General features: G+C 40.9%; 1 protein-coding gene across 6 annotated transcripts; it reads right to left on the reverse strand.

Annotated features, from left to right (window-relative positions):
• Nucleotides 1–12,813: 12,813 nt before the first annotated feature.
• myg1 (myg1 exonuclease) lies at nt 12,814–36,239 on the reverse strand. Of its 6 annotated transcripts, XR_006928717.1 has the most exons (9): nt 35,853–36,234; nt 35,594–35,706; nt 29,466–29,625; nt 24,355–24,504; nt 22,211–22,333; nt 21,936–22,117; nt 19,735–19,939; nt 13,519–13,611; nt 12,814–12,977 (listed from the first exon to the last, which is right to left on the reverse strand). XR_006928717.1 is itself a non-coding variant. In XM_046875412.1 (8 exons), exons 1-7 carry the CDS (start codon nt 35,943–35,945, stop codon nt 19,753–19,755), a joined length of 1,008 nt encoding a protein of 335 aa, XP_046731368.1. In that variant the 5' UTR covers nt 35,946–36,233; the 3' UTR covers nt 12,814–12,977; nt 19,735–19,752. The 6 variants fall into 6 exon arrangements, 5 of the variants coding, with proteins under 5 accessions (XP_046731368.1, XP_046731370.1, XP_046731369.1 ...); XM_046875412.1 differs by lacking the exon at nt 13,519–13,611 and having other exon boundaries at nt 35,853–36,233; XM_046875413.1 differs by having other exon boundaries at nt 12,886–13,611.
• Between the last annotated feature and the right edge of the window lie 35,850 nt (nt 36,240–72,089).

Raw genomic sequence — 72,089 nt, forward strand, 5'->3', positions numbered from 1 at the left:
GGATACCACCAACTGGAGTTGACACCACAGTCTCGTCAGATTACAACATTTGCAGTCCACAATGGGGTATACAGATACAAACGGCTCATCTTTGGAGTATCGTCTGCAAGTGAACAATACCAACATGAGATAGCGTCTGCCCTTGCTGGAATAGAGGGAGTTGAAAACATCTCAGACGATGTGATTGTTCATGCAGCTGACCAGGAAGCACATATGCAACGTCTACATGCCGTCATGAAGCGTTTAAGAGAGAGCGGGCTAACCCTAAATCCTTCAAAATGTCAGTTTGGCATGGATCGCTTAAACTTCATGGGAATTCTGCTCACACAAAAAGGCATCGGTCCCACTGAGGAGAGCGTCAGAGCTGTGGCAGAGGCCAGAGGACCACAAAACGCTTCAGAAGTTCGGAGCTTTCTTGGACTCGGCAGTTACAGCAGTAGATTTATTCCACAATTTGCAACACTGGCGGAGCCCTTGAGACGTCTTACCAGAAAAGACTCTGAATTTGTCTTTGGTCCAGAACAGAAAAACGCATTCAATGATCTAAAAAAGGAACTTGCAAGAGCAGGGACTTTAGCATACTTCGACAAAGACGCTCCAACGCAAGTCATTGCTGATGCTAGCCCTGTAGGGTTGGGGCTGTATTGACGCAGCGTCAGAAAGGACAAATGGTGACAGTTTGCTACATCAGTAGAAGTTTATCAGACTTTGAGAGACGTTACTCTCAGACTGAGAGGGAGGCCCTTGCCCTTGTATGGGCCTGCGAGAGGCTACACCCCTATGTGTATGGCAGACAGTTTGATTTGGTCACAGACCATAAGCCATTGGAGTCAATATACGGTCCACGTTCCAAGCCCTGTGCCCGTGTTGAGCGATGGGTTTTGCGTCTTCAACCATATAACTTTAAGGTTGTTTATGTTGCTGGAAAAGAAAACATTGCTGATCCATTATCACGACTCTTGGGAAGCACAGCAATGAGAGAAAACACTGCATGAATCGGATGAGTATGTGAGATTTGTGGCCATCAGCGCCACCCCAAGAGCCCTGACTACAAGAGAAGTGGAGGAAGCTTTGGAAAAAGATTCAGAACTCATAGAGCTGAGAAACGCAATAGAAAGTGGACATTTTGAAAGGTGTATGACGCATGCACCTGTAGCTAATGAGCTGTGTGTTGTAGGGTTTTTAGTACTACGTGGAACGCGCATTGTTCTTCCGAAAACACTACAAGCACGGGCAATTTCACTGGCACATGAAGGACATATAGGTATTGTTGGAACCAAACAACATCTGAGAACAAAAGTATGGTGGCCTGGCATGGACAAAGCTGCGGAAAGATTTTGCAAATCATGTCATGGTTGTCAAATAGTGTCTCGCCCTGATGCTCCAGAACCACTGCAGCCTACACCATTGCCAGATGGACCATGGCAAGATCTAGCAGTGGATCTACTTGGACCATTGCCATCAAAACACTCAATCCTAGTTGTAGTGGATTATTACAGTAGGTATTATGAGTATGACATACTAACCTCCACCACCGCAACAAAAGTGATTAATAGTCTTGAGGATATATTTAGCCAACATGGACTTCCACTCACACTGAAGTCCGACAACGGACCTCAATTCAGATCGGATGAATTCAAGGATTTCTGTGTGGCAAACGGAATCAAACACCTGAAAACGACGCCTAAATGGGCACAAGCAAATGGCGAAGTTGAGCGCCAAAATGCTTCAATTATGAAACGCATCAGGATTGCACAGTCAGTAGGACTTGACTGGCAAAAAGAACTCAGGAAGTATGTCACAGTGTACAGAGGAATTGTGCATAATACCACCGGCAAAAGTCCAGCTGAGCTTCTGTTTAAAAGAAAGATGAGAGGCAAGCTACATGATCTTACATCTGTGGATACTGATCTTGAAGTTCACGACTACGATGCGGAGAAAAAGGGGAAATATAAACTGTATGCGGATGAACATCGCAAGGCAGAATACTCAAATGTAGCAGTTGGAGACCGAGTTCTTCTGAGACAGGACAAGATTGACAAGTTTACCACTCCGTTTAATGCAACACCTCACACAGTGGTCAGAAAAGCTAGAAACCAAATAACGGTTGAATCACCTACTGGAGCCCAATATACTCGCGACACAACATTTGTAAAAAAATATGTAGAGAGCGATGAAGAAAACAAGCAGGGGAAAGAGGATTGTGATGAAGGTGCTATGAATGCAGAGCAACAGACAATGTCAGAGGACTCAGAGAGGATTGCGCCTAATACTGTGTGTAACCAAAATGTGGCATATGCTAAGCCCCAGAGACAAAAGAAACTGCCTCAGAAATTTGCTGACTTTGTAATTGGTTAATTTTCTTAAACTGGTAAATGCAAATAATGCTATTTACATGTTCATGGTGTGAGAATTAGTAAGCAAGTCTAGAACAGGCTAAAAAAATTTTATATGTGAAAGTTTAAAAATGGTATGTTGTTTGTTTGCCAATATAGAGACAACAGTTTGTCTTAAAGTGTTAAGGTTAAAGTGTTATAAGTCTATATCCGACTTTAGGGGGGATGTCATGTACTGGAATGATGCTTTGTATCTTTAAGAAATGAAAGTGCAATACATACTGGGAGCAGGATGTTAAATCCGTGTAGTGTGCTGGAGAACACGAGTAAAAGGTGATGTTCAGAATCCCGTTTGGTGTGTGTGACTTGGTTAATAAGATAAACTAAGTAAATAAAACAGATACACAACACCGATCTTTAAGAATAAGGGAGATGTGCAGACCTGCAATAACTACAGGGGAATTAAGTTGATCAGTCACACCATGAAGTTATTGGAAAGAGTAGTGGAAGCAAGGCTGTAAGAAGAGGTGACCATCTGTGAGCCACAGTATGGTTTCATGCCGAGGAAGAGCACCACAGATGCCTTATTTGTTTTGAGGATGTTGATGGAGAAGTATAGAGAAGGACAGAAGGAATTGCATTGTGTGTTTGTGGGTTTAGAGAAAGCGTACGACAGAGTGCCAAGAGAGGAGCTGTGAGGTAGTCAGGTGTGTCAGAGAAGTATGTGAGAGGGTGGTGCAGGACATGTATGTGGACAGTGTGCCGGAGAGGTGGAGATATGTGCTGGAGAGAAGGGGAATGGAAGTCAGTAGGAGTCAGACAGAATACATGTGTGTGAATGAGAGGGAGGGCAGTGTAGTGATGGGGTTTGCAGGGAGAAGAGCTGGAGACGGTGGAGGAGTTCAGGTACCTGGGATTAACAGTGCAAAGTAATGGAGAGTGTGTTAGAGAAGTAAAGAAAAGAGAACAGGCAGGGTGGAGTGGATGGAGAAGAGTGACAGGAGTGATTTGTGATAGTAGTGTATCAGCAAAAATGAAAGGGAAAGTTTATAGGACTGTGGTGAGCCCTGCAATGTTGTATGGATTAGATGTCTCTGGCATTAAGTAAAAGACAGGAGGCGGAGCTGGAGGTAGCAGAGCTGAAGATGTTAAGGTTTTCGTTGGGAGTGACAAGATTAGAAATAAGTTTATTAGAGGGACAGCGCATTAGGATGTTTTGGTGACAAGGTGAGGGAGGCGAGATTGAGATGGTTTGGACATGTGCAGAGGAGGTACATGAATTATATTGCTAGAAGAATGCTGAGGAAGGAGCCACCAGGTAGGAGGAAAAGAGGAAGGCCAAGGAGGAGGTTCACGGATGTGGTGAGGGAAGACATGCAGGGAGTTGGTGTGAAAGAGGCAGATGTAGAGGACAGGGTGGTATGGAGACTGACGATCCGCTGTGGTGACCCCTAATGGGAGCAGCCGAAAAAAGAGGAAGAAAAAAGAAGAATTATATTTATGTGAAAACTATATTTTGTTCAGAAAATGTTTTGCTATAATCACATCTCATTAAAAATATGTAAAATTATCATGGGCACGTGCATGTTGTTTGTGCAAATACGCTTGGTTCGAATAACCGCTTTCCCTTTGTCTTAGAAGACTGAGCTTTGCGGAATCGCATTTTTTCACAGGCTAAGAAACTCATTCTTGACGGCACGTAGAAGGCTTTGCGAAGTATGTGCTGATGTTTCACATTTGATGAATTAAGAAATTTCTAACCAATTTACATTAACTTTTACAAGTTTTCAACAGTTTTTATGAAATTGTGATTATGAATATGAAAAATCTTATTTTTAAAAAAACTAATTTTTATGTAAAAAAATATCATATTTTGTTCAGAAAATGTTTTGCCATTTCATATCTCATTATAAACATGTACAATTATCATGTGCAAGTGCAAATTATGATTATTTTTTAATTCATTTATAAATTTCTATTAATTAAATATATTTATGTGAAAAATAGATTTTGTTTAGAAAATGTTTCGCTATATCATATCTCATTTAAAATATGTAAAATTATCACGGGCCCGTGCATGCTGTTTGTGCAAATACGCTTGTTTCGAAGAACCGCTTTCTCTTCGTTTTAGAAGCCTGAGACTTGCGGAATCGCGTTTTCACAGGCTAAACAACTCATTCTTGAAAGCACGTAGAAGGCTTTGCGAAATATGTGTTGCTGTTTGTGCAAATTATGATTATCTATTAATTCATTTATTCATTTTTATTCTATTGCTATTAATTAAATATATTTATGTGAAAAACCCAGCCATTATGGATGCACAAGCCTGTGCACTCTTAGTGCCGGTCCCAAGCCCGGGCATCCAGCGTAAAACATGTGCCAAATCAAATTTGCGGATCACAAATGAGAATTTCATACCGGATCGGTCGAGGCCCGAGTTAACAACGACCGCCACAGGAATCGTTAGCCGACAGGGTACTGGTGGAAATTGGGCTACTGTTGGCCGAAGGAGGAGAAGGAAAGGAGGAAGACGTCTACAGAGACAGCAGGGAAAGGAGCAGTGTAGGAGAGTGGAGGTTCGGGTCGGTACTTTAAATGTTGGTATTATGACGGGTAAAGGGAGAGAGATAGCTGATATGATGGAGAGGAGAAAGGTATATATGTTGTGTGTTCAGGAGACCAAGTGGAAAGGGAGTAAGGCCAGGAGCATTGAAGGTGGATTTAAACTGTTTTATCATGGTGTGGATGGAAAGAGAAATGGTGTAGGGGTGATTCTGAAGGAAGAGTTCAGTAAGAGTGTAGTGGAGGTGAAGAGTGTTTCTGGTAGGGTAATGATCGTGAAGGTGGAAGTTGAAGAGATGATAAATGTCATCAGTGCTCCACAAGTTGGCTGTGAGATGGAGGAGAAGGAAAGATTCTGGAGTGAATTGGATGAAGTGCTAGATGGTGTACCTAGGAATGAACGATTGGTGATTGGGGCAGACTTTAATGGTCATGTAGGTGAAGGGAACAGAGAGGGTGAGGAAGTGATGGGTAGGTATGGTTTTAAGGGGAGGAATGTGATAGGGCAGATGGTGGTAGATTTTGCTAAATGGATGGAAATGGCAGTGGTGAATACGTATTTTAAGAAGACGGAGGATCGTAGGGTGACCTATAAGAGTGGGGAAAGGTGCACACAGGTGGCCTATGTGCTATGCAGGTAATGCAACCTGAAGGAGTTTGGAGACTCTAAGGTGTTGGCAGGGGACAGTGTAGCTAGACAGCATCGGATGGTGGTCTGCAGGATGGTTTTGGAGGCGAAGAAGAAGAGGAGGAGCGTGAGGACTGAATGAAGAATAAAGATGGTGGTAACTGAAGGAGGAAGAGTGTAGTGTGAGGTTCAGGGCAGAGGTCAGACAGAGAGGCTCGGTGGTGTTGAAGAGGTGTTGGATGATTGGGCAACTACTGCAGGAGTGATGAGCGAGGCAGCTAGAAAAGTACTTGGTGTGACATCTGGAAATAGAAAGCAAGACAAGGAGACGTGGTGGTGGAATGAGGAAGTGCAGGAGAGTCAAGTCAAGTCAAGTCAAGTCAAGTCAAGTTTATTTGTATAGCGCTTTTCACAACAGACATTGTCTCAAAGCAGCTTTACACAAATCAACAGTGATGGTGAATGGTGTGCATTTGTCCCTGATGAGCAAGCCGTGGCGACTGTGGCAAGGAAAAACTCCCTTAGATGTTATGAGGAAGAAACCTTGAGAGGAACCAGACTCAAAAGGGGATCCCATCCTCATCTGGGTGACATCAAGAGTTTGATCATAAATCTTTCAACAATACAGAACACTGGAGAGTGAGAACTAACATGATTACTGGAGTATAAGATAATAAGTAATGTTCTTTCTGCAGTCTTAAACAGTCTATATGGTTAGTAGCGCCGAGTTTTATAAGCTCAGCATTTGTGATCACCACAGATCCAGCATCAGCTTCTCCATGCCAGAGCCTTTAAACACTCCAGGAGGTCCAATGTCAAAACTCCACACATGTAGCGGGATCCAAATGGCACTGGTACGTCTCTAGATGGTTCAGGATGTTTGTGAGTTCGGCATCTACTTCTTTAAAGGTCCGTAATCATCACGAGGTGGGAGGTGACTGGAGCTGGAGCAACCTCAGGATGCCTCGGGATGGGGAGAGAAAGAGAAGCAGTGGAGAGGAATTAGCGTAGCTGCTGTTCATGATATTAACAGCACAAGTTGATAATGTGCATGTGATCAGATGTTCTGGAGCACAAGGTTATGATGTGATGTGTGTTATGTGTAGGCTTTGCTAAAAAGATACGTTTTTAATCTACACTTAAATTGGGTGAGTGTGTCTGAGCCCCGAACACCGTCAGGAAGACTATTCCAGAGTTTAGGAGCTAAATGTGAAAATGCTCTAGGAGAGCATAAGGAGAAAGAGATTGGCAAAACAGAAGTGGGATAGAGAGAGTGATGAGAAAAGTAGGCAGGAGTATAAGGAGATATGCAGCAGCAGGCAAAGAGGGATATGTGGGGAAAGCCAAGGAAAAGGCATATGAGGAGCTGTATGAGAGGTTGGACACTAAGGAAGGAGAAAAGGATTTATACCGATTGGCCAGGCAGAGGGACCGAGCTGGGAAGGATGTACTCCAAGTTAGAGCAGTAAAGGATGGAGATGGAAATGTGTTGAGAAGGTGGAGGGAGTATTTTGAGCAGCTGATGAATGAGGAAAATCAGAGAGAGAGAAGGTTGGATGATGTGGAGTTGGTGAAGCAGGATGTAGAGAGGATTTGTAAGGAGGAAGTAAGAGTAGCGATTAAGAGGATAAAGGGTGGAAAGTCGGTTGGACCAGATGACATACCAGTAGAAGCATGGAGATGGCAGTGGAGTTTTTAACCAGATTGTTTAACAGGATTCTGGAAGGTGAGAAGATGCCTGAGGAATGGAAAAGGATTGTGTTGGTACCGATCTTTAAGAATAAGGGAGATGTGCAGACCTGCAGTAACTACAGGGGAATTAAGTTGATCAGTCACACCATGAAGTTATTGGAAAGAGTAGTGGAAGCAAGGCTGTAAGAAGAGGTGACCATCTGTGAGCCACAGTATGGTTTCATGCCGAGGAAGAGCACCACAGATGACTTATTTGTTTTGAGGATGTTGATGGAGAAGTATAGAGAAGGACAGAAGGAATTGCATTGTGTGTTTGTGGGTTTAGAGAAAGCGTACGACAGAGTGCCAAGAGAGGAGCTGTGGTACTGTATGAGGTAGTCAGGTGTGTCAGAGAAGTATGTGAGGGTGGTGCAGGACATGTATGTGGACAGTGTGACGGAGAGGTGGAGATATGTGCTGGAGAGAAGGGAATGAAAGTCAGTAGGAGTCAGACAGAATACATGTGTGTGAATGAGAGGGAGGGCAGTGTAGTGATGGGGTTTGCAGGGAGAAGAGCTGGAGACGGTGGAGGAGTTCAGGTACCTGGGATTAACAGTGCAAAGTAATGGAGAGTGTGTTAGAGAAGTAAAGAAAAGCGAACAGGCAGGGTGGAGTGGATGGAGAAGAGTGACAGGAGTGATTTGTGATAGTAGGGTATCAGCAAAATGAAAGGAAAGTTTATAGGACTGTGGTGAGCCCTGCAATGTTGTATGGATTAGATGTCTCTGGCATTATGTAAAAGACAGGAGGCGGAGCTGGAGGTAGCAGAGCTGAAGATGTTAATGTTTTCGTTGGGAGTGACGAGGATGGACAAGATTAGAAATAAGTTTATTAGAGGGACAGCGCATTAGGATGTTTTGGTGACAAGGTGAGGGAGGTGAGATTGAGATGGTTTGGACATGTGCAGAGGAGGTACATGAATTATATTGCTAGAAGAATGCTGAGGAAGGAGCCACCAGGTAGGGTGAAAAGAGCAAGGCCAAGGAGGAGGTTCACGGATGTGGTGAGGGAAGACATGCAGGGAGTTGGTGTGAAAGAGGCAGATGTAGAGGACAGGGTGGTATGGAGACTGACGATCCGCTGTGGTGACCCCTAATGGGAGCAGCCGAAAAAAGAGGAAGAAAAAAGAAGAATTATATTTATGTGAAAACTATATTTTGTTCAGAAAATGTATTGCTATAATCACATATTAAAAATATGTAAAATTATCATGGGCACGTGCATGTTGTTTGTGCAAATACGCTTGGTTCGAATAACCGCTTTCTCCTTGTCTTAGAAGACTGAGCTTTGCGGAATCGCATTTTTTCACAGGCTACGAAACTCATTCTTGACAGCACGTAGAAGGCTTTGCGAAGTATGTGCTGATGTTTCGAATTTGATGAATTATGAATTTCTAACCCATTTACTTTCACTTTTAGATGTGTTCAACAGTTTTCATAAAATTGTGATTTTGAATATGAAAAATCTTATTTTTGAAAAAACATATTTATGTGAAAAATATATTTTGTTCAGAAAATGTTTCATCATATCTCATTATAAACTTGTAAAATTATCATGTGCATGCTGTTTGTGCAAATTTTGATTTTCTATTAATTAATTTATTAGTTTCTATTATATTTCTATTAATTAAATATATTTGTGAAAAATATATTTTGTTCAGAAAATGTTTTATCATATCTCATTACAGATATGTAAAATTATCATGTGGGAGTAAGGCCAGGAGCATTGGAGGTGGGTTTAAACTGTTTTATCATGGTGTGGATGGAAAGAGAAATGGTGTCGGGGTGATTCTGAAGGAAGAGCGCAGAAAGAATGTAGTGGAGTTTGAAGAGAGTTTCTTATAGGGTGATGATTGCGAAGGTGGAAGTTGAAGGGATGATGATAAATATCATCAGTGCCTATGCTCCACAAGTTGGCTGTGAGATGGAGGATAAGGAAAGATTCTGGAGTGAATTAGATGAAGTGGTAGATGGTATACCTAGGAAATAACGATTAGTTATTGGGGCAGACTTTAATGGTCATGTAGGTGAAGGGAACAGAGGGGATAAGAAAGTGATGGGTAGGTATGGTTTTAAGGAGAGGAATGTGGAAGGGCAGATGGTGGTAGATTTTGCTAAATGGATGGAAATGGCAGTGGTGAATACGTATTTTAAGAAGACGGAGGATCGTAGGGTGACCTATAAGAGTGGGGAAAGGTGCACACAGGTGGCCTATGTGCTATGCAGGTAATGCAACCTGAAGGAGTTTGGAGACTGTAAGGTGTTGGCAGGGGACAGTGTAGCTAGACAGCATCGGATGGTGGTCTGCAGGATGGTTTTGGAGGCGAAGAAGAAGAGGAGGAGCGTGAGGACTGAATGAAGAATAAAGATGGTGGTAACTGAAGGAGGAAGAGTGTAGTGTGAGGTTCAGGGCAGAGGTCAGACAGAGAGGCTCGGTGGTGTTGAAGAGGTGTTGGATGATTGGGCAACTACTGCAGGAGTGATGAGCGAGGCAGCTAGAAAAGTACTTGGTGTGACATCTGGAAATAGAAAGCAAGACAAGGAGACGTGGTGGTGGAATGAGGAAGTGCAGGAGAGCATAAGGAGAAAGAGATTGGCAAAACAGAAGTGGGATAGAGAGAGTGATGAGAAAAGTAGGCAGGAGTATAAGGAGATGTGCAGCAGCAGGCAAAGAGGATATGTGGGGAAAGCCAAGGAAAAGGCATATGAGGAGCTGTATGAGAGGTTGGACACTAAGGAAGGAGAAAAGGATTTATACCGATTGGCCAGGCAGAGGGACCGAGCTGGGAAGGATGTACTCCAAGTTAGAGCAGTAAAGGATGGAGATGGAAATGTGTTGAGAAGGTGGAGGAGTATTTTGAGCAGCTGATGAATGAGGAAAATCAGAGAGAGAGAAGGTTGGATGATGTGGAGTTGGTGAAGCAGGATGTAGAGAGGATTTGTAAGGAGGGAGGGCAGTGTAGTGATGGGGTTTGCAGGGAGAATAGCTGGAGACGGTGGAGGAGTTCAGGTACCTGGGATTAACAGTGCAAAGTAATGGAGAGTGTGTCAGAGAAGTAAAGAAAAGAGAACAGGCAGGGTGGAGTGGATGGAGAAGAGTGACAGGAGTGATTTGTGATAGTAGGGTATCAGCAAGAATGAAAGGGAAAGTTTATTGGTGACAAGGTGAGGGAGGCGAGATTGAGATGGTTTGGACATGTGCAGAGGAGGGACATGAATTATATTGCTAGAAGAATGCTGAGGAAGGAGCCACCAGGTAGGCGGAAAAGAGCAAGGCCAAGGAGGAGTTTCACGGATGTGGTGAGGGAAGACATGCAAATTATGATTATCTATTAATTCATTTAATAATTTCTATTAATTAAATATATTTATGTAAAAAAAAATGTTGTTCAGAAAATGTTTTGTTCTATCATATCTCATTATAAATATGTAAAATGATCATGTGCAAGTGCACGCTGTTTGTGCAAATTATGATTATCTATTAATTCATTTATTAATTTCTATTAATTAAATATATTTATGTGAAAAATATATTTTGTTCAGAAAATGTTTTATGTCATATCTCATTATAAATTTGTAGCATTATTATGTGCATTTGCATGCTGTTTGCATGCAAATTATGATTATCTATCTGTGAGTCGTTTATTTTATTCATTTCTATTCTATTTCTATTAATTAAATATATTTATGTGAAAAATATATTTTGTTTAGAAAATGTTTTATCGTATCTCATTAAAAATATATAAAATTATCATGTGCATTATCCTTAGAAGCTTGTTTATACTCTTGTGTTCAAAAAGGCACCGATGATTCAGCAAAGGTGGGTGGATGGGTTTCTCTTTTTTCTAGCTGGAGGTCAGCAATTAGATGATTTTCCCAACACCCTCTGCAAAATTGTTTCAAAAGGTAACGGTCACATTTACTTTCTGCTATGCCACCTTGTCTGATTGCCGCACAAGGATAACTTGTAAACGGTGCAGGAAATCAGATGATTTTTCACTCTGGTTCTGTAAAATGCCCATGAAAATATACAATTAATAGGTAAAATATGAATTTTTCATATTCAAAGGAATAATTTAATGAAAACTGTAAAAATATAATTTGCAAAAATACAATGAAAAACGTGATATGACAAATCAAGTTTTTAACAAGATATTGTGAAATTATGAATTTTCATATTCATAAGCATCATTTAACAAAAAAACATTAAAAAGTGCAAATGTTCAACGCAAAAACTGTTGACAAACAATGGTTTGAAACAAATCTGACATTCTTTTATAAATATGTTTTTTTATTGTTTTTATTAAATTACATTTTATACTCATCATTTTCACCTTTATTTGCATGAACGTGGTGGTACGGCTGCCGGGATTCTAGCCCAGGAACTTGGTGACAGATTTTACCCTGTTGCGTATCTTTCTAAATCGTTAGACAACCTAGCACAAGGGTTGCCCTCATGCTTGTGTGCAGTGGCTGCTGATGGTCTGATGGTCCGGGATGCTGAGAAAACAGTGCTGTCACATCCTTTGATACTGGTTATGAAATCATGCTCTTGGCAACAGAAAACGTAACCATTAAGCCTTCTTCTTAGCCGCATTCAGCTGTAGTAACACTGCGTGATCTGCTAGACTTTATTGACTTGATGGCACACACGATTGCCTTAAACACATTGAATAAGATACCTCTTGTAGGCCCGATCTTTTAGATATGGCCCTGGAAGAGGGGGATTGCCTATATAGTAGCTAGATCGTGTTCAAAACCCTCTGATGTGTATTTATGTGGATATGCGGTTGTAAGATTGCCTGATGAAATAGTTGAAGCTAAACCATTACCATACACATCTGCACAAGCTGCAGAGATGGTCGCACTTACAAGAGCATGTCAGATGTCTGAAGGTAAAGTAGTGACTATATACACTGATTGTAAGTACGCTTATGATGTTGTGCATGATTTTGCCAAAACATGGAAGCAAAGACACTTTAAAACAGCTGATAGAACGCCCATAGCACATTTTAATCTCATAGGCGACCTCTTAAATGCCGTTGTGAACTCTTTGCCAAAGTGGCCATAGTTAAGGTTAAAGGACATGCCACAGGTGAAAGTATTGGGCTTCTAAACAATGCAAATCATATTCTGCTGGTACCGTTAGAGATGTAAATGGGAAAAAAAAAAACTCTGCCTAAACTAGCTTAAATAGTGTTGGTTAAGCATTACCATGGGATGTCACACATTAGCATAGCTAAAGTTACACAGAAACTCAAACTCATCATACTGTATTGCTGATGTAGCTGAAACAACTAAGCTAGTGTTAGATTCATGTTTGAATTGTGCCAAAACTAACATACAATGACCTGTACAACATGATGCACTTACTTTTCCTGAGCAACCTTTCCAACACCTACAGATCGATTTCACACATGGCCAGTAGTAGGAAATTTGAGAAACCTGTTGGTTATAGGTGACAGACTCAGTAAGTGGTCAGAAGCATTTGCATGCGTGACCGAGAACGCTAGGTGAATTAGCATGTATGTGCAAATGATTGAGACGGAGAGTTTGGTTTAAAGTGAAATTATTTATTTGGACAATGACATTAATGTTTCATTTTGGCTTTGTTGTTACAAGGCTGGGTTTTTATTTTTTTGTGAGAATTGTTCCTGAATCCTGTCCTTGCTGAATATTCGTATTCCGGTCGGGACTGGCGAGCCATTCCATCATTCATACCTGGAAACAAAGAAAAGAACGTGAAGTCTGCCAAACTGGTAGGATCAAACTAAAGTTTTTTCTGCCTGGACCTTCAGTGGATTAAACATTTAGTTTTTTTTTTCTCTCTACTGGATTTAAACTTTTTCTTCCACTCTTTGATGAACATTGTTTTATATTTTTGGCCTTGAAATTGAGACATCGAACTTAAACTCAACTGGACAAAAAGGCTGATTTGAATGCAAAACAAAAAAAAAAAACCTGGAAAAATTAATTCTGAAATTAAGTGTGTAAAATTTATTATTTTACTGTTTTGTTTATTTGCATTCAGAATCTGAACTTTGATTTGGGTTTTTGAATTTTCATACACTTTTTGTTATTTTGAGTTTTATTATTCAATTCACTATTATTTTAGTACCAATTTAAAACTTTTGAGGAGTAAAAATTACCAATGAAAACATACTACAGTCTTTGCCCTACTGAATGACTCTTCTTTATTTTACTTTATTCTGTGTGATTAATTGATTAGAGACTATTATTTGATTATACTGTTATTGCTCACCTTTGCTCCGGTGAGACGACCCTAATCTGCTGATTCTGGTCCATAAGAATCCCCAGTGGTTAGCGTGGTTCCACAAGTGTTTTATGCAGTGACCTAGGGTTGGTTAGAAGAGTGCTACACACTAGTAGGACCGCGTTATATATATATATATATATATATATATATATATATATATATATATATATACATATATATATATATATATATATATATATATATATATATATATATATATATATACACACATATATATATATATATATATATATATATATATATATATATATACACACACACACACACACACATATATATATATATATATATATATATATATATATATATATATATATATATATATATACACACACACATATATATATATATATATATATATATATATATGTGTGTGTGTGTGTATATATATATATATATATATATATATATATATATATATATATATATATATATATATATATATACATATATATATATATATATATATATATATATATATATATATATATATATATATATATATATATATATATATATACATATATATATACATATATATATGTATATATATATATATATATATATATATATATATATATATGTATATATATATATATATATATATATATATATATATATATATATATATATATATATATATATATATATATATATATATATATATATATATAAATTAGATATATTTTAGAGTAGTCAATTGCAGCTTGTATAGCAGTGTACTCACTTTTGTTAATATTTTAAGAAATTTTGTTAAGAAATCCAGCGCTACTTTGACAGCTGTGTGTAGAGAGATGAAGAGGATTTACAGTATCTGCTCTTGTGGGATTTGTCTGTGCTGGTTTGGTCCTGGTTTGTCTGATGTATATATAATATAATGTGCAGGTTTGTGATATATTACTTCGTTGCCGCTTTGTTTTCGTTTTTTTTCCACAAAGAGAAAGATGATGAGAAGTGAAACGCGCTCCTGTTTATTCTAACCCGGCTTCTGTTCCGCTTTAAGCAGCTTCAGGCTCTTTGTCCACTTTGTCTTTTGGTTTGTGTGGGTATACTGTCTAGCCATGCCTCGCGTATTTCTTTGTGATGTTCATGATCAGCCTTTAGCAAAAGTGCCTATATCGAAAAAGGATAGTTGGGATGTATAAATGGGAAGTGTGCATGGCCTTTGTTAACAGCTTGGATTTGCTCCTGTTCGATGTTCCGCTACTCCACTAATACAGAGATCTGCTCAACCAAAACGGTATAGAATATGTTATTCTACAGACCATCTTTATTTCTCTTACAAATTCATCACCTTTAACATCTGGTACAATTTATGTAACTTTGAAACCATGTCTTGAATATTTGATTTTCAATGTACTTTATACTGCCCGGTTGGTTCAGTGCTGGAATTCCTCCAGGGACGGTTCGCCAAGGGTTGGCTCCGTCCACCCAAAAAATCTATGCGTCTGCCATTTCATGCCCCCGTGGCCGGGCCATCTCTGGGCGAGACCTGATGGTAACGCGTTTTTCTCCGCGGTACCCTTAGGCTGAGGCCCCTGTGCAACCTAGGGTGCCTGGGTGGGACCTGGCCGTCATTTTGGGGGCTCTTTCTGAACCCCACTTCGAGCCTTTATCCGAGGCATCTTGGAGGCACCTTTCAATCAAGACAATCTTGTTGGCCATCTGCTCTATCGAAAGAGTAGGGGACCTGCAGGCCCTGTCTGTGCCCCCCCTTCCTGGAGTTTACCCCAAGTATGGCAGGTGCCTTCCTGTACCTCCGTACAGGTTGTTACATCCCCAAGGTGCCCTCGGTCGTCCCACGACCCATAAGATTACAGTCATTCTCTATCCTCCTCCATTCCAGGCCCCAGACCAGGAGAAACTGAACCGGCTTTGTACGGTGCGCGCACCGGACACCTACGTACACAGGACGGGTCCTTGGAGAAGGACAGAGCAGCTGCTTGTCTGCTACAGCCCTCCCAGGAGAGGCCTCCTTGCTAATAAGCAGGCCCTAAGCAGGTGGATTGTTGATGCGATCGCGTCTTTTGAGTCCTCTGGTCTCCCCGCTCCTTTCGAGGCCAGAGCTCACTCCACCCGAAGTGTGGCTGCCTCAATGTCTCGGTTCTCTGGAGTTCCCTCCAAGACCTATGTGACGCTGCGGGTTGGTCCACCCCACTGATTGGGGAAGATTTCAATGGGCATGTAGGTAAAGAGAACAGAGGTGATGAGGAGGTGATAGGTAGGTATAGCCTTAAGGAAAGGAATGTGGAAGGGCAGATGGTAGTAGATTTAGCTAAAAGGATGGAAATGGCAGTGGTAAATACCGTAATTTCCAGACTATAAAGCTGAATTTAACAAATATTTTTATTTTTAACATAAATAAGCCGCACCTGCCTATAAGCCCACTGAAACTAATGAACTTTACACAGGCTTTAACGAAAGACACTAAATGCAATATGTTGAGCTTCTATTAGGAGCATAGCAGTATTTTGGGAATAGCCTGGCACTGCATTCTTCCACTATTACTGCATGTGTGGAGACCGAGGATTATGTCCTTTTTATTTTCTGATGCTCATTTCTAAGTTTCTTAAACTAACCCATAATACTGTTGCTAAGAAAAATAAAAAAAAGCACGAGTTTTGGAAACCCGTCTGTGCTTATATGATTTCTGTTGCAACTGGAGTTACCAAGCTCTCCCTTCACCCTGACTCAACATGCTACAACGGCTTGTATCTAAACAGTAGCCGACCAAGTAAGTCATTGTTCACTGTTTTGTTATTTATAAATGTATTTTCCAATTTAATAACATGAAACATAAAAATGGGGTGTCATTTTGAGAGTTGGAACGGATTAATGCCATTTTAAGTATTTTCAATATGGAAAACTGATTTGATGTGCAAGCAAAATGAGATACGAGCTCGTCCACGGAACGAATTAAACTCGTAGGTCAAGGTACCACTGTATTTCTCTGGGAAGTTTATCTTTTGTCATCGTCGTGCGCCACCAACGGTGGAAGTTTTCTCCCAAAACCGTGCAGCTCAGAACACAGGTGAGGTGCGTTTTTTTTATTTCCGTTCGGAAATTTCATTGGTCTAAATGTTATGTCGCTCAGTTTTTTGGCTTGAAGTTTGTGAAACCGGGAAAAACCCAGAAAAAAATCCATAAATTAGCCGCTTCGTTGTTTAAGCCACGGGGTTCATAACGTTGGATTGTGGTTTGTAGGATATTTTTGAAGGGGAAGAAGAGTGAGGACTGAAATAAGAATTAGATGGTGGAAACTGAAGGAGAAAGACTGTAGTGTGAGATTCAGGGAAGAGGTCAGACAGGGGCTCGGTGATGGTGAAGAGGTGCTGGATGATTGGACAACTACTGCTGAAGTGATAAGGGAGACAGCTAGAAAGGTACTTGGTGTGACATCTGGAAATAGAAAGGAAGACAGAGGCGTTATGGTGGAATGCAGGACAGCATAAAGAGAAAAAGGTTGGCAAAACAGAATTGGGATCGACAGAGTGAAGAGAAAAGTAGGCAGGAGTATAAGGAGATGTGGCAGCAGGTAAAGAGGTATGTGGTGAAAGCCAAGGAAAAGGCATATAAGAAGCTGGATGAGAAGTTGGACACTAAGCCAGGCAGAGAAACCGAGCTGGGAAGGATGTGCTGCAAGTTAGAGCAATAAAGGAGGGAGATGGAAATGTGTTGACTAGTGAGGAGAGTGTGTTGAGAAGATTTAGGGAGTATTTTGAGCAGCTGATGAATAAGGAAAATGAGAGAGAGAGAGAAGGTTGGATGGTGTGGAGATGGTGAAGCAGGAAGTGGATAGGATTAGTAAGGAGGAAGTGAGAGCAGCTATTAAGAGGATGAAGAGTAAAAAGTCGGTAGGACCAGATGACATACCAGTAGAAGCATGGAGATGTTTAGGGGAGATGGCAGTGGTGTTTTTGACCAGATTGTTTTCAAGATTTTGGAGGGTGAGAGGATCCCTGAGGAATGGAGAAGGAGGAGTGAGCTGGTACTGGGTTTTTAAGAATAAGGGAGATGTGCAGACCTGCAGTAACTACAGGGGAATTAAGTTGGTCAGTCACACCATGAAGTTATGGGAAGGAGCAGTGGAAGCCAGGCTGAGAGAAGAGGTGACAATCTGTGAGCAACAGTATGGTTTAATGCCGAGGAAGAGCACCACAGACGCCTTATTTTCTTTGAGAATGTTAATGGAGAAGTATAGCGAAGGTTAAAAGGAGTTGCATTGTGTGTTTGTGGATTTAGAGAAAGTGTACGACACGGTGCTGAGAGAGGAGTTGTGGTACTGTATGAGGAAGTCTGGTGTGTCAGAGAAGTATGTGGGTGTGGTGCAGGACATGTATGTGGTGCAGGACAGCGGTGAAGTGTGCAGTAGGAACAACAGACTGGTTCAAGGTGAAGATTGGACTGCATCAAGGATTGGCACTGAGCTCTTTCCTGTTTGCACTGGTTGACAGACGAGGTCAGACAACAGTATCCGTGGACTATGATGTTTGCAGATGATATTGTGATTTGTGGTGAGAGTAAGGCGCAGGTTAAGAAGAGCCTGGAGAGGTGGAGGTACGCACTGGAGAGAAAGGGAAATGAAAGTCAGTAGGAGTAAGACAGAGTACATGTGTGTGAATAAGAGGGAGGGCAGTGGAGTGGTGCAGTTGCAGGGAGAAGAGGTGGAGAAGGTGGAGGAGTTCAGGTACCTGGGGTCAACAGTGCAAAGTAATGGAGAGTGTGTTAGAGAAGTGGAAAAAAAAGAATGCAGGCAGAGTGGAGTGGGTGGAGAAGAGTGGCAGGAGTGATTTGTGAGAGATGGGTATCTGCGAGAGAGAAAGGAAAAGTTTATAGGACTGTGGTGAGCCCTGCAATGTTGTATGGTTTAGAGACAGTGGCACTGAGTAAAAGACAGAAGGCAGAGCTGGAGGTAGCAGAGATGAAGATGTTAAGGTTTTTGTTGGGAATGACGAGTATGGACAGGATTAGAAAGTAGTTCTTAGAGGGACAGCGCATGTAGGACGTTTTGGAGACAAGGGGAGGGAGGCAAGATTGAGATGGTTTGGACATGTGCAGATTAGGGACATGGGGTATATATCTATATACACTGGTGATCAAAATTAGAGAACAATTTATAAACAATTTAACAATTCTGAAATAATGTCATCTTCACTGCTGAGGGAGTTTTTGTCCTGTCTACATCATGCTACCAGAACACCTTTTCCACAAATTAATTAAGGCATTTAAAAAAAAAAAAAAAAAAAAACATTATTTTGCAGAACACACACTGATCAAAATTTGAGAATTAGATTAGCAAGACAAGTTGGTCATTCCAAATCTGTGATTTCAAGAATATTGAATCGTTACATCACCACAAACTCATTCAAGAAGGCTGGTATACATACAAGAGAGGACAGGATACTGCGGAGGATCTCAATGGGCAATCGTTTCCACACTGCAGTTGTAATTGCTCACCAGTTCAGCGCTGAACAGGGTAAGGATCTGTCTCGTCATACAGTGTCTCAACGTTTAAGAGCATTTGGACTGAAAGCCCACTCTGCATTGACCAAACCTCTCATTAGTAGAAAGAATCAAAAGGCTAGACTAAGCATGTTGTGTGGACAGAGGAGAACAGGTCCAAAGTTCACTTCAGTGATGAAAGCAAGTTTAATTTATTTGGGTCCGATGGGAAACATTATAGTCAGAGACAAACTGGAGAAAGACTGAACCCAAAGTGTGTAAAGAAGTCAGTGAAAAGTGGAGGAGGAAGTATCATGGTTTGGGGCATGTTTTCTGCAGCAGGAGTTGGGCTTCTTATACAGCTACATGGCAGAGTGAATGCAAATGTTTATCAGAACCTTCTTCAACAACATATGGTTCCTTCCCTTCGTAGACATCATCCTACCAATTGCTGTTGCTGATAACGTACGTTTTGTTTAATATTTTTGTTCAGTTGCATTGTTCATGCAGTCTGGCAAATTAAATAAAAGAATTACTAGCCAATGGCGACTTGTGTCCGTAAAAGGTTGTAATTCAAGCCATCACACTGTCATCTACAAAGCTTTCAATAATGTCACAAAAACAAATACTGTTTATAAAATATATTTGTACAAACATACCAATAATGAACATGCACACAAACTACATTTAATTATTATAAGTGAAACGTTGGTTAAGCATAGAGAAGTCTAGACTAACCAATAAAGCAAGGGTGCCTTAGCAAATATTTGCATTGCATCTGTAAGATGCCTCCAATGTTCTTCTAGCCATGTCAAGAACACCTTCCTTGGTTTTGTTTCCCCCAATGAAACCGCTAGAATGAACAAAGACACAATCAGGGATTCCACTGATTTGGGATAAGGCACTGTCCCTAATCCCATGCCAATCCTCCAGCAGCGACAGCCTGTAAATTGAATTTTTTTTTAATTAATGGATAATAGGACAATGTGTTATAGTTCATTATAGTAAACATTTTAAATGATAAAAACATTTACTTCATATGTAGACAGCATCACAAACCCATGGAAGCCGTATTTAAACTGTTACACAATAGTGAAAACACACCGTAGTCTAGAATATCTTTATATGCTACAAGAACACTGAACATTGACTGCATGCTAGGCCTTAAGTTTATATTCAGTTGGATCAAGAAGTATTTGTTAGGTTGGAAATAATATGCACTTCAGGATGTGATCATATTTGGTATTCTAAGATTTTGATTACTACACTCTGTGACTGAATAAAAAAAAAAGTAATGTTCTCTTTGTGTGTTTGGAAACCATAAAAGCGATTTACTTATAAGATATCAATAAGAATCAAAAAACTAATTGATGCAATGTATACATACTTTTTTCAGACATTGACAATTTATGGAATTTTGCCTATTCCAAAAAATGCACATAAAAACAAAATGCAAATCTTAATCCACCTTTTGTTTTTACAGTAGTTTTAGTATTATGTCGATTTTTTTTGGGTTGATATGTTTGCCAGATTTTCTTTTCTCCTTCATCTCAAAGCATTGAATAGTTAACTAATAAATAACACGTGATATAGAAAATATCTTAAATTAAACATTTATTGAGCAACACAAGTCTATCCAATTAGTGCACTTGTTAACAGGTTTTGGACTTAAAGGGGAACCCATCTCAGTGACAATGAATGTCCCTTAATTACAGTTATATCATAGAAAATGTAAATGTAAATAACATTTAACATAAAAAAAATTTTTCACACTATAAACTTGTGTGCTTAAAACCCTATTAATTTAGTTTTTCTTTTTTATAATTTCACAGTTAAAACACAAAATACAGACCAAACCAAATTCTACAGACAAAAATTGCCCTTCACATGTGTGCGGTTAAACCATGCAGGAGAATGTTATTCTTAATAAATTCTAGAAAACAAGTTCTTAATACCAGTGCTGAGATAGATCTACAATACCCTTTCCAGCTGCTAATTACAGTGAGGAAAATAAGTATTTGAACACCGTGCTATTTTGCAAGTTCTCCCACTAAGAAATCTTGGAGGGGTCTGAAATTGTCTTCGTAGGTGCAATGTCCTTTTCAGGTCATTGACCAGCTCCTCCTGTGTAGTTCTGGGCTGATTTCTCACCTTCCTTAGGATCATTGAGACCCCACGAGGTGAGATCTTGCATGGAGCCCCAAGTCCGAGGGAGATTGACAGTCATGTTTAGCTTCTTCCATTTTCTAATGATTGCTCCAACAGTGGACCTTTTTTCACCAAGCTGCTTGGCAATTTCCCCCGTAGCCCTTTCCAGCCTTGTGGAGGTGTACAGTTTTGTCTCTAGTGTCTTTGGATGTTAGTAGTTGGATTCTTACCGATTGTATGTGGTGGACAGGTGACTTTATGCAGCTAACGACCTCAAACAGGTGCATATAATTTAGAATAATAAATGTAGTGGAGGTGGACATTTTAAAGGCAGACTAGCAGGTCTTTGAGGTTTAGAATTCTAGCTGATAGACAGGTGTTCAAATACTTATTTGCAGCTGTATCATACAAATAAATAGTTCAAAAATCATATATTGTGATTTCTGGATTTTTTTTTTAGATTATGTCTCTCACAGTGGACATGTACCTACGATGACAATTTCAGACCCCTCCATGATTTCTAAGTGTGAGAACTTGCAAAATAGCAGGGTGTTCAAATACTTATTTTCCTCACTGTTCATCTAATAATCTGTTCTCTCACTGAATAACTGCATTTGCATATCTGCTGTTCATTGTGTAGATACTGTTCATGACTCTCAATCCTCCCTACAATGCAAAAACCCAAACTTGATGTTCAATTACTTTTGTATGTAAAGCACTTTGAGATTGAAACCATCCAACATGAATCTAACAATACCAAAATCCAACAATTTAAATTAATTGAGATTCACCTGTTGTGGAATGTGTTGAGTCCAGCTGGCACACACTGGACTCTCCACTGCCCATTTTGATCTGGATAGAGCACAAACTTGATTGTTAAATCAAGTTTCAGTTCTTTTTCCAGGGAGAAGAGATGGTCTTTCCAAGGGCACCCCCCTTGAGCCAACAAAAGTATCTCACCACTGGCATCCACCTAAGTATAAGTATTCTTAGGAATAAACATGACCTACAAAAATACATTTGTTTACTAAACATTATTTGTTTGTTTATTATTAATCTTTGTTACCTGATGCCTTGTTTGAATAGCAGCCTCCACTACCACTCTTGCTGGGAGCCATGCATTTTGATAGTAGTGCAACCGGCCTAAGAATTCTTCTCCCACCAGGGAGATGGCTTTCTTAAAACCCTCCTATATAACACAATAAAATGATTTTGAGTAACATTTGTTTTAAGTAACACTTGGAGTGGAAATGAAGCAAAAGAAATGATGGTACCTCATAATTAAGTTATGATTATTTTGTTAGACTGATTTGTTACATTTACTATAGCAAATTTAACAAAATAGTCTAATAAAATAATCATAAATATGCAAACAGAGATAATAATAGTAAACTGACTAGTACTGAATAATTTGGGAATAACTTGTGGTTGTGTTGTCTCATGTTCACCAGACTAAACTTTCACAATTTAAGTCTGATGAATTCCATCTTGGAATATGCCACTGCCAGCAGGCAAGAAAAGCCTGGTCATTCAGCTGGCCTTATTATTTGGGCACCTTATTTTGCTGAACCTAGACCTCAGAAAATGAAGCAACCCCAGATCATAACACAGTACCACCTAAGGCTTGTACAGTAGGCACTAGGGATGATGGGTGCATAAATGCATCTGCCACTCTTCTTTACCTGATGTAGCTAAACCCTTAGAAAGGGGTATTGACAACTCCCATGTTGCCCTTTACCTGACCAAACTGTGGAACCTGAGCTACTCTGTACTATCTACAAGTGAATATGACATGTTGGCCTATAGGGTGTTCGAATTCTAAGCAGTCACACCTGTGTTTATCCCCATTCATTTTCTCTGACAAAAACAAGTGCCAAATGACTTGAAGACCAAATGTCCAATTAAAAAAAGAAATTTCATATAAGCTAGGGCTGCAACAACTAAGATAAGATATACCTTTATTCATCCCATAGTGGGGAAATCTCTGAACAGTTAATTGATTATGCAATTAATTCTGAACGAATGCAAAAAGAATTGCAAGAATAAAGTCAGAATTGCCAAAAAAATCTTTAGAATTGCGAGGGAAAAAGTAGAAATTAGGCAATTTTTTTTTAACAAGGCGTAAACAAGCTTCTATAGGATTTAGGCCAAAGTCAATGACTAAGTTTCAAAAAATTGTAATAATTTCAAACAAAAACAAAATCTGTGTGTAATCTAAAATGTATTTATATAATTGTATGTATGATTTTTTTTTATATATTTGCATTTTGATGTAATATGGCAATTAAATGCATGAAATGGGTTTAGTTTTGACATATATTCTTGTATGCAATTTTAGGAATTAAATATATTTTTTTCTAAAAAGGAAACAAGGTATTTCTTTATTAAGATTTATGTCTTATGTTCTCTTGTATATTTAGCATTGCTCTTTAATAAAGAAAAATAATGTCTTATCCAAATTACTCGACTAATTGTTGGAATAATCTGTAGAATACTCGATTATTAAAATAATTGATAGCTACAGCCCTATTGGACAGTACAGGTCAACCAATTACATTTAAAAAATTAAAATTTTAGACACTGTTGTGGTTTACAGTGAAAGCTTATGCATTTTTACACCAATGTGCATGCATATTATATATATATATATATATATATATATATATATATATATATATATATATATATATATATATATATATATTTTTTTTTTTTTTTTAATTTGTATTTTTTTTTTCAATCAAACCTGTTTGCTTGCTGCGTTTCTCTATTACATTCTCTTATTATAGCATTTGTCTAATACAACAATTAACTTGTTTTTACTGTTTGTATATTTAATGTATGCATATATCATTTTATTATTATAAAAAATTAATTATATTCTAGAGGCGTATCTCTTCACAACTAAAAGTATCTATTTTTAAATCATAGTTATCAATCTGCCATCTGATATCATAAAACAATACAAATGTTTATTTACACAATTTACACCTTGCATAGTCAAATGCTTTTTTTTTTTCAGAAAAAAGCAACCCAGCAGGTGGCAGGGCTTAATCTTAGAAGATCGACAGTCTAACTGTTCAATTCTATATTGAAAACATATTAGTTTAATCATGCATTTTGTAAACAGGTTTTTCTTGTATATGACAAAAGAGTTGAACTTGGACAATGTACAAAGTATGAAAGGGATAAAAAATTTCCTTTGCTAACCTCTGTGTCCTGGAAGTCACTGTTCCACCATGGGTTAAGATGACTGACACGAGCACTGAGAGTTGTGCTAACAGTATATCGTGCCTCTCCATCATGCTGAGAAATCCCATTATCTACAGCATCCACTTCCTCAACAAAGTTTTCATACATCTAAAAGAAATGAATAATCAGCAGGTTAGAAGGATACGCATACAATTGCCATAGTATGGAACTATACCAAAAAAGGCTATTAGAAATAGCCTGAAATTCCAAAATACTAGACATGGCCATAACTGTAACACACAATATTTCAACTAGGCTGTTTTTCAGATTAATGCATGCAAGATATTTAGGCATTCTTTCGTTATTAGAAATTATTTAAATTGGTAGGTGTTCCATGCATTCTGTTGGAGAATATTGCATTATTAGTGGTGCTCTTCCAGATACTAGACAGGACCAGTAAAAGGAACAAATGCTCAATAGAGAAGGTTCTGGATGCCTTATTTAAAGACAGTGAGCCCAAAAATCTGGCATTACCCAGTGAAGCAAATGGGAGACACTTGGATACTTTCATGTGCAAGTCTAATTTAAACTGTTATACATTCCACTCTAAAAATAAGAGTTTCTCTTTTCCTGTAGTATAGCTCACTCATAGGACACAGAGACCGTCTCTGTTACCCAAGCTAAACAAAAGAAATGCACAAAATCTCAAAGCTTGTTCTAGCAATTAAGGTAACAATTAGATAATGGATGACTGATATTATAATTATTTACAGCTGAAAAAGGTAGCTAATAAGTTTGTATGTGTGTGCTGGATTTGGTTAGAATGCTAAGAAAGCTTAATTGTCATACTTTTTACCCTTCTTATTTTTGCTAAAATCCATCATTTAAGGGATGCAGAAAAATACATTGAGAAGCCTCTGAGCTTCCAGGCCAGCTACACATTAGGTAATTTACATCTAAAGTGCTTTTTGGACGTGAAACTACAACTGATTAGGGATATAATATACTTTACATAATAAAGGAGGACATCATAACATTTTATGGCCACATTATTTATACAAGCATGTTGGTTTCATATTCTTCTAATGTGGATTTCCGTTTTCTAAAATTCCAATGCCAAAAATAGTTGGGACATGTGCAAAATGTAAATAAAAGCAATGTGATGATTTGCAAATCTTATAAATCAATATTCTATTTACAATTAAACAAACAACAAAAAAAAAACATTAAATATTTTAACTGAGAATATAACAGTCAGCAGCTGCTCAACAGTCCTGGGTGTCCTTTGTTTTATTTTGTTATATAATTCACCAAATGTTTTGAAATGGTAAAAGGTCTATACTGCAGGCAGGCTAGTTCAGCACAATGACTCTTCTACAACAAAGTCATGCTATTTAATAAATGCAGTATGCAGTTACCTTTGTCTTGTCCAAATATGCCAAATATAAGTCTTCCCTGAAAAGGACGTTTTCTGGATTGAAGAAATTGTGGCTCTAAAACCTCTATATACTGTTTAGTATTTATGGAGCTTTTCCAAATATGCAAGCAGCTCATTACCTTTGCATGCTGATACCAAGCCAGATGGTCCCTCTTCTCTTTACCATGGTTGCCAAAAAGAAATTTCACAGAACAGTTTTCTACTTTGTCTCAGTACATTTTTGATTAGCTTAGGCTACATAGCGAATTGCAGCATTTCTGGATCATGTTTACACATGCTGCTTTCTTTGTCTGATAGAGATGTAACCTGCATTTGTGAATCACATATTCATAGACAATGATTTCTGCAGGTGTTAACAAGCCTATGAAGTGACTTCAACTACAGAATCATGACTGCTTTTAAATGCAGTGCAGCCTAAAAGTGTCACAGGCATCCAATATTGATTTTCACCCTTGTGCAAAGAGAATTTCCAGAAAAGAATCTCCAGATTCTTTAAAATGTTTTATTTTAGGTGCTATAAATGATTAAATATATTCAACTGGTTTATGTTGAGAAACCTTATTCTAAAATGACTCCACAATTTTTAGACAGTTGGTCGGCTGCCGTCACGACTGCTCCGGCTACATTTTTGGCCATCTGGTGCCATTAATGTATGCAATTAAAATGCCTTGATTTTAGTAAGGTTAGTACACAGTCATAGCCATAAATGCAATGGTTATAATTGGCATAATTTATTTCTGTGTTTCGGTTTTCGGCCTTGCTTTCCTATTTTTTTTCGGTTTTGGGTTTCGGCCAAGAATTTTCATTTCGGTGCATCCCTACTAAATATATATCCCTATATACACATATATATACACACACACACAAAAATTATTTTAGTAATTGGACTACAAGCCGGTACTTTTTCCCCCGCACTCTTTAAACCCCGCGGCTTAAACAACGAAGCGGCTAATTGATGGATTTTTCTGGGGGTTTTCCCGGTTTCACAAGCTTCAAAGACCCATAACATTAGACCAATGAAATGAAAACAACGACTTTCTTAGTAGGCTACTGTTTAGTTTAGATATACAGTTTAGTTTTATATTATATTTGCGTGCGCTTAATAGTCCGGAAATTACGGTGTGTGTGTGTGTGTATTATATTATATTATATATATATATATATATATATATGAAATTTTTTTTATTTATTTTTACTTATTTTACTGCAAAAATAGAAACTATATCAGTTTTATTTAAAACATCCTACAGCAGATGAAATACCGTATTTTCCGGACTATAAACTGCTACTTTTTTCCCCCCACTTTGAACCCTGCGACTTAAACAACGAAGCGAACGTTAGATCAATGAAATTGCCGAACGAGTTCAGGTTAACCAATGAAACTCTATATTAAATCGCCCTCTCACTGAATCGGGCCGCACCACATCATAAATATGGACGATGTTCCTCTGATGTTTGACCTGCCTCTCACTCGGACTGTCTACAGGAAAGGCAAATCATTCGTCACGCTGAAAACAACCGGGCATAAAAAAACGCACTTCACCTGTGTTCTGAGCTACACAGCATCAGGAGAAAAGCTTGACCGATGGTGATTTTCAAACGCACAACGAAGCCAAAACAAAAAGGAAGGAAGTGAACAATGACTTTCTTGGTAGGCTACTGTTTAGATACAAGCCGTGTAACAGGCACTGTCTTTCGTTAAAGCCTGTGTAAAGTTCATTAGTTTCAGTGTAGACTGAATTGTAAAATTCAGTGGGTTCAGTAACTTAAGCTACCGTAATGTCCGGACTATTAAGTGCACCCAAATATATTGTACTTTATTTCTACGTAATTTCCGGACTATTAAGCGCACCCAAATATATTTGGGTGCGCTTAATAGTCCGGAAATTACGGTAGCTTTAGTTATTCTAAAATCTAAAATCAACCACCTATTCATTAGACCCTCTTCCAAATTAGTTATTTAAAGACTGTCTGTCAGTTTTTTTGCCTTTTATCACAAATATCATCCTTTCTTCTCTTACTTCTGGCATTGTTCCCAATTTCTTTGAAACTGCATAAATAACTCCTATGCTCAAGAGGTCAGGTGGTGATCCAAACAACTTTCTACCATTTTTCTCTTAAAATTTTTAAAATCTTCTCCTCCTTTCGGCTTCCCCCATTAGGGGTCGCCACAGCGGATCAACTGTCTCTATACCCCCCTGTCTCCTAGATCTGCCTCTCTGAAACCAACTACCTGCATGTCTTCCCTCACCACATCCATTAACCTCCTCCTTGGCCTTCCTCTTTTCCTCCTTCCTGGTGGCTCCATCCTCAGCATTCTTCTACCGATATACCCCATCATCCCTCCTCTGTACATGTCCAAACCATCTCAAATAACGCCTCCCTTGCCTTACACCCTACATGTGTGGTCACTCTAATAAAACTTGTTTCTAAACCTGTCCATCCTCGTTACTCCAAATGAAAATCCCAACATCTTCAGCTCTGCTACCTCCAGCTCCACCTCCAACGCCTGTCTTTTAGTCAATGCTACTGTCTCTAAACCATACAGCATAGCAGGTCTCACCACAGTCCTATAAACTTTCCCTTTCACTCTTGCAGATACCCTTCTATTACAAATCACTTCTGCCACTCTTCTCCACCCACTTCACCCTGCCTGCACTCTTTCTTAACTTCTTTAAATCACACACTTTTTATTACTTTGCACAGTTGACCCAGTTACATAAACTCATCCACCTTCACGACCTCTTCTCCCTGCAACTGCACTACTCCACTCCCTCCCATTCTCACACATTTCTCAAAAATTTATAAAAACAATTCCAATCAGGAATTCCAAATCAAATCAGGTTTTCATACTCACTATAGTACTGAGACTGCACTTGTCAAAATTTCTAATGATCTTTTGGTAGCAGTTGATTCTGGACTCTTGTCGAAATTAATTCTTCTTGACTTAACCTTAGAGTTTGCCACTTTTTAAAATGAAATTCTATTAGATACAATTGCAGTCTATTGGAATTGTAGATACTTCTTAGGCTTGGGTTACTAATCTCTTTTGTCATAAACAGTTAGGGCAGTTTAAATTGAAATCTTATGCATCACTGAAGCTGTCCTGCAGGGCTCAATTCTGGGCCCTTATTATTTATCATTTATTGCCATTTGGATCTATCTAGTATCTATGGAAACATGGTATTCAATCTTCTTGTTATGCCTATGACACCCATCACTTTCACCAATCACTTTCTTGCATACTAAGCAGGCGGCTTCAAATGCTTTGTTGGCAACTGACCTTAACCAAGTTTTAAGCAAAGTATCACTAAACTTGCACTTCCCTATAGCTGAAAAATAATTGATGTATTTGGTATCTGAGATTGAATAACTCCAATAATGGAGTATGAAGCAAAAAAAACACCACCACCACCACGGAAACAAAAAAACATTAAGTGCTGCGGCACTGATTTTTTAATTTTAATTTTTTTTTTTTACTTTGAAACTGCAGAAACCCTGTGTATTAAAACTTCACTATGCATGCTAATAAGCATGCTATCAATGCTGAATTTAGCCTTACCATATTTACTGACTAATGCATTAGTAGTACTTTGTAGTCAAATCTATTGTTTTATAGTTTTCTATGACAGCAAAATCTAGCCTAATAAGTTTATTTTATACAAAATTTGTATGCTTTTACAGAAATTACCTTATCAAAAAGGATCTCCAGCTGCCTGTTGCCTTGCTCCAAGCCTGTAAGATGGGAAAGTATTTGACGACCAAAGTGAAGATAAACCAAACCAGCTGAGCTCAGCCTGGTTACCCATGGCTTCTCTGGGCATAAGCTGTTGAAGGTCTCCTTAAAGGACCTGGGGAAAAAAACCAAATTTAAATTCACAAACAAGCATGTCTTAATTCTAAGAGCAATCCTTGACAATAAACTTGAGCTATAATTTTATATAAGGAATGCAATTCATTTTTTCTTCTTTTTTTTGCAATTGAAATTGCAATCACTGTAAATTAGACTGATACTCATAACGTAAAATCATATTTAATGTCTATTAAATATGAAATAAAAAATAATGTTCAATGCAGGTAATGTTTATTCATGACACTTATTATCTATAACTTAATTTCTTTTTTAAACATTATCATCTTTAATAATTGACAGTAAAGCTCAAAGTGTCTTCTTTCCAAAGATATTAGACACATAGTCTCAGATGAATGGAGATGTTTAGGAGAGATGGCAGTGGAGTTTTTAACCAGGTTGTTCAACAAGATTTTGGAAGGTGCCTGAGGAATGGAGAAGGAGTGTTCTGGAACCGATCTTTAAGAATAAGGGAGATGTGCAGACCTGCAAAAACTACAGGGGAATTAAGTTGATCAGTCACACCATGAAGTTATGGGAAAGAGTAGTGGAAGCCAGGCTGAGAGAAGAGGTGACCATCTGTGAGCAGCAGTATGGGTTCATGACAAAGAAGAAGAGCACCACAGACGCATTATTTGCTTTGAGAATGTTGATGAAGAAATATAGAGAAGGTCAGAAGGAGATGCATTGTGTATTTGTGGATTTAGAGAAAGCGTACGACAGGGTGCTGAGAAAGTTGTCGTCGTATTGTATGAGGAAGTCAGGTGTGTCAGAAGTATGTAAGGGTGGTGCAGAACATGTATAATGACAGTGTGACAGCAGTGTGAACGACAGACTGGTTCAAGGTGGAGGTTGGACTGCATCAAGGATCGGCTCTGAGCCCTTTCCTGTTTGCAGTGGTGATGGACAGGTTGACGAACAAGGTCAGACAGGAGTCTCCCTAGACTATGACGTTTGCGGATAATTTTGTTATTTGGGGTTAGAGTAGGGAGCAGGTTGAAAAGAGCCTTGAGGTATGGCGCTGGAGAGAAGGGGAATGAAAGTCAGTAGTAGTAAAACAGAGTACATATGTGTGAATTAGAGGGAGGGCATTGGAGTGGTGCGGTTGCAGGGAGAAGAAGTGGAGAAGGTGGTACCTGGGGTCAACACGGCAAAGTAATGAAAAAGGGAAAGTGTGTTGGAGAAGATTGTATACAGTGACAATAATGGCTGTATGCTGAGTTATTTTCAGGACAGTAAATCTATACTGCTATACTATATAGCCCACAAAGCTATTGCAAGTGTCCTTACCAGAACCAGAAAATATGACCACATTACTTGTCGTATTCAGTTTACACTCACTCCCAATTAAATCTGACATTGATTACAAAATACTACCTCTTATGTATAATAAAAAACAGTTTGCCTAATTCTGACTTTTCTTCTTTGCAACTCCGACTTTCTTTAGCCAACCGGGCAGCATCACTCTCTCTATAGTTCCAGAAAGCTTTACACATTGAAAATGAAAAAGGCTACAATCAAAATAACTGCATGGTATTAAACTAAACCTCAGATTCCTGGAAAGAACTCTGTCTAGAAATCGGCTCTGGAGGAGACGAAATAACACAGATGAAATTGGCCACGTTCATACGCCAACAGCTTCAAACTACAGGCTGAAAATAGGGTTACTGGTGGATGCACCAGAAATGTTACGAAAAATAATGTCGGAATCAAAAAATGGAGGAACAGGGAGGTGAGGGGCAAGGAAAATAAGTTTCCTAGGTTTGGGATCATTTAAAACTGAAACAAAGAAAACAACATACAGTGCATTTACCCTTTTAAAGACATTTGAATATGATTGTTATATTTTATTTATTTTTGATTTCATTATTTATATATTTGTATTCTGATGTAATATGGCAATTAATTGAATTCAATCGGTTTAGTTTTTACAGATATTCTTGTACTTTCAGCAAAATATAAATTTTTCTTAAAAAGAAACAAATTACTTGTTTTACTTATTTTAAGAGACCTGTCTTAATTTCTCTTGTATATTTAGTTTTGCTTTTTAATAAAGAAAAACGTATTATCCAATTACTCAATTTATCCAAGGAATAATCGGGTAGAATATTGATTACTAAAAAATTAGACAGCTGCAGCCCTAATTATGATCCAAAATGCCTACTTCGATAAAAAGGTGCAGGCTATTTGATGATACATATTTGTTGACACATGACACAATAGGGACTCCCACAGGGACTCAGACACAATCTTGGTGTACACGTTTAGGCTTAAAACACATTTTTTAGTCAAGGATTTTGTCAGTGGGGTTTAGGTAAAGGAGCATTTCTAATGGGCTCATGGATATAGTGTTTTGTTAAACTGGGATATTTGTAGGCTGTGCACTTTGTTTTTGTGAAAGAATATATTAAATTTTACAACCTTTCAGCAGGCCAGAGGGCCTGTACATTATTATTTAATGTACACATGAGTGCATTTAAGTTAAACATTTAAGTTTGAATTGTAATTTATTTTATCCTGTGCATTGTTGCAATGTGCTATAAATAAATATATTCATAATTTGTAATTGATTTATTCTTTGAAACTTTAATATTAATTTATGCAATTGAAATGCCGTGATTTAAGTAATGTTAGTACACAGTCATAGCCATAAATGCAATGGCAATAATAATTGGCATAATTTCTTTCGGTGTTTCGGTTTTCGGCCTTGCTTTCCTCTTTTTCGGTTTTCGGTTTCGGCCAAGAATTTTCATTTCGGTGCATCCCTAAAAAAACATTAATGAATTTAAATAATAAACTCATAATACAGATCCATTAGTAACAAACAAATTAAAGAAGCGATACTGGATCTATAAGTCTACTGGAATTGCACCATCTGAGATTGCAATACCCTACAGAGGACAGCTGAAAAGATCATTAGAGTCTCTTTCCCGTCGATCACAAACATTTATACGGTGCATTCACAAATGACAGCATTGTGGACTCAATGCTCAGAGCCCTGAGGAGTGAGAATAGGAATCTTGCCCAAGTGGGCTATCAAAAGGCTCGAAACAGCCCTGCTTATGTAGGATGTTATAGACACTGGAGAGAGAGAGAGAGAGAGAGAGAGAGAGAGAGAGAGAGAGAGAGAGAGATATGACAGCGTGTATTGGGATGTGTGGGAAAGCGGAGGTTGCCAGGTGAAGGCGTGCCAATCCGCAAGTGTGCACAGGTAACGTGTGTGTGTCCTAGCATTAGTACAAGAAAAGGAAAGCGGCAGGGCAAAAGTGAATAAAAAATAAAAGAAATCTCTGTCTGTTAAACCACCACATGTCGTCTCTTTCTTCCAACCTGGAACCGGTGAGATTTGTTAGAGATTTTTCATATTGCCACGTGATGTAGCAACTTGAATTTAGCAAATCTTGCACAGTACCGCTCTCTGCTCAGTGTTTGTTATATGGCGAGATTTTAAGATCACACTGGTAGCGGGTTTTTTTGCTACCAGTTTAGTGTCTGCTCAGCATCCATTTTCACCTGGTCTCCACGACGCACGCCAAAGAGTCACGTCGCACGAGCACTGCCTAAACTAAAACTATCTGGTCTTCTTTTGTTTTGTTACCGGCACGAAAAATCTGCACGATTGCGATAAAATTAATTGTGCAGCGTTAATACACATTCATGTCTTTAGCACCACTCATTGTTAAAATTCAATTATACTGTAAACATTCTGTTTTGCACACCTCTTGATTTGTTTTTTCTGTTTTGCACAATGTTGTGTTTATGTTTGCAAGTACACTTTGTCTATTGTTCTTGTTTGCACATTTTACTTTATAAAATTAAAAGGTAATAATAAGTTATGTATCTGTCCCACACAGTCTTGTATTGTCTGGTGCACTGTCTTTTGTCTTGCACTGTTTGCACTCAGTTGCACACGAAGCACATTATGTGGCTAGGACAACTTACTTTAGTCCTTAGCTCGGTGTTCTTTTATGTAGCTCTATGTTGTGTGATGTAACACCAGGGTTCTAACTATCACATACAACTTACTTACATGCGATTGTAATCAGGTCACCCTTTATATAAATATTTTTCTACCTTTTATGTAGAGCTGCCTAATGTGATTGGAATGTGGACCTTTTGGCCTTTGCTCCAAGGGCTCTTGTGGTTTTCTCTTCCTTTTTAAGGTTTAAGGATTTGAAAGGATTTGCATTTGAAAGAACAGTGTACTGTAGAACACCATCAATTAAACTTGATGACTACAGCACCAAAAATCATTTTCTGATGTTGAGTGATGTTCTTTTCTGCAATAAAGGATCCTGCTGAAAATGCTTCTAAAGCTCCTGGTATTCTCTGCAAATACCAAACAGTTCCTAAGATAGAAATCAAGAACTATCAACAACAACAAAAAAAAATATTATAAATCATTCATATGTATAGTACATTAGGAACGTATTCAGTCCCTATTTACTATGATCAATTTTGTCATGTTGCAGCCTGGAAAAAATAACTGGGAATAAAAGCACTCTCTAACATTTACACCATCAATAAGCATAGGATGATTTCATTAACCTTTTTAATGATAACATTTTAAATATCAGCCAAACAAATCCTGACTAATAAATTATTTTTATAAATAACTCTCTAGTTAACACTATAAGTTAATAATCATTTACAAGTTTTACTCTACTTTAAATCCCTTTACGGACAAAATGCAGCTTAAGTCACCAATGGCTAGTACGTTTTTTAATTTTTCCTTACCAGACTTTATGAAATGCATCAAAATTGCAACTGAACAAAAATGAAACAATCATATTTTATCAGCAACAGAACTTTGGAGGATGAGGTCTGGCTTCTGTAGAAACTATAAAAAAACGTGGTCATCTACTGCAGCACATGCAGTGACTATCAGTTTTGGATTCTCCACATTTGCACCATTAGCACAAAATCCAAAAAGCTTTTGCTTAGTCGTCAAATCCAAATTTTGACATTTAGGATTGAATGCATTCAGTCCCACCATCAGCATGAGCATGTGACAACTCTGTGACTGAGGCAAGATGATTTAAAGGCAACCCGACATAGCTTCATTTTCTGTCACAAAAGAATCAGTTGCACCATCAATCATAAATAATATGAATTTTGACTCTTTCCTTCCATATCCTGTAAATCTGCAGCAATATTTGAAACAGTTCAGTTCAGTGGAGGACATCATCATCATACATTGGGGAAAGGTCCAGGCCATTTTTTTCCTTAAGCATAATTAGTGGCTTAATCTGAAGGAAACTCGATTCCTATTTTGCAATATAATATAGTGTATTCATTTTTACAGAAAGCTCACATCTCTCTGCACCGTCACTTTTCATTTTGAGTTTAAAATTCTTTTGCTATTGCAGATTCCTGAGGGTCTTTGCTTAAAGTCATCATACCATCATGACAAGATGCATGTTGTTTACTGTTTGAGCGCACCGTGAGATTTTCACATATGAAACTGCAAGACCCTGATATAAAATCATTTTTACCAGCTGTTAAGATTGCTACTGCAGTATTTAGATATCACGTGTTCCTCCTGATCATACGAAAGCCTCAGTTGCATGTATTATTTAATTGTGAGTCAATTTGGATAAGTGCATATGTTAAATATCATAAATCCAATGTAAAGAGAGAAGTTGCAACGTATTATTCACAATATATTTGCACCGAAAGATGAAAGGAGACTGTGGGTGTCAACAGTGATTCTACAAAAAATACAAACTACATATTGCACTCCAGCAATTCAAAAATCAAAGCACATCGTGGGCTGTAACAACTATAAGAGTGATTAACCCCCTAAATGCAAATGAGATTGCAGGCAAAAAACAACACTAGTAAACAATAAACTCCAGTTAAATCAATTAAATAATTAAATAATGACGCAACGCTGCTTCTTTGGCATATTGGTAGACGACAATTAGACATCGTTTTATATATATATTTTTTTACTTGTCTGAAAATACCTTTGATGATGGTCGTATCGGTGTTGTTTTTGATCGTAGACTCCGCCAACGTCGACCACAATATCACACTTCGCCAGCTCAACAGGGTCACGAGTCCGAATTATTTCGGCATCCTTGTGGTAAACAAAATAAAACACTTTAAAAGAAATACAATGTTAAAGAGCAGTACATTTAACTAGTTCTACAGTTAGTAAAGCTATACATTTTTTATTAATCTGTGAAAACAACGAATGCATAAAAAGTAACGAGTAAGGTTAACCTTGTAATCCGGCAGCTGACGTAAAAGATAGCATGCCAAAACTTCATCACAATGAAAAGTTCCGTCGTGTGTGCCAATTTTAACAGGATACATTTTACTAAACACCGTCCTCGTGGAATATGGGTGTTGCCGTTGAATTTTAAATCTTTTCGAACTACCTCACTGGGAAACTGATACAATTCTAAAATTGTAAAAAAAATACGTTTAGAATTTTAAAATCTGAAATACTATTACTAAATAAGGCAACATGTGCAGTAAATTATTACGACAGTTTGTCCTCGTTCCCCACCAATATTGTTGCATACGACCCTCCTAATATTCGGTGGTTATCTGATTTCGCATCCCTTCCCGATTTGCACCGCGCGTGGGCAACAATGAGACTGCAGTGTCTAAATTCGCTAATTAGTTCACTCGTCCACTCGTTCACTCATTCTCTAATCTCTACATAATGCACGGCAGTTGAGTTCACTACAGGATGTAGGAAAAGCGAATGAAAATGAGAACGCCGACACTGACGCAAATAGTATGCGCCAGAGCAGAAAGGCTGTCGTGGACACTTGCGTCATAAACGCCATCCACATCACTTGTATTAATAATATTAATAAATGTGGTGTATCTTAAAACATACGGTTTTTTATGACTTCTTCACTCGTCAGACATGTATTGTATGTACATAGTAAAGAGAATAAAATTATATAAACTACCTTAAATATAAGAATTAAGTTATTATATACAGTATTCTTGAAGTTCTTATTTCTATAGCGTTTTTCACAATTGACATTGTATCAAAGCAGCTTAACCGAATGTAAGACTTATAGAACAACAAAAAATAATTATAAGTGAATTATGTGTATTACACCCTGATGAGCAAGCAGGGGTGACTGTGGCAAGGAAAAACTCCTTTAGATGGTATCAGGAGAAACCTTGAGAGCAACCAGACTCACAAGGGGAACCCATCCTCATTTGGGTGATATCAAGTGTGATTATACATCCTAAAAAAAAAAAAAAGTACTGTTAGATTTTTATCATGCCCAAACGAAACTTAATTCTTGGAGAGGTTTTCCGTACAAACTGCGATGCTTGTGGTGCCGTTTCTGATCAGGGAAGAATCACACAGCACGGCTTATATTCTTCTTCCATTTATTGCAGGCAACAGAAACACACATATACATATATATATACATATATATATATATATATATATATATATATATATATATATATATATATATATATACACACACACACAGGCAATTATACAATTAAAATATACAATTTATAAACAATTGAACAATTCTGAAACAATGTCATCTTCACTGCTCAACAGTTGAAGGAGTTTTTGTCCTGTCTATACCATGCTACCAGAACACCATTTCCACAAAATAACTAAGGCATTTAAAAAAATATATATATTTTGCAGAAAACACACTGATCAAAATTAGAGAACAACAATGACTGTAGCATGGAAAAAGATTACAACAAAATATTCTGAAGGTTACAACAGTCAGCAATTAGTAGGAAGTATACAGGCCTCTACTCTGAATGACTTCAGCACATCTGCAGCCAGAGGACAGCAATAGTCTCTCAAACTGCTTTGGTGTGATTTTGGTCCACTCTTCTTCCAGTCTCCTCCACAGTTCGGTGACTGTAGTGGGTTTCTTGGCCATAACTTTGTCTCCAAGGATAACATGGAGAGTTGTCCTGCATGAACACTGCAGGCTGATTGGGTGATAAACGCAGGGAAGGAAGCATATGTTGTTAAAGAAGGTTCTGATAAACATTTGCATTCACTCTGCCATGTAGCTGTATAAGAAGCCCAACTCCTGCTGCAGAAAACATGCCCCAAACCATGACACTTCCTCCTCCATTTTTCACTGACTTCTTTACACACTTTGGGTTCATTCTTTCTCCAGTTTGTCGCCGAACATAATGTTTCCCATTGAACCCGAATAAATTTAACTTGCTTTTATCACTGAAGTGAACTTTGGACCAGTTCTCCTCTGTCCACACAACATGCTTAGTCTAGCCTTTTGATTCTTTCTGCTAATGAGAGGTTTGGTCACTGCAGAGTGGGATTTCAGTCCAAATGCTCTTAAACGTCGAGACACTGTATGACGAGACAGATCCTTATCCTGTTCAGCGCTAAACTGGTGAGCAATTCCAGCTGTAGTGTGGAAACGATTGCCCATTGAGATCCTCCGCAGTATCCTGTCCTCTCTTGTATTTGTCTTCCATGGACGACCAGCCTTCTTGGCGGACTTGAAAGAGTTTGTGATGTTGTAAAGAGTCAATATTCTTGAAATCACAGATTTGGAACGACCAACTTGTCTTGCTATGGCTGATAGGGTCGTCCCTTTGGCCTTCATCTGGACAACCTGCTGCCGGAGGCTTCCAGTCACTTTAGAACGGCCCACCATCTTGGAGAGTCAGTGAAACTGGAAGTTAGGCTGCCAGTTAAATAGGGGTTGACAGATAATCAAGGAAATTAGCACCAGGTGCCAGATTAACAGAAATAACTGGGAGGTATCTGAAAGTGTTCTATCATTTTGATCAGTGTGTTTTCTGCAAAATAATGTTTTTTTTTTTTAAATGCCTTAGTTTATTTGTGGAAAAGGTGTTCTGGTAGCATGGTATAGAAAGGACAAAAACTCCTTCAACTGTTGAGCAGTGAAGATGACATTGTTTCAGAATTGTTCAATTGTTTATAAATTGTTCTCTAATTTTGATCGCCAGTATATATATACACATATACACACATTGGAGAGAAAGCCTGACCTAAAGTTGTTTCCTGTTTGGATAAGAAGATATACTAGCCAGAGATCTGTGAGCCCAGATAAAGACTCCCTGTATACCTTACGTACTAACATCGTAAATATTCTATAGACACTGAACAGACAAAGGAATTTGTGTGAACAAGTGTGAGAACCATCTTAACACTAACAATGGCCACTTTAAATCATTTATGATTTAGCATCACACACCAAAACATAGGATGTTCTTCCTGGGAACAGAATCGGTGACAAACTGCAAATGAAAAGATAAAAACAAAACAAAAACAACAGATTTCATTTCATTCCGTCCCTACATGCATATAATCCTTCATCACCACTCCAATCGAGGCTTTTATGGATGTCTTAACATCGTCATCAAACATGGCAACATACCAAGTACAATTTCAAGAATCAATTCTAAAACAAAGTAGTGTTCAACACTCGTAAACAAATTCTTAATCTTTTCGAACTTTGTTCAGCAATTGTTTCCCGTTCTCCAAGACATCATGAGACAATTGTTTCTCAGTGCTTGTTCAATATGTCTATAAGCAGTATTATCAGGTATACATAACAGTTTCCTCTCTGAATGATGTGTTCAAAGAGAATAAAGAAAATTCGGAGTGTAATTACAACTATGCACATATTGTTATAGAATTTAGACCTAGAGCAGGTATCAAGGTAAGCTAAACAAAACAGTCAAGTGAGTTACAGTAGATCTTCACCCCGGAGGTGGCCCCCTCTCTACTATATAGAAAGGATCTTTCCATGGGCTCTCAACTGTTTCAGCCACTTAGGTAGACCAATTAGTGCACAGATTAAGGGGGTGCTGTTTTGATCCTGATTGCGTGTATCCACTGTGGCTGATAATCAGTCAGAACTCCTGTTCTGGTTACAGCTAGAACAGTCGCTGGACCCAGATACTTCAGCTCACAGACCTTGGTAGGCTTCAGACTTTGTATCAGGACCTGCTGATTAGGCATAAAAGGGTGTGTTGGCTTATCTGTAGGCAGAGGAAGAGTTGGGAGACATCAGCACTAATAGAATTAAATTTTTCAACCAGGGCAGAAACGTAGTTGTCCACCATCACTTAAAGGTTATCTAAGGAAGAAATGCCAGTGTGTCCCCTGACTCATGGGGTCGGGAAAGTCTTGAACATTAAACTCTTAAAAGGTGCCAGTTTAGTAGTTGAAGATGGGGTCATTCTCATCTCAAATTTTCTACAGGTGGCATATGTGTAAAATCTATCTGTAGGTGTTGGAAAGGGGCTTCAGGAAAAGTAAGCGCAGTATGTTGTACAGGTCGATGTATGTGAATCAAACATGAATCCAACACTAGCTTGGTTGTTTTATAGCCTGTATGACTTTAGCTATGCTAATGTGTGACATCCCATGGTAATGCTTCACCAACACTTTTAAAGCTAGTTTAGGCAGAGCAATTTTACCATCTACATCTCTAATGATACCAGCAGAATCTGATTTACAATGTTTGGAGGCCCAATACTTTATGTGGAGATATGTGACATCATTGAGATCTCAGGATTTGTATATACTGTGTCCAAATCTACTGGTTGTTTTGCTGCTTCCTTGGCTACTATCTGCTAAGTGTTTCCCTGAATTTCCTCTGAATCACCTGCGGCATGTCCTTTAACCTTAACTATGGCCACTTTGGCAGGGAGTTGAACAGCATTTAAAAGGCTGCCTATGAGATTAAAATGTGCCATGGGCTTTGCATCAGCTGTTTTAAAGTGTCTTTGCTTCCATGTTTTAGCAAAATCATGCACAACACCAAAAGCATACTTAGAATCAATGTATATAGTCACTACTTTACCTTCAGACAACTGACATTCTCTTGTAAGTGCCACCAAATCTGCTTGTGCAGATTTGTATGGTAATGATTTAGCTTCAACTATTTCATCAGGTAATCATCAGAGTCTCCCATTGGCTCCTGTGTCTCCCGCCTTCTCATTCTGAAGAAACGGTCGTCACTTACTACCACTAGAGCACCTGACCTGACCTGGATAACCTGACATCTCTGTCACAGTAAGAAATTATGTTTTGTTTTAAATTACTGTATTTTCTGGACTATAAGCCGCTACTTTTTTCCCGCGACTTAAACAAGCTGCTTGAAGCAGCTAATTTATGGATTTTTCCTGGGTTTTTCCCGGTTTCACAAGCTTCAAGCCAAAAAACTGAGCCCTCCCACTAAATAGGGCTGCACCACATCATTAATATGGATGAGGTTCCTCTGACGTTTGACCTGCTGCTCAACAGAAAATGCGAATCATTCGTCACGCTGAAAACAACCGGGCATGAAAAAATGAACTTCACCTGTGTTCTGAGCTGCACAGCATCGTGAGAAAAACTTCACCGATGGTGATTTTTAAATGCACGATGATACCAAAAGAAAAACTGAAATTGTTGTGAAAGAAAGGAGGAAGACAGTGAACAATGACTTTCTTGGTAGGCTACTGTTTAGATACAAGCCGTGTTACAGACACTGTCTTTCGTTAAAGCCTGTGTAAAGTGTATTCAGTAGGTGCTGCTTATATTTGGGTGCGCTTAATAGTCCGGAAATTACGGTATTCACATTTTACTGTTGTTTTTATTTGATGTATACTTCTAAAGGATTTGTGGTAAATTAAGTTACAGGCATGATATAACGAAGGTAAGTGTGGAGATTGAACTGGTTTACCTCAGATAAACACCTGTGGAAAACTGAACATTCTTAACGATTAGCAGACAACTAGGAAATTATCTACTAAAATGTGGAAATAACGACTTTTTAAACCATTTCCAACCGTTTTTTTCTCGTTATAGTGTCCTCATGATAACAGGAGGGCGAAACAGTAAAAGCACTGTGGCCTAATCTTTCTCTTTCACTACCTTGTACGTGTATATGCAATACACAGAGAAAAGCTCTGAGAAAATTGTGACAGTACTTAACATTATTTTAATGTGATTTAGGTGAAATAGGTAGAGGTGATAAAAAAAAAAAAACGTTCATATTTATATATTTCTAAACATTACTAAAAATATGATATGTAATGATTACGTTAAAGATAAAGTCAGTCAGACTCCCTCCGCTCCCGCGACTCAGATCAGTTAACAGTTTGGGCAAATGGTGGATTAGAAGGTGCTTACAACCTTGTGATTTTTAGTCTTTTTATTTTTTTATTTTTTAGTTCTGATAGTCTTATGCTCATGTAACTTGCATGCTTTATACATACAAATAATGGGTTGTGCCCTGTTTGATGTGGTAGCATGCTCTACTTTATATAAATTTTTTTGCTTTACAGGTAGCCTGAAGCAGAACCCTTTGCTAAAAACTATCAGTAAGAAAGAGCTGGAGACAGCGCTTGGTAAATGGTTCACAAAAAAAACCGTGCTTTGAGAGCACAGCGGGACCATAATTGGAGGGCAGTACAGCCGAAAGTGTAAGTCATATAACCTATAGCTAGGTCTGCACAATTAATAATATTTTATCCCGATCACTGTTTTTGCCTTTGTTTAATTAAGGGAAAACTCCACCCTGAAATTAAAAAAATTTCTTATAAATTACTTATCCTCAAGGCATTATTAAAAATACAGTGGCTAGAGAGAGCTCAACATGCTGCAACTTAAGAAAACACATGCAAATAGGAAAAAAACACCAGCAAATTAAAAAAAAACAACTTTATCAGTTTGACAACACGTGCTGCAAACCCCCACAATGCAACCAAGTACAGAAACAGGATGCAAATCCTTACAACACAACCAAACACAGAAACACGCTGCAAATCCTCACAACACAACCAAATAGCACAGATCACAAAATAAATGTTTCAAGGGGACCACAACAAGTAACAAACCCGCCTGGGACTGCTTATTGTTCAATGTTTATTTGTCAGTGGTGTGTCGATGACCTGAAAGGTGAGTTGTTTGTTTATTTTATCATTGTTTATTTATGATTCCTTGGCCTTTTGGATATTATTATCCTAAATAATCTGATGAAATACACAATTAACTGTAAAACTTTATTATGTAACTGGCAAAGCCAAGGAATCATGATCAGGATGTTAAAATAAACAAAAAACTCACCTTTCAGATCCTTAAAAACACCACTGATAAATAGACACTGAACAAGCAGTCACTTGTTGGGGTCCCCATGAAACATATATTTTGTGGTCTGTGCTATTTGCTGTGCAAATTAATTGGTTGTGTTTTGAGGATTTGCAGGACGTTTCTTTATTTAGTTGCGTTGTGAGGATTTGCAGCACGTGTTATTTAACTGATGTTTTCTTAATTTGCTGGTGTCTTTTCTATTTGCATATGTTTTCTTCAGTTGCAGTGCATTGAACTTTCTGGGCCACCGTGATCCTGAGAATCATTGTTCTAATCACTGGCTTTTGGCAATGGCCAAATATTTGTTTAAGAGTCAAGTTCAGATGCAAGGTTGATATTTTAATTGTTACATTCATAAGTTTTGGATTCCATGACTGGTCCCCCGGCATAAGTTATTACTATGCGAGGCAGAGGTGGGAACAATTCACTGATGAGATTCTAGGATATGTCTTAATTATATTGATGCCTGTTTTTTTTAGATGCTGCTGTGAATGGTAGTATTTTAAAAATGTACTAAATTGCCTTTTCTGTCTTCTCTTTCTTTACCGTTTTGTAGGTGTGCAGCTGAGGAATCTGCCTAGACCCACCAGTGAACTATTTTACTCAGTAATTCTGTTATTCCTGTTTCTTGTTTACTTGAATTAATTTGAATTAAATGTGATTTACACATTCTGAGTTGAAGTAATTTATTTCTCACAGTTCAAATACTCAACCATGTAATTTTACACATAGAGCAGCACATAAAATCGACTAATATTAGTTCTTTGTTTGGTCAGGCACAGTTTTACATTGTAACTGAGGTTTGAAATGGTTTGACAGTGGATTTTCCATAGTAGCACATTAAGTTCACCCACAGAAATCAATGATAAAATTAATAAATGGGACCCAAATCTCACCCACTGTGGTCCCCCAACAACCCCATAAAGGGGCCATTTGTGGGTTGACCCATGATTGAGTCATGTGGGCCCCATAAGGGTCCTTTTTCTAGCCTACTTTGGCCCCATTTTTAACACCTATTTGGGACACAAATGGGTTCATATAAAGAACACCTATACGGGTCCCTTTTAAAGCCCACCATGGACCCATCAGTGGCCCCTCTGGGCTAACACACATGGGGGCCCATGTGGATCCAATGGACAAATTTCTCTGGGCCCCATATGGTTTGCCCATGCAGGGCCCAAGTGACAGCCCATCAAATACCCGCATGGGGTCCACATGAAAATGTTGGCTGGGACCATTTTATCAGCATTCCGGACCATCAGAGCCACATCACCCACTGCACGCAAGCATGAGGGCAAGCCTTGTGCTATATTGTCTAAAGATTTGGAAAGATACGCAACAGGGCAATATGTCACCGTGTTCCTGGGCTAGGATCCCTGCAGCCGTACCACCACGTTCGTGCACATAAAGGTGAAAAGGCTTAGCATAATTCGGAAGACCTAGAGCTGGAGCAGGCTGTATAGCCTTCTGACTGTCAATCATTTTATGAGTCCACAGAATGAGATGTGATGGAGGAGCAATTGGGGATCCATGCTCGGCAGTAGTTCATCAGTCTGAGGTCTTGAAAACCTGGTCACAAGCTGTACTATGTCCTGCGATATCTTACGTTGGCCTTCTGAGATCACATGGCCCAGATATGAGACCTCTCGCTTCACCTACTGTAGTTTCTGGTGTGAAACTTTAAATCCAGCTTGAGCCAGGACAACCACTGACACTTTGTGGCAGTCCTGCTCAGTCAGTCCTGTGACAAGGACGTCAACTGTGTATTACACCGGAGAATACGGCTGGTGAGTCAACAACGCCCTGAGGAAGACAGGTCAAGGTGAATTGACGTCCCCTGTAGGTAAATGTGAAAAGCGGCTGCATCTCTTTCAGGCCAAAGGAACACTGAAAAAAGCAGAACAAAGATCAATCACAATAAAAAATCTGTGAGTCGCTGGTATAGAGTTAACAATGGTAGCTACATTGGGCACCAAAGGAGCTAACGGAGTATCTATTTAATTAATTTCTCGTAAATCTTGTGTTAGCCTCCAGCATTTTTTATCCGCCTTCAAGACGGGATTAATCGGTGTGTTATAAAGTGAATGTGTCACAATCAAAACACCTTGTGACAATAAATTGTCAATAACTGGAGAAAGGCCAACATTCTTCTCTTTTGACAATGAATATTGTTTAAAAACTGGATGGTGGGTTTTCATGAGTGCATGATACGGTTTTACCTGGATTAAACCTGCCTCGTCTTTGTGAGAGGCCCATAATTTAGGGTTAACTTCACCTAAATTTGGTTCATCAGGCAGGGCTTCTGTACTACCATGAAAGAAATCTTCTGAATGTGGCTGTGGTTCAGTTGAGAGCATAAGGACAGAAGGAAAAGAAAGTGAAACATTGGTTTCAAAAAACAGAATTTCCATTCAATTTCCATTCAATTTCCATCATATCGCTTCCTAAAAGGTTTAAAGGTGAGTTTGGAATTATTGTAATACTAGGATGAAAATTTGTACCAGTCGGTGTCACCACAGGCAAAAGGTTACAGGACATGAAATTGGAACTCTATCTATTCCTAATAGATTAACTTCCCCTTTCTTCTAGGACCTCCTCCTTGAGTTTTTTGCTGAGGCTGGAATGCACCACTTCCTGTTGCAGTGAAGAGCATTTTCTTTCGTTCCTTTTCTTTTTTCTTTTTTTAATCAATTAATTAATTCATTAATTAATCAATTTTTGGGGGGGCATATAAAAATTATCGTGGATTCCATTGGGCTTCTCACGGGTATGTTCAGGATCACTCAGGCAGATCTACCCTACAGCCCCCCCCGATTCTGGGAGGGCTCCGCCCCAGTGTCTTGCCGAGCGCTCCAGAGTGTCCACGAGAGCTCCTCTCCGCTCCAGGGCTTCCACGAGAGCTCCTCTCCGCTACAGGGCTTCCACGAGAGCTGCTCTCCGCTCCAGGGCTTCCAAGAGAGCTACTCTCCACTCCAGGGCTTCCAAGAGAGCTCCTCTCCGCTCCAGAGCTTCTGGGAGAGCTCCGCTCCGCTCCGCTCCAGAGCTTCTGGGAGAGCTCCGCTCCAGAGTTTCCACAAGCCCTCCGCCTCAGGGTTTCCATGGCGACGACTCGCCTCTGAGCTCCTCCGATGGGGACGACTTGCCTCTGAGGTCCTCCGATGGCGATGACTCGCCTCTGATCTCCTCCGATGGTGACAACTCGCTGCTGAGCTTCTCCGATGGGGACATCTTGCCCCTTAGCTCCTCCGGAGAAGACGTCTTGCTCCCGAGCTCCCCTGAAGGCGACGTCTCGCTCCGGAGCTCCCCTAAAGGTGACGTAACGTCTGCATCGATTACAGGGGCCTGAACGCACAAATCTCCCTGCTTCTGTATCTTCTCCCACCGGTCCCGGCTGCCCTGGAAGACTTACGAGAGGCCCCGGTGACAAGTGGAAGACGCCAGGGTGATGAGTGGAAGACGCCGTTCATTACCCCCTCTGGCCACTATGAGTACCGGGTCATGCCGTATGGCCTTTCCATCGCTCCGGCAGTATTTCAGAACTTCATGAACGAGGTTTTCCGTCCCTTCCTCCACCAGTTCGTAATTGTATACATAGACGACATCCTGATCTATTCACGGACTTTGCAAAAACATTACAACCACGTGATCCAGGTCCTCAACCGGCTGTACCTCAACCTCCCCAAGTGCAAGTTTCACCGCTCTGTGGTACAGTTCCTAGGCTACAACATCAGCGCAGCAGGTATCAGGATGGATGAGAGGAACGTGATGGCAGTACAGAACTGGTTGGTTCCCACCTCGAAGGAGCTCCAAAGGTTTCTGGGATTTGCCAACTTCTACTGCCAGTTTATTGGGGGTTTCAGCCAGGTTACCACTCCACTCACATCCCTCCTCCAAGGGAAAGCCAAGGCCCTCCCCTGGACCCCAAAGGCGAAAGAAGCACCCGTTTGTGGTGGAGGTGGACGTGTTGTTCACAGGCGTAGGGGCCACCCTCTCCCAGCAGTCGGGGAATCCACCTTGACTCCACCCCTGCACCTATTTCTCCAAAAAGTTGTCCTCGGCCAAACAGAACTACGACATTGGTAACCGAGAGCTCCTGGCAATCAAGCTGGCCTTGGAAGAGTGGAGACATTGGCTGGAGGGGGCCATGCATCCATTTACCATCATCACGGATCACAAAAACCTCCAGTATCTCCGTGAGGCCAAGAGGCTGAACCCCTTGGCAAGCACAATGGGCTCTCTTCTTTACCCGGTTCTGTTTCAGTATCACCTACCGGCCGGGATCAAAAATTGAAAAGGCTGATGCGCTCTCTCGAGTCTGTGGTCCAGAGTAACCCGCCGAGCCGGTGCCACTGCCTCCTACACTCATTCTGTCCTATCGTATGGGAGTTGGACAGACTGGTTGTCCAGACGACCATACCTTCATTCCCCTGGCATGTCAACAAACCTTACTAAGAGCAATATACAATAAGTCCCCGGCTCAGGACACCCGGGCAGAAGGCAGACCCTGCACCTGGCATGGAGGCATTACTGGTGGCCAGGGATGAGCAGAACGGTGGCGGAATTTGTCCAGGGCTGAAACATCTGTGCTAATTCGAAGACCCCCTGGCACTTACCCGTGGGCAAACTCATCCCTCTGCCTACTCCCCAACTCCCATGATCACACATTGGCATCGACTTTGTGACAGACTTACCACGATCAGGAGGCTATACCTGTGTTCTGGTGGTCGTGGATCGGTTCTCCAAGGCCTGCCGCTTTGTCCTTCTTCGAGCCCTCCCCACGGCCCTGGAAACCACAGAAGCCCTCTTCCAGCATGTCTTCCGCAACTTCGGTCTCCCGGAGGAGATAGTGTCTGAACGTTGCACCAGGACACCACTGGACTCACACCTTTCCAATGCTTGCTAGAGTTTCAACCCACGCTGTTTCCATGGTCCGATAAACCTTTCCACAGTCCCCCGCGGTGGACCACTGGATCCGGGAGAGTGTCAGGACATGGGAGGCCACACACACCCAACTGTGCAGGGCTTTGAGAGAGACCCAATGACACGCGGATGCCCCATCTTACAGGCCGGGGGACTTGGTCTGGTTGTCCACCAAATCTCTCCGGCTCCTCTGCCAGAAGCTGAGCTCCTGGTATATTGGGCCCTTCAGGGTTGAGCGGCAAATCAACGAGGCGGCTTATTGGCTGGAACTCCCCCCGTGGTATCGAATTCACCCCACGTTCCACGTGTTGCTCCTCAAGCCATACACCCCATCAATCACTCAACGCCCTGGTGTGGCAGCAGGGACCCCTCTGCCAGAAGTATTGGACCAGCCCTTGGTCTACTTGGTGCGGAAGGTGCTGGACTTTCGTCGTCGGGGCAGGGGTCTGGAGTACCTAGTGGACTGTGGGAGGGCTACAGCCCTAAGGAACGGTCATGGTGTCAAGACAGGATGTACTGGATTCAATGCTCCTGGAGGAGTTCCACACCGCCCATCCGCTTCATCCTACGCCCCGGGGTCGGGGCGGCCCAGGTGCCGGGTCAGGGCATTGAGAGCCACCCTTGGGGAAGGGGGTACTCTCAGGAATCCACCAACCACACCTTTCCCAAATCCACCTATCACTCCAAGAAGCTGTACTTTAGATAATTTTGTCTTGGCTGAAACTTACTTAATGATAAAAGGGCAGTCAAATAATCTGAATAATTCAATTAAATTAAATTAAATAAATTTTTATTTGTATAGCGCTTTTAACAATGAACATTGTCTCAAAGCAGCTTTACACAGAAAATGTGGTGGGTAAAAGTGAATATGTTCTTTATAATTAAGTTTGTCCCTGATGAGCAAGCCGGTGGCGACTGTGGCAAGGAAAAACTCCCCGAGATGGCATAAGGAAGAAACCTTGAGAGGAACCAGACTCAAGAGGGAACCCATCCGCATCTGGGTTGCACCGAATGTCCATTTATAGCAGTTATACGATGTTGTGGGGTACAGTGAAGATGATCAGAAGCGAAAAGAAGTCCTGAGTCAATGTAGCAGATAGCTACAGTCTTTATTTACAGAATAAAGAGAAACTTTGGATGAAAAACATATTATGATCCTTCCCACCCAGGTAGCTTTGGTGGTGTAAAAATGTGGGGTGTGCAAAATTAAATGAAGAAGACATTAGGGGTGGAATATGTCAAAAAGTTTTTATCCGTGCAGGACGCCTTTACTCTACACATACCAGCCAGAATAAATTTTACTAGAAATTGAGCTTTTGTTCCGCGTCACTTAAAACTATTTCAAGCCGACCTGTGATGTGTTTATCGGGGTGTAATAACAGATATAATTATTTATTAACAGTCATAGACGTAAGAAGGCCTTTAAAAGAAAGATTACATCAGGGCTCTCAAATAAAAAATGTCTGAGGTGGTGAAGGCTCTCGAATCCATTTTCTTCGAAAGGCAGACGCCTGTAAAACTACAGATGGATGTGGGGAAATAATTTTTTAATAAGGGGTTTGATGAACAAACGATATTGAACTAACAGTATCGGACATTTTTTCACATCCAGCGACCTTGATCAAAAGAGTTTATCGTACTTTTAAATGCAGAATGTTGCAATATTTTATCGCAAATAACACCATGCAATACCTTGGTGAAATGCTACAATTGCATTTATAACAGCAGTATTAAAATGGTCCCTATGCACCTCAGAGAACGAAATATGAAATAAATATTTCAGAAGGATAAATTAAAGATACATTTAGAAAAGGGAGATATTGTCAGGATATAAAAATTAAGAGGGGTGTTTGATATAAAATACGAACAGAGTTTTACAAAGTGTTTACGGTGTCAGAACACATTCCTCGTGACCACCCTGTGTACAAACTGAAAGCTTATGACATAAGTTTTACATGGCTGAGTTGCAAAAAGTGAAAATGGACAGAGGCATAGTTTACCACATAAAAGAGATTCTAAAACACTGCACCATCAAGAGTGAAAAACAGGCACTGCTATCTAGGAGACCAATGCAACAAGCTAAAAGGCAAGGTTAAACTGCTTTGAAGGACTGCTTTGAATGCACTGACTGGGACATGTTCAGGGAAGCTCCAACCAATGGTGATTTTATTAATTTGGAGGAGTACACATCAACAGTGACCAGCTACCAGTGTTGGCTGGCTGAGGATTATATTAGGTGAAATGATAGATCCGTGGGGTCATCGTAAATTCAGGACAGGGCATTTACCATTCTTGGAGCCTGGATGATATGTGATTGTGTAATGGAAGCGAGTGAGCAATAGAGCTGCTTCTTAACCCTGCTTGGGTTAAGGCGTTTGACTTCCCGAAGGTATTTGAGGTTCTTGTGATCGGTGATCCCCGTGAATGGATGCGCCGCCCCTTCCAACCAGTGAACTCTCTTCGAGAGTTAGTTTGATGGTCAGCAGTTCCCAATTTCCGATGTCATAGTTCTGTTTTGTGGGAGAGAGCTTCTTGAAAAAGAAGGCGCAGGGTTGCAGGTGTGGAGGTTTACCCATCTATACAGGTCGATGACGCAATCTCAAGGGCAATGAGGGGGTAGGTAAGTGGCAGCCTGCTTGCTGAATACATCCCAGAATGATTGGTACTCTGGAGAAACCTTCACTTCCTTGTGTTAGGGCTTTCTATTAGTGTTGAGGCTAGGTGTCAGTGGTGCAAAAGTAGGACCCAAATGCAGGACGCAGCAATAAAGCTAAACAGAAGTCTTTAATGCAAAATAATTCAGAAAGCACACAAAACAAAGTGTCAAAAAACTTACAGTCCTCAGGGTAAGATAATTCACACAAAACCACACAAGAACAAATGTCCAAAAACATATGGTCCCCTGTGTAAAGTAATCCACACAAAAGCAAGGTGTCCGACAACTTATGGTCCCCTGTGTAAAGTAATCCACAAAAACCGGGCAAAAACGTACAGTCCTCCAGGGAAAATAGTCCACCGAGAAAACGCACATAACCAGAGAAAACAAACAAAAAACACCTGACCGGAATTTGAGAATGAAAAAAAAAACAAAGCAAAGCTGCGACGGCGGCACGGGAAAAAATGAAACCGAGGGGCAGGGAAGTCTCAACGAAAAAACACGGAAGCCAACAAGACAATCTGGCAGCGCACGTGAGAAAACCGTGTCTATTTTTGTGATGGCAAGATGGCGGCCTGGACGGTTGCGGGTTCGCCCGGAAGTGGAAGCAAGTGCCCGCGCTGCTGGCTGACAGTACCCCCCCTCAGGCCGGCTCCAGACGGCCCACCAGGCTGGTCCGGATGATCACGGTGGAAACAGGAAATAAGGCCGGGATCCAAAACGTGACGCGCAGGGACCCACGAGCGCTCCTCAGGGCCGTAGCCCTCCCAGTCCACAAGGTACTGCAAGCCCCGACCCCAGCACCTGGAGGGGGCCTGGCGGAGGGAACCAGGGAGCAAGCCTGGACAGGTTTGAGGCGCGAAACATGAAAGGTGGGATGGACACGGAAGACTCTGGGAAGACAGAGGCGGACGGCCAAGGGTTTGAGTACCTTGGATATAGGAAAAGGTCCAATAAAACGAGAGGCCAGTTTCCTGCATGCTTAGTGGCAGGTCCTTGGTAGAGAGCCAAACCCTCTGGCCGGGGCGGTAAACGGGTGCCGGTCGGCGTCTGCGGTTGGCCCAGCGGGCATAGCAGCGGGAAGACCTGAGGAGAGCCACCCGGGTCTTCCTCCAGGCACGGCGGCAGCGCCTGACCAAGGCACCGGCTGAGGGCACTGAGGTCTCAACTTCCTGAGATGAAAAGATGGGCGGGTGATAGCTGAGGACGGCAGAGTATTATGAGCATATTCGGCCCATATCAATTGCGAAGCCCAGGAAGCGTTGTCGTCAGTGCAAAGGATGCGAAGGGCTGTCTCCAGGTCCTGGTTTAACCTTTCAGCTTGCCCGTTGGTCTGCGGGTGGAACCCGGAGGGCAAGCTGACCGAGATACCCAGGAGGCAGCGAAGTGAGGCAGTGAACTGCGGACCCCGATCCGAGACAATATTACTAGGGAGACCATGGAGCCGGAACACGTGCTGCAGCAGAAGCTGGGCGGTTTCTTTGGCTGAGGGCAGTTTAGGGAGTGGTATGAAATGAGCCATCTTAGAAAACCGATCTATCACAGAAAGAATGGCGGTATGGCCAGCAGAGGGAGGCAGACCGGTAACGAAGTCAAGGGCTATATGGGACCATGGGCGGTGTGGAACGGGAAGCGGGCGGAGGAGACCCGCCGGGGGGCACCTGGAGCTCTTGTTCTGGGCGCAAACAGGACAGGTGGCCACAAACTGATGAACGTCTTCCCTAATAGTGGGCCACCAAAAACGTTGCCGCAGAAGGGCCAAGGTGCGAGGGTTTCCCAGGTGGCAGAAAAGTCGAGAGCAGTGGCACCACTGGAGTACCCGTGAATTGAGCTGGTCCGGAACGTAGAGCCTGCCCTCCGGACAGCCGGCTGGGGTGGGTTGTCCAGAAGTGGCCTTGTGCACCCTGCGTTAAATGTCCAAACGAAGGACCCTGACGGAAACGGATGGGGGTAGGATGTGACACGGTTCTTCGCCCTCCTCCTCGCCGCAGGAACCCAGTCGGGACAGGGCATCCGGTTTGCAGTTCTTGGAGCCCGGACGGTAGGAGAGTGTAAAGCAAAAAGGCCCAAAAAACAGCCCCCACCTGGCCTGCGGGGGTTAAGGCGCTTGGCCGCGCGCAGATACTCCAGGTTGCGATGGTCCGTCCACACAATGAACGGGTGTTCGGCACCCTCCAACCGATGACACCATTCCTCAAGCGCCAGCTTGACGGCCAGTAGCTCGCGATCCCCGATGGAGTAGTTCTGTTCCGCGGGACATAGTCGGCGTGAAAAGAAGGCACACGGATGGAGGCGGTTGTCAGTGGCACCTCTCTGAGACAGAATGGCCCCCACACCCTTGTCCGAGGCATCAACCTCCACAACAAACTGCCGGCATGGATCAGGCAGGGTAAGAACAGGTGCAGACGTAAACCAGGTCTTGAGCTCCAGAAAGGCCTGTTCCGCCTCGGAATTCCAGGTGAATGGCTGACGAGTAGAGGTGAGTCGGTGTAGTGGCGCCGCGATGGTGCTAAAACCGCGGATGATCTTGCGGTAAAAATTAGCAAAACCTAGGAACCTTTGCAGTTGCTTGCGATTCTCCGGTTCGGGCCACTCCTCTACGGCGCGGATCCGGGCCGGATCCATCTGAACACTCCCTGCCGACAAGATGAAGCCCAGAAAAGAAGTGCTGGACACATGAAATTCACATTTCTCAGCCTTCACATACAACCGGCTCTGAAGTAGACGGGTGAGCACAGTGCGCACATGGCAGCGGTGTTCCTCCAGGGAGCGGGAGTAGATCAGAATGTCGTCCAGGTAGACAAACACAAACCAATGGAGCATGTCCCGAAGAACGTCGTTGACCAGGGCCTGGAAAACAGCAGGGGCGTTAGTGAAGCCAAACGGCCTGACCAGGTACTCATAATGGCCTACTGGGGTGTTAAAGGCTGTCTTCCATTCATCCCCCTCATGGATGCGAACCAGGTGGTAGGCATTGCGGAGGTCAAGTTTGGTAAATATGGTGGCTCCCTGGAGGAGCTCAAAAGCCGTGGACATCAAAGGCAAGGGCTACCGGTTCTTAATGGTGATGGAGTTAAGCCCTCAGTAGTCGATGCAGGGGCGATGGCTCTTGTCCTTCTTTTCCACAAAAAAGAAACCTGCCCCCGCTGGGGAGGAGGAAGGGTGGATGATCCCAGAAGCGAGGGACTCCCGGATGTAGTCCGCCATAGCATCCCTTTCAGGACCAGTCAGGTGGTAGTGGCGGCCTCGGGGAGGAGCCGTTCCCGGCAACAGGTCAATACCGCAATCATAAGGACGGTGGGGCGGTAAAGACAGGGCTCTAGCTTTACTGAAAACGACGCCCAGATCATGGTACTCCGCAGGGACAGAGCTGAGGTCGGAGGTGGATTCCCCGAACATGGCCGGCGCTCGTGGTGATGGGATGATGAGGAACGATAACCATTCGCGATGCTGTTCAGCGATGGAAACGAGGAGAGGCTTGGTGCGGTGGGTGACCCGATGGAGAATATGACCGTCAAAAGCGCGGACCAGGAGCGGTACAGGAAGAGGTTCGGACTCGATGCCCAGTTGACGAACGAGCTCTTCGTCCAAAAACTCGCCGTCCGCCCCGGAGTCAACAAATATCGCCAATTCCCGACTGCGGCCCTGGACATCGACCCGAACCTTGAGCAACGGCCTAGAGGGGGCTGGGAGTCCTTGGCCCGGCGTTGGCCCCACGTTCAACGCCAAGCCCTCTCTTTTGCTGGACAGGTGGCGGCCATGTGTCCCGCCTTGCCACAATACAAGCAGAGTCCCTGAGAGCGACGCCTCTCCTTTTCACTAGTGGAGCGGTGGCGGCGGCCAATCTCCATGGGTTGCGGAGGCAGACTAGACGAGGTACTGAAGTGAGATGGGTCAGAGGGAGAGATGGGCTGCCAGGTTCCACGGAACCCCCCGTCCGAGCGGAATTCCCTCATCCGTCGGTCGATTCGGGTGGCCAGGCTGATCAGGGAGTCCAGATCCTCTGGCAGATCCCTGGCCGCAAGCTCATTCTTGATCTCTGCGTTGAGCCCCCTAAGAAAGACGTCGTAAAGCGCCGTGGCATCCCACTCACTCTTGGCCGCAGCGGTGCGGAAATCCGTGGCGTATTCCGCGACGGATCGCCCGTCTTGAATGGTCTGGAACAACGACCGGGCAGCGTCCTGCCGGGGGGGTGGCTGAGTCGAAGATCTTGCGTAGCTCCTCAGATACCGCGCGATAGGAGGCACAGACCAAGGAACGGCGTTCCCACTCCGCCGTGGCCCACCGTTTGGCCTTACCCGAAAGCAGAAAGATCACATAGGCCACCTTGGTGAGTTCATCTGGAAAAGAAGAAGGCTGAAGCTGAAAAGTTATTTCGCAGCTCAACAGGAACGGACGGCACTCCCCTGGTTGTCCTGCGAAGCACTCAGGAGTCGGCAGATGAACCCCACACCTAGGTGCTGTTGGCGGGACGGGCGCCGGGGCGGCTGACGCGGCGGCATGAGCAGTGGGGTTCTCCGAAACAGACGTCTGGGCTACAGGGTTGCGCTGAAGAGCCAGTTCACAAATTGCGCTTGCCAGTTTCTGTATCTGCTGGTGATGAGAGGTGGTGAGCTGCACTAAAGAGGAAAGCTGAGACTGCACATCGTCCGCTGGGTCCATGTCTGGCCAGATTGTACTGTCAGTGGTGCAAAAGTAGGACCCAAATGCAGGACGCAGCAATAAAGCTAAACAGAAGTCTTTAATGCAAAATAATCCAGAAAGCACACAAAACAGTCAAAAAACTGACGGTCCTCAGGGTAAGATAATTCACACAAAACCACACAAGAACAAATGTCCAGAAACTTATGGTCCCCTGAGTAAAGTAATCCACACAAAAGCAAGGTGTCCGAAAACTTATGGTCCCCTGTGTAAAGTAATCCACAAAAAACGGGCAAAAACGTACAGTCCTCCAGGGAAAATAGTCCACCGAGAAAACGCAAGAAAATAACATAAACAGAGAAAACAAACAAAAAACACCCGACCGGAATTTGAGAATGAAAAAAAAAGAAAATGAAACAAAAAAAACAAAGCAAAGCTGCGACGGCGGCACGGCGCGAAACCGCGGAAAAACAAAGAAGAAACGAAAACCGGAAGATCCGAAACTGAAAGCAAAAAATGAAACCGAGGGGCAGGGAAGTCTCAACGAAAAAACACGGAAGCCAACGAGACAATCTGGCAGCGCGCGTGAGAAAACCGTGTCTATTTATGTGATGGCAAGGTGGCGGCCTGGACAGTTGCGGGTTCGCGCTACCCCGGAAGTGGAAGCACCGGAAGTGCCTGCGCTGCTGGCTGACACTAGGGAGATTTGAGCCAGGCATGGTTGGGGCTGGTGGTGCAGGCAGTGGTTCCGGCACTGGTGGCTCCACTCTAGGATGTCACACGGGTTCCAGGAGAATCTAGGGAAGTGTTGTGATTATCAGGGACATCTGAGAATGATGCTGGCACTTGGAGCATGACCACAGGAGCACAATATTTTGCTTGACTGGAAAGTTTGGATAAGTGGGTGATCTCAGAGGTGAAGCCAACTTTACTCACCACTGGGCGTGGAGTTTGGGCAGGACAATGGTGAATAAAGTAACCGTGTTCACCACAGTATAGGCAAGCCCCCACCGGCAAAACTATCTCTCTTATATCGTTAGCCATTGGGACCCAATTTGCATAGGTTCCGGTTCCGGGATGGAAGGGACGGTCGGGTGAGGTGCCAGTTTAGCCTCCTGGGATTGACAGGCAGCCAGCCGCTGGGAGATGCGAATGGATCTTTGGATGAATGCCTCGAAACCCAGTGGGTTGTCATAGATCGCCATGGCCAGCTTGATGTCATGATTCGGTTTGACTGAAGAGTTGGTCTGCTGTGGTGAGGGCCCCAGTGGCTATGCAGAACACTTCCATGAAGTGGTTGGTAAAGAGTGTATATGAGGTGGTAATGGCACTATTGGCGCTCCATATAGCTCTCACCTATGACAGAGCCTTTCCGGTTAGCAGAATATTAGAAAGGCTAATCTTGATTTTATTGTATGCTTCAGCTTTGCTGAAACCTCCCTCCGAAGGTTCCCGGCGTGCTCCAAAGTCCCTCTGAAGGCGACATTGTGGTCCTAAGTCTCTCCAAAGGCGCTGTTGCGCTTCAAAGTTCCTCCGAAAGTGCGGTCGCGATTCAAAGTTCCTCCGAAAGTGCCGTTGCGCTTCAAGGTCCCTCTGAAGGCACCGTCGTGTTTCAGACAGCAACAGTGGGCACACAGTGGGCACAGTGGACATCATACCGCCGCCTGGCAGTGAAGAGGACGCCGTAATGCAGTCTGGCCATGAAAAGTACGTCATACCGCCACCTGGTCATAAAAGGAACGTCGCGGCCCAAGGCCCCTCTGAAGGCGACGCCATGATCCACAGTTCCTCTGGAAGTGGCGTCACGCCTCAAAGCTCCTCCAAAGGCACGGTAGCACTCCAAAGCTCCTCCAAAGGCACCGTCACAGTTCAAGGTTCTTCCAAAGGCGATTTAGGACTATCCCCGCATTATTGTAACTCTTCTGGACTCTTGTTTGGGTTCTGAACTTGTATCAAACTATGATTGAGTTACTCCCGCTTCCTACGCAATGTGTCACTGCCCTGACACATTGGTGAGTTTTGTTTTCTGAGAAGTCATTAATGTTTTAAAAAACATAAAAACTATACATTTTATTATATAATAGTTTTTATGAAAATTTTCATTATTGTTAAATATGTTATATTTAAATGTTTAAGTTCTACTAATATTTAATATAATACCCTTTTTTGCAATCACAGGATGTGCAGACATAAAAATCATCGGGGTAAAAAAACTAGAGAATCAGTGGGAATAGGATCTCTTTCGAGAGATAAAAACTCAGCTTGTCGTCATGGCTTACATTTATTTAAAGGTGAGTCTATTCAAAGTTCCATTCAAGCAGGGCTGGAATTGAGGGGTATACGGGGATGGCAAAAAGCACCCCGTAAAACCATCATCCAATCCTCTTTAATAATGCTGCGTATTATTTCAAACTTATCTTGCAAATAAAATATTAAAGCATAAAGGGAAGAATATTTCTGTGTAATGCAGAGTTTTGTTATCAGTGACATTATTTTTGCAATTAAGACTTTTTCTTTGTATTTCTATTATTTTTTACAATATAATTAGTTTTGCTCTCAAACACAATATGTCTAAATGAAAAACAGACACAAGACACAAAAGTAACTCCATAATGGACACATGCACGTAGTGACCCTTACTATCAATTGACCATTTGCTCTTTCATTTAGAAGCCAGGACTATCTTAAATTTTTTTTTTTTTTTTATGGTTTTATGTTTTCATTTTGCCAATTCAGATGTCCTTATTTTAAGTCATCATTGTGTATTAACCTTAACAGGTCTACTCATGGATTACGGATCAGACAAATTGACATGATGCACGATGGGATTGCAAAAAGTTCAAGAACTCTCTCTAAGATGGCTGGTATCCTGAGAAATTTTGCCATTCAGCCATGAAACGATACAGAAGAAGAAGTGGACAGATGATTGGAGGTCGTCAAGAATTCACTGTGCTTGATGAAAGCAACTTTTGCTAAAAACGAAAGCTGAATTTAGTATCAATATTAATAAATGTAGAATTTATAATAAATGTGGAAATACACACAGACGAAAAGTTAAATAAAAAAAAGATTGTCTTAGTAAGGTACAATTACTATAGTAGTATAATTAGAGTTGAGTTTGTTATACAGGTTATTTTGATTCTGCTTACTGATTCCTGTGTGCACATTTTTAGAGAGGAGTTACCTATGGAAGCATGTTTGCAATAAAAATTTAAAAGGTCATTATGATTCTTTTATCTCACAATTCTGACGTTATAATGGACAATTTTAAGTGTATGTCATGCAATTCTGAGCAGAACAATTCAGAAATGTAAACTCACAATTGCAAGAAAAAAAATTCAGAATTGTATTATGAAAAGTCACAATTACCTTACCTTACAGTTCACCCATTAAACCTTTGACAAGCATAATCTCACTGGAACATTCAAATCTGTGCTGGCACTGCCACTGACCTAGAGAGAGTAGTTGACATGCATAGATATGAAACGCCTTTACAAACAACAAAACAGTATCGTTATTTCTGTTATAAACAATCAAATAATGATAGAAGTACTGCAATAAAATGTTATAGTTCAGATATGAACACTAATATCTATGGTAGAAATCTAAACAAAATAAATTGCCTTTAAAAAGGTTATTTGATGCTTTAAGTAAAGATTATATCATTACATTATAATGCAAATAGGTGATGACAAGTGTCAGGGTGGCAACCACGAGTCGGGAGCGGAAGTAACTCTATCATGTTTATTGAATCCTTCAGCACACAAACAGAGGATATAGAAAGTGTTACAAATTCAGCTAGAATCAAACAGCTCTATAAAACCCATACTCTTAAACAAGACATTCTGAAAGAATCACTGCAGTGACCTTTTAATGAATGGGCTCCCCACAGCAAAATGGAGCCACAGAATTTACTTTAATTTGTAACCATCTGCTTAATTATTTATTTTAGTCTTTTTCTGTATTTAATTACATATTTTAACTTTACAGTATAGACGAGGGAGAGCACCCAGCCTTGCGGCTTGTGAAAAGAAGATCAAAATGACACCTCATCCCCATAGTTGTAAAACATGTGCCTCCAGGCACTACCATTATTTCTGACGAGTGGGGAGCCTACAGAAGGGCTTTGGTCAATATGGGTTACAGACATTTCACAGTGAACCATTCTCAGTGGTTTGTAGACCCACACAGTGGAGTCCATCCACAACACATTGAAAGAGCACGGTTGACATATAAATCAAACATATGGAGACTAAAGCCCTATTCGGACGGGACTAGTTTTACAGGGGGTCTGTTTCACAGAGGTACTTTGTGATTTTAATCCCGTCCAAATCTGCCATGTCTGTCTTTTTCTCACACGACCTCTGTAAAAATTCCAGAGCAAATTACCTACTGTTTTTCAGCAAACTCGGCGCTCCTCTGAGAAATCTAATCCCGTCCGAATGCGAATGTCTGTGATTGGCGAAAAAGTTTTTTTCCAAAACGCGTTTACTTGTGTGTTTTGGTCAACGTGAACTACCGTACTAACCCTAGCGTGCCAGTATTCAAATTTCTGCTTTCTGCGCACCAATAATGGATGTAGAGGTCTTGTGCCACGCCCACATGTAAAACACAGACACTCCTACCTCCGTAATAAACATGGAGATGTTAGTCCCGTCCGAATCCATACATGAAATGACAGACGTCGGCTGAAACAAATTCTAACTCAAACGTCGTTTGGAAAACTAGTCCCGTCCGAATAGGGCTTAAGAGGGAACAGGACAGAGAAGATGATTAAAGAGCACCTCTCACTCATAGAGTGGACTCAATGGCTTGGTGAGAGACATTAGTAGGGACCCCTTAGACACCTGTTTATTGTGTACAGGTTCAATTATAGATCTTGATGTGAGCTGTTCTGAAGCTTTACTGTCTTTTGAAAAATTAAAGGTGTGTTTTGAATTTTGTGCTTACTTTGAACTTCAGGTAAATTTTCAAATCATCAGATCTTAGTGGAGCATATTGATCTTTCGATATTGTACTGGTTCAAAATAAAGACCTTGGTGGATGTTGATATTTTAGGACTGTGTCCTCCTGGGCTCATTATTGCTAACTCATTCTTTATTACTCAAAGGCCCACATGAACTCATTAGTTGTTAATGTATTATTACATCATGGCTTTGGAGGGCCACATCATTATAAAGTTATTATCAATTACACATGTACTTTTGTCAGGGATCCACCTGCCACGCCCCCTTTGGTAGCTGTCATGCTGCCTTCGATCTGCCGCTGCCAGCTTTGATTCCTGACACCTGTGCTTCGTTAATGATACAACTATATAAACTTACGTTTTCGAGTCACAGGCTGTCGGTTCTTGAAGGTCATGCTGGTAATCTCGTGGATCCTCGACCACCAGCATTCCCCGCTGGTTCCGTCTCCTAGGATTACTCTTTTCCTTTGGGTTATTTTCCTTGTGGATTACTCGTCTTGAGCGGATTATGCTTTCCAGACGGATTACCGGCATCATGACCTGTGAACTCCTGACCTACTGTTTGAGGTCGAGAACGTCTCCCCTGCCACCACCACCGGCCTTTGAGACCGAGAACCGCTTCGCCCCTCTCCGCGCGATGGAAAGCGATACTGTGATCCTTAGAGATTTCAGTGTCCGGCATGTCTGTGCTACAGGAACCAAAGGTATGGTTCACACTCGCTGTTTTCCTGATGCTCGTGTATTTGATGTCGTTGTGCAGGTTTCTGCGACCCTGAACGAGAACTTCGGCGCGGTTGTTTTCCATGCCAGAACGAACGACACCAGGCTGAGGCAAACAGAGATCTTAAAAAGGGATTTCAGGATCCTGGTGGAGATGGTACGCAGCACATCCACAATGAGGATCATAGTGTCAGGACCTCTTTCCACTTACCAGCGAGGGATTGATAAGTTTAGTAGACTTTTTTGCACTAAATGAATGGTTACAGTCATGGTGTCGAGAGCACAAACTTCTCTTTGTTAATAACTGGAACTGTTTCTGGGAGCATCCTAGGTTCTTCCACCCTGATAGCCTGCACCTACAAAAGAGTTGGAGCAGCAGTGCTACAACACCTGGCAAAAAGTATGGAATCACCCCTCTCAGAAGATGATCATTCAAATGTTTAATTGTGTAGAAAAAAAACAAGCACATATATGCCACAAAACAATTTTCACTTAACAATCCAAACTTCTGGCTGTATAAAACACTTAAAAAAAACAACAACAAAGAAAGATAACTATAATCAGTTACAACTGTTTTTACAGATCAAACAGAGGAAAAAAATATGGAATCACACAAATCTGAAGAAAATTATATGGAATCACCGAATAAAAACACTACTAGTACTTTGTTGCACCACCTCTGGCTATTATAACAGCTTGAATTCTCTGAGGCATGGATTTAACTAATGACAAACAGTATACTTCATCAATCTGTCTCCAGCTTCGTCTTATTGCAGTTGCCAGATCAGCCTTGCAGTTTGGAGCCTTGTCGTGGACCATTTTCTTTCATTTCCACCACAGATTTTCAATTGGATTGAGGTCCGGACTATTTGCAGGCCATGCCATTGACATTATATGTCTTTCCTGTAGGAATGTTTTCACAGATTTTGCCCTATGGCACAATGCATTATCATCCTGAAAAATTATGCTACCATCACTAACATCCTTTCAATTGATGGAATAAGAAAAGTGTCCAAAATCTTAACATAAACTTGTGCATTTATAGAAGATGTAATGACTGTCATCTCTCCCATACCTTCACCTGACATACAACCCCATATTATTAATGATTGTGAAAATGTGCATGTTTTCTTCAGACAGTTGTCTTTATAAATTTTCATGGAACGGCACCAAACAAAAGTTCCAGCATCATCACCCTGCCCAATGCAGATTTGTGATTCATCACTGAATATAACTCTCATCCAGTCATCCACAGTCCAAGATTGTCTTTCTTTAGCCCACTAAAATTTTGTTTTTTTCTGTTTAGATGTTAATGATGGTTTTCGTTTGGCTTTTCTATATGTAAATCCAATTTCTTTTAGGCGATTTCTTATAGTCACAGACATTGACTCCACTTTCTGCCCATTTGTTCCTCATTTGTTTTGTTGTGCATTTTCTGTTTTCAAGGCATATTGCTTTAAGTTTTCTGTCTTGGCGCTTTAATGTCTTTATTGGTCTACCAGTACACTTCCCTTTAACAACCTTTCCATTTGATTTGTACTTGGTCCAGATTTGACTGGGAACAACCAACATCTTTTGCAACATTCTGTAAAGATTTACCTTCTTCGGGAAGTTTGATAATCATCTCCGTTGTTTCAACTGACATCTCTCGTGTTGGAGCTATGAGTTATGTCAATCATCTTGGTTCAACACCACTAATGTGTGCAAGCACTCTTTTTTAACTGCAGACTAATCAGCAGTTGTAATCAGATACAGGTGTTTGTTTTAGAAATGCAAAGTGCATGGTGATTCCATAAAATTTTCCTCAGATTTGTGTGATTCCATATTTTTTTTCCTCTGTTTGATCTGTAAAAACAGTTGTAACTGACTATAGTTATCTTTCTTTGTTTTGTTTTTTTTAAGTGTTTTATACAGCCAGAAGTTTGGATTGTTGAGTGAAAATTGTTTTGTGGCATATATGTGCTTGTTTTTTTTTCTACACAATTAAACATTTGAATGAACATCTTCTGAGAGGGGTGATTCCATACTTTTTGTATGACTGGTAAGTCAGAATGCAATTTACGACTATGAGAACATTTATACAACAAACCAAATAGTTACAAGTGAGCACACAGCCCAATTTATAGAAATCGTATCTATTCCTCATGTAGCAAAACCAAGAATTAAATACACAAGATCCAGAAATAATCTTATTACAGTTAAAACTGAAAAATGACAGATAAGCAAGCACAAAAAAAGTGTTAAAGTTTGTTTATTTAAACATTAGATCAGTTGCACCCAAAGCACTCATTGTAAATGAAATTATCACAGAGAATGATCTCGATGCACTCCATCTCTTGATGTTAGTCAGAGATTAGGATTCAGCTTTAAATCATTTGAAGTGCTCGTACATAAAAATTGTACTTTCAGACATACATAGTTACTGTCTATCATTCTAGCCACCGTGTACAGACCACCAGGGCCTTTTTTCAAGAGTTTGCTTGTTTTCTTTTAGACCTCTTGATTTTGATAAAGTGCTGCTTGTAGGAGATTTTAATATTGATGTAGATGATGTAAACGATGCCCTAGGATTATCATTTGTGGACTTATTAAACTCTTTTGGGGTTAAACAAAATGTCACCAGACCAACTCATCATTTTAACCACACACTAGACTTAATAATATCCCATGGAGCAGATGTCACTGAGTGATGACACCACAGACCATTACCTCATATTGTACACATTAACAGAAGAGCTGATTAGCCGTGTTTCACCACGGTATCGACTTGGTAGGACTATTGTTCCGACCACCAGTGTTGGGTAATAAGATTCGTGATCAAATGCACATTATCAACTTGTGCTGTTAAAATCATGAACAGCAGCTACGCTAATTTCTCTCCACTACTTCTCTCTTTCTCCCCATCTTAAGGCATCCTGAGGTTTGGCCAGCTCCAGTCACGTCCCACCTCATGAAGATTATGGACCTTTAAAGAAATAAATGCAGAACTTGCAAACTTCCTACTACCAGCTGCTCTTCTCCTCCCCGCGCATCTCGGATCAGCTACACTTTTCTCTTTCTCTCGTGTGTGTGCTTGTGTGTATCGCTCTCCCTCACTCTTGTCATTAAAGCGAGCTGTACTTCGGCTTTCGCCGTAATGTCAGGGATCCCCCTGCCACGCCCCCCTTTTGTGGCTCTCATGTCTCTGCTCTCTCTGGAGCTCCAGGTTTAACTATGCACACCTGGGACTCATCATCACTCCACCTCGCTCCTACATAAACCCCTTACTCACACTCACTCCCCTTTCGTTATTGACTGTTTTGGACGTTACGTACTGCTGTATGTGGTCACTGTTGCATGCAGTACTCTATGCTATCCGTTCCATTCGGACTCTACTATCTGGTACTGGCTGCGCTTCTCCTCCCCCCGCATCTCGGATCAGCTACACTTCTCCCTAGCGCACCTCAGACTCTCTCAACCCACGGACTGCCGTGTGTGCGTGAGTGTGTGCGTGTGTGTGTGTGTGTGTGTGTGCGTGTGTGTGTGTGTGTGTGTGTGTGTGTGTGTGCTTGTGTGTATCGCTCTCCCTCACTCTTGTCATTAAAGCGAGCTGTACTTCGGCTTTCGCCGTAATGTCAGGGATCCCCCTGCCACGCCCCCCTTTTGTGGCTCTCATGTCTCTGCTCTCTCTGGAGCTCCAGGTTTAACTATGCACACCTGGGACTCATCATCACTCCACCTCGCTCCTACATAAACCCCTTACTCACACTCACTCCCCTTTCGTTATTGACTGTTTTGGACGTTACGTACTGCTGTATGTGGTCACTGTTGCATGCAGTACTCTATGCTATCCGTTCCATTCGGACTCTACTATCTGGTACTGGCTGCGCTTCTCCTCCCCCCGCATCTCGGATCAGCTACACTTCTCCCCTAGCGCACCTCAGACTCTCTCAACCTACGGACTGCCGTGTGTGTGCGTGAGTGTGTGCGTGAGTGTGTGCGTGTGTGTGTGCGTGTGTGTGTGTGTGTGTGTGTGTGTGTGTGTGCTTGTGTGTATCACTCTCCCTAAATCTCGTCATTAAAACCCGTGCGAGCTGTACTTCGGCTTCCGCCTCCTGTTTCACCACTGGAGTTTTGACATTGGACCTCCTGGAGTGTTTAAAGGCTCTGGCATGGAGAAGCTGGTGTTGGATCTGTGATGATCGCAAATGTTAAGCTATTTTATGAGTTGCTCAGTAGCTCCTAGTTTTATAACCATAATGACTGTATAAGACTGTAGAAAGAACATTACTTATCACACACATCAGTGCTCATGTTAGTTCTCACTCTCCAGTGTTTTGTATTGTTTAAAGACCATAATCACACACTTGATGTCACCCAAATGAGGATGGGTTCCCCTTTTGAGTCTGGTCGCCTTCAGTGGAGCTTGCCAGTGATACGTCGCCTTCAGGGGAGCTCGCCGCCGTTATGTCACCTTCAGAGGAGCTCGGGAGCGAGACGTCACCTTCAGAGGAGCTCAGAGGCGAAGCCATCGCCATCGAAGGAGCTCAGAGGCGAGAAGTCGCCTTCAGGAGAGCTTGCAGGCATCATGTCGTCTTTGGAGAAGCTCGGGGCAGTGGTGTCGGAAGAGTCCTGCATGAAACATACAATAATAAACAAGGGAGTAAGTGTGAGTGAGGAGCTTATGTAGAAGCGGGGTGGAGTGATGATGAGCCCCAGGTGAGGTGATTAAGCCTGGCGCTCCAGAGAGAGCGGAGGCATGATTGATAATGAGCCCCAGGTGTGCGTGGTTAAGCCTGGAGCTCTAGGGAGAGCGGAAGCATAGAGAGCCACCAAAGAGGGCGTGGCAGGTGGATCCCTGACAGTATGCAGAAATAAAATAGCTATAATTAGAATAGTCACCAAATGTACCTTGTCAATTTATTAGTACATACTAGTTGTGTGGTTCTGTTACAGTGTAGTACTGTGCTGTGCAGTAGTGCAATTATGGAGGACATCTTGTGTGACCTGCTCTGAGTGTTAGTACATTGTGAATAAACACCAGATGAGATCAAGTTCAGTACCAACAGACTACATGTCTAACAGCTGGTTGGAGTTTGTGTATACACTTCCATTTAAAATCATATTGGTTGTATAAATGCAACAATGAAAGGAAAACATAATATTAGTTTAATATTACTGATGAAAATTATAATAGTAATAATGATTTTGATCACGAATATAATTCATCTGTCTCTGTTTATCACAGCAATTGGTTACTGTTTATAGAAGGCAAGAAGTGGTTTGAGATGCACCCTTGATAGCAGATTTTAAAACAAGATGGTCAGCACTCTTCAGTGTGCATGAGGTAAGTAAAACAACATATTCCTTTTTGTTAAAAGATTTAAAATACAATGAAAACACTCATGAACTGATGATTTGCTGATGGTCACACTTTAGCAGTTGTAATTGTGCATTCACTTATTAATACATGGGTTCTGAAGGCGATACCGTGCTTCAAGACCCCTCCAAAGGCGCCGCCACACTTCAAAGTCACTCAAAAAGCGCCGTCGCGCTTCAAGACTCCTCTGAAGGCACTGCCGTGCTTCTAAGTCCCTCTGAAGGTGACGGCACGCTTCCAGGTCCCTCCGGAAGTGACGCCGTGCCTCAGCATCTCGCAACAAGTCCTGTTGTGCTTCAAAGTCCCTCTGAAGGTGCTGGCATGCTACAAAGACCAAGTCGCTCTAAAGGTGGTCCAAAGTTGAACGTTGTCGTGAACGTCGTTGCAGCTCTGACAATAAACTACACATGCTGTCTGTGTGTGCTCTCAATTCATAGCGTAAGTAGCATAGTAGCATAGTAAAAGATATTGAATTTTAGGACTTGTGGTCTCTCTAAATCTATTAAACATATTTGGGTTCATTTACTTGTTGTCTTAAACATTTTAAGAAGAAATAATGAATGAGAATACAGTGGAACCCGGTTATCTCGCCCTCGGTTACCTCCTCCTTACCGAGCGCGCGCGCGAGCAGGGTAAGGAGCACGGCTCTCTCGGTAAGGAGCACGGCTCTCTCGGTAAGGAGCACGGCTCTCTCGGTAAGGAGTTGAAGCCGGGAGCTTCAGAGAAAGCGGCTAAGAAAGCACCTGCCACGCCCCATTCGGCCGTTCACGTTTGAGACTTTTCTGTCCCTCGTTTTTGGTTTCGGGTTCGGTTTTGGATCTTCCAGGTTTTTTTCCGGCTTCGCGCCATGCCGCCGGTCGCGGTATTTTTAAATTTTCCTATTTTTCCATTCACAAACTCTCTCTCTCTCTCTCTCTCTCTCTCTCTCGCTCGGCTTATCTCCCCCTCGGCATCGCGGACGTAAGTTTTTTCGGACACTTTGCTTTGTGTGTTTGTGCGGATTACTTCAGCCTGATGGTCATAAGTTTTCAGACTCTTAGTTATGTTTTTTTTCTTTTTTTCCACATGTGGACTAAATGTGAGACGGCACCGTGCAGCCCCCCTAGGACATCGACATAACCGGGTTCCACTGTATTTAAAAAGGGGGTCCAAAAAAACTGATATTTTTATGAAAAATATATGTCTAAACATATTGTGAAATTTTGGTTAATTTACTTTCTATGGGAAAAAAATAGTGCCTTGATAGGTTTAGGGTGAAGAGATATGGTCTGTTTAATATGTTATAGAATTTCATTTTGCACTTACATGTAGAAATTCATGTGTTTATTCTCTGATTTGCAAAACGATAGCATTGATATTGGACGTAAATGCATCCTAAATTGACTTTGTGTTTACTTAAATGAAGATCCGGAGAAGCTGGTAAAGGAATACCTGGTATGTTGTTATACATTTAGCTTCAGTAAGGGAATAGTCTCTGTGTAATAATTCAAGGGTGTTTCCTTGTCACATCAGTTGAAAATATGTATAAGAGAGGCATTTTAAAGATCTGTTTTCTTTTTTCTTTTCTTTTATTTTAACTGTTGGCTGTTGTACATTAATATGTTTATAAAATGTTATAAAAAGGAATTCAATTAAAGGATGGGGTGGGATGTAATTAATATCAGAGTTTTAACAAACTGATTATTTTTTTTATAGGCAGACAATGTAAGCAGACACGCAGCCCTAAAAGAGACCCTCTTTGGCATCTGTTATTCGACATGAAGGTGCTGAGCTTAGTGATCCCCCAGAGTATGTGGTAGTCATTCTAGAGGGGGTGACTGTACTCTGTGAACTGGGGAATGTACCTTTTGTATAATATGAATTGTATAATTGTGAATATTAGCCAAGCATCCCTTTGTTAAAGTGCTTAAGTTCACTTACTTTTTAGGGGACGGTTCTAATAATTTGAGGTGGGGTGCTATAATACAGTTGAAAATCCAAATGAACCTTTTTTACCTTCAGTATTTCTGTTTCAGATTTTATGATAATTTAAATCTGTTTGAATCAAGTTTTAGTTTTAACATTACTAATTGTAACTAGATTGTGACATTTCCTGAAGAAAATGTAAGTAGTGCATGCCGGTGTGAAAGTCCACACCCCGGCCATATTGTTTTTAATGCTGACCACAAGACACGACTGTACTGTAGAGAAGAGCAATTCGATACCTCACATGGCTGTTTTTGCCTTTTTTTTTTTTTTTTTTTGCAACAGGGCGGGGCCAGAGATGTCAGGTGACACAATCACACGACCCGGCATTCGACTCTCCTCGGTGTGCTGAGTGATTAGATGTGTCACACGCCCGTGTTGCTGGGGTTTTGCTGTTTTGCTGTTTTTTGTTTTTTTCACGTTTCTGCCCACGTGGCATCACATGGCAAAACGTGGTGTCAAAATGGCACTCTGCCGGAGATTCCCGGGGCTGTGGTGAACGGTTCGATGCATCAGACGTCCGAGTTGGAGCGGGTTTAGCATCGCGGTAAGCCAACTTGTTTAACGGTATTTTTAATGACTTGATTTACTTTAGCTTTTACAATTTGTGTAAAAGCTAAAGTAAATAAAGTTAGAAGGAAACTTTGCAAATAAGAATAATGAAGACTAAACAATTAATTTGAACCAACTCAAGTATTACAAGTTGTCCAAAAAAAATGCTTTATGTTTAAAACAAGGCATTTAATCAAGTGGAAATACTTTCCATGATTTTTTTAAGTTTATCCAAAGTGTATTTTTTTTTGAGTGCATGGTGTTCTAGACCCAATACCCTGGTGTTCTAGACCCAAGACCCTAGACCTAGTTTGCAAGCCTGTCAAATTGCATGCTACATTAAAAGTTTATGTTGTAAAAAAATTGTTTTATATATATATATATATATATATATATATATATATATATATATATATATATATATATATATATATATATATATAAATTTCTTTATTTTTTTGTTTGTTTCAGAACTTTCGCTGCAGTCCACTTAAACACCCTGTATTGTGTTTATTTATTATTTTGGATGTATGTCACCACTAATTTGCACGATGTTCTGTCTGGTTTAAGGACATTACTTACTACATTACTTTAAAAATGCTGACGTTAACCACAGGGTTATTAATGTGAAGCTGTTTAAATTAAATGTATTCTATTCTAATGTTTCCCAAAGCACATTTATTTTTGTATTGTGCCCTTCAAAAAGGAGGGTCATGTAATGAAAAGGGAAGTGCGGGAATAAAGGAGAGAAGAGAGGTAGTTTGTGACGGGTACAAAGAGGACGGTTGCTCTCCCTCCCAGTTCTTAAACCTTTCTAAATAAAAGTTAATAGTGTCCATAATTTAAGTCCTTCATCTTTATTTACATCAATCTATTGGCAGGGTTTACCTTACACTAGCATCTACTCCATGTGCCCTGTTTTTATGAGACTTAAATGAATATAGACATTTGTGCTGTACCTACAGGTCTGATATAGGCATGTTACCATTGTTGAGGATTTTAGCTAGTTCTGTGTATAATATAATGATAATAATGATAATAATATATAATATAAAATAATAATAGCAATAATAGTCAGTTTTACTATTGAATTGTCAGTTTAATACTAATAGTAAGATTGGTTTATTGGTGAGTGGCATGTGCATTGTGCACAATATGCAAAAAAAAATCAGCCAGAGAATAGGCATGTGTAAGTGCATCATGCACTGTACAAAAATTTAGAATATTTATGGAACATATTACAAAATGTCAGTAAATGTCAGACAAAGGTACAGCGGGGAAAATAAGTATTTGACACATCAGCATTTTTATCAGTATTTCTATTGACACAAAATTTCCACCAGATGTAGCCATCAAGCCAAATCTTGAATTCATACAAAGAAATCAGAACATTTAAGTATACAAGTTGAGTCATAATAAATAAAGTGAAATGACACAGGGAATAAGTATTGAACACATGAACATAAGGTGCAAAATGGCATAGAAAACCAGGAGATCACCTGAAATCTGTCAGTATTGAGAGCGAAACAGTGCCCCTATCAGTATTAATTGATACCAGCTGCTTTAGTTCTAATTGATGGCATATGAGGGCTTCTCATTACCCGGGAGGCACACAGGAAAGACTTAATGATGGGTAAAAGCAAAGAACTCGCTCAAGGTTTTTGTAATCTTATCAATGAAAAGCATTTTGATGGGAATGGTTATAGGCGCATTTCCAGAATGCTGAATGTTCCTGTGAGCACTGTGGGGGCCATTATCCGGAAATGGAAAGAGCATCAGTTCACCATAAACCGGCCATGATCAGGTGCTCCACGTAAGATCCCTGTCCTAGGAGTCCAAAGAATAATCAGGAGAGTTCGCCAAGAGCCAAGAACCACTCGGGTAGAACTTCAGGAAGACCTTGCATCAGCAGGTACTGTTGTTTCAAAGAAAAATATAAGCATTGCACTGAACCACCATGGCATCCATGCACGCTCACCATGCAAGATTCCATTGCTGAACAAAAAGCATGTTGAGGCTCGGTTAAAGTTTGCGAAAGAGCATTTCGAGAAGCCTGTGAATTAATGGGAGACTATAGTATGATTAGATGAAAGCAAAATTTAACTTTTGGCAGTCATTCTACACACCATGTTTGGAGAAGAAATGGCACTGCCCACCACCCCAAGAACACCATACCAAGAATTAAGTTTGGGGGTGGAAGCATCATGGTTTGGAGCTGCTTTTCAGCAAGGGGTACTGGCAGACTTCATAATATTAAAGGCAGGATGAATGGTGAAAATGTACCGGGACATTCTGGAAAATCTGAAAATGAAAAGAGGGTGGACATCTTAGCAAGACATTGATCCCAAACACAAGGCCAAGGAAACAATGAAGTGGTTTCAAAGAAAGAAAATCAAGTTGCTTGAATGGCCCAATCAATCACCTGACCTAAATCCAATAGAAAATCTATGGAGAGAACTGAAGATCAAAGTTCATAAAAGAGGCCCAAAGGAACCTTCAAGGTTTAAACACCATTTGTGTGGAAGAATGGGCCAGAATCACTCCTGAGCAATGCAGACAACTGGTCTCTCCATACAAGAGGTGTCTAGAAGCTGTAATCACCAACAAAGGCTTTTCTACAAAGTATTAAATAAAGTGTGTTCAATATTTATTCCCTGTGTCATTTCACTTCATTTATTATGACTCAACTTGTATACTTAAATGTTCTGATTTCTTTGTATGAATTCAATATTTGGCTTGATGGCTACATCTGGTGGAAAACTTTGTCAATAGCCCACTTAGAAATCCCCTTACTGATAAAAATGCTGATGTGTCAAATACTTATTTTCCCCACTGTATTTATACACATCTGCTGCCTATTTGATTAAAAACCTTGTCTATGCGGAGAAAACGGAGAGACTGCATGACGTCTTGGCTCATCTTGCATAATGGGATGCATGGAGTTCACCCATGTAATTTAGCTTAGATCAGCTTCAGCTATCAATAGTAGAATCTAGTAATATATATAATTTAGCAATATGCTTCAGATAACATATAACGCTGCTTAAATTTGTTTAAATCCAAGCTTAATTCATGTAACCATTATTCAGCATCTTCTTCTTCTTCTTCTGTCGGCTTCCCCCATTAGGGGTCGCCACAGCGGATCATCCTTCTCCATTCCCCTCTGTCCTCTACATCCGTCTCTTTCACCCCAACCACCTACATGTCTTCCCTCACCATATCCATAAACCTATTCCTGATATGCATTTTTGATTCAGCACGTTTTATGCTGGATGCCCTTTCTAACGCAACCCCTTCCCATTTATCCGGGCTTATGAACGGCAATAAGAGTGCACTGGCTTGTGCAACTCTAAAGGCTGGGTTTACCATTATTCAGCATTACATAGTATAATACTCAGCTTTGCAGAAAACTCTGTATAAAAAACTGTATAGAGAAAGTTTACAAAAATCAAGACATGCTTTAGAGGTGTAGAGTTTAGCATATATAAAGTTTAGCATACATTATATCATCAAAATGTTTGTAAATGTAATAAATGTTATTAAGGCCAGTGAGCAGATAAGGCTGATGGATTGGGTAAGGGATAAGA

Source organism: Silurus meridionalis, chromosome 19 (assembly GCF_014805685.1).
Source record: "Silurus meridionalis isolate SWU-2019-XX chromosome 19, ASM1480568v1, whole genome shotgun sequence".
In the NCBI taxonomy this organism is placed as follows: Eukaryota; Metazoa; Chordata; class Actinopteri; order Siluriformes; family Siluridae; genus Silurus; species Silurus meridionalis.

What these genes read in the sequence shown, in the direction of transcription:
- myg1 (XM_046875412.1), bottom strand. Translation starts at nt 35,945, where the DNA reads ATGTATCCTGTTAAAATTGGCACACACGACGGAACTTTTCATTGTGAT. An exon ending in GTCAGCTGCCGGATTACAAG is followed by an intron (nt 35,707 to 35,852) that starts GTTAACCTTACT and finishes GTTTACCACAAG; the next exon opens with GATGCCGAAATAATTCGGAC. An exon ending in CGATACGACCATCATCAAAG is followed by an intron (nt 29,626 to 35,593) that starts GTATTTTCAGAC and finishes TTTTTTCCCCAG; the next exon opens with GTCCTTTAAGGAGACCTTCA.